Below are 72,089 nucleotides of genomic sequence, written 5' to 3'. Positions count from 1 at the left end.
TTCCAGTTGCGTTTCTGCTAGTGGAATCTGTTATAAACTGGTAGTAAACTCGATCTCCTTCACTGATATAAAACGCATAAATGCATTTTCAGAATCTTCTCTTCATTCCTATCGTGTTGCGTTCAGTTGGGGTGATTCTGTGTTCGACTGCCATTTCTTGTAAACACAAAGGAGAATCATGCATAAGCGAATTCCGTTCATGTTATATAAGATATCGTTCCCCTATTTATAAATCGTATATGATTGAATTTGTGCAGTGTAAACACGTGTTATAATGAGGACTGACTGTATGTTAAATTTAATTGCAAGGTGAAGTGTCCTATTCAAAAACTTCCTCTCACTGTGTCTGCCATCCTTTTATGCAGATTAACTGCAGATGCCATATATTCTGATATATAAGTCAAGTTCTAAGTTTTTGCCATAAATTTTTGCTTAATTGTTATATTCACTGTTAAGTCATCCCTCATTTTTTAAGTCAAATTTTGAATATTATAGTAATAGTAGTAGTAGTAGTAGTGGCATGTGATGCAAGAAAGCAAGTGTATGAGCTTATGCAGCATCAGCCAAAAAAAAAAATATCACACCATTCCCTCCAAATGCCTGTCCAGTTCCTCCTTAAATTTATTCAACCTATCAACTTCCACAACGACAGATGGAAGTTTATTCCAGCAATTAACCACCCACTGGCTAAAGGAAATTTCCACACATCTATTCTACATCTGTCTTTTCTTAATTTGAATTTATGTCCCCTCAGGTTTGTAATCTGAACAAGTGGAAGGATCCCATCAAAATTCAGCATGCTCAACCCATTCAAGGCCTTATACACCTCAATCAGATCATCGCACAGGTGCCTAGTCTCCAGCCACTGCAATTTGCAGAACTTAAGCCTCTTTTGGTAAGAGGATCCCTTCATTCCCCTCACCAATCTTGTTGCCCTTCTCTGTACATGCTCAAGTAAATCTACATCCTTCCTAAAATGAGGCCTCCAGATCTGTACACAGTACTCAAGGCGTGGCCTGACCATTGCCTTACACAGAGGAACAATCACCTCCTTTTCCCTGCTAGCAAAATTCCTATATATCATTGACAAAACCCCATGACCTGCCGTGGCAGCCTGTCTGCATTGCTCAGAAAACTTCATATCTGACCGCACAATTACTCCCAGGTCTTTTTCATTTTCTCCCACCTTAAGTGTAGTACCACACAGTTATGTAGTTATGTATTACAGTAAAATCTACATTGCTGCCGTATACTTTTTAATTCAGTTATTTCCGCTCTCTTAAAAGTGACATTTTTACATTGTGACATTTTATTACACTGCACAATAAACTTGAATAAAGCAATAAGAGTTTACAGTGCTCCCTTACGTAGAAGGTCACAAAACCGAAACCTACAGGCATGGATGATGTGACATTACTCTTATTGATCCTGTGCATGGGAGGCTTTATTATCTAACCTCGCTATTTGTTATTGCCTGTTTGTACTGTATTGCATATTTGTTTCTCTGTTTTCTTTATAAGCATTACCCTAATATGGAAGCATGTTTACTATAAGAAACTGACAGTCTTGAAAGTTCACTTTACAAGAACTTAGGTAAACCAAAATGCAACCCCTGATGAATTCCATAAAGTATTTTTGTCTGATGAAAGTGATAATCAAAAGCTTAACAAAAACTCTCTTCCAAACTAGTCTGAAAATGTGCCTCAACCAGTTAGCATCCATTGACTTCAAACTCAGAACCAATTTTTTTCTCTTCCTCATTTATTCCTTTTACTTCTATGTTCTGGAACAACCTTCCTTCACATATATTTCCAACATTACAATCTAAAATTCAAGCCTAATTTCAACCATACATGGTACCAAATACTATAGATTCTAATACCATTCATGTTTGGGAGTTTCTAGCCCCAAGCATGTGTCTTTAATTGAAATTTTGATTTTATACTTGGCATTGATCTTAATTTAAATTTTTTTGTGTTTCAAAGGCCGAGTTATATGCTGGAATGTGCAGTAGTTTCTTTACTTGTCAATCCCATTTCAGAAATTTATTAATTGCATTAGATATCCCCTTCCAGGGTAAACCTGGCACATTTCTCTTGAATGGTTTCTGACTCTTGTTGTGTGAGGAGTTCAGTAAGTAAGTATCAAAGGGGTGGGGGGGGAGAACAGCATACAGAATACTGTCCTAAATGTAGCATTTATTTTTAGGCATAATCACCAAGAACATTTATACATTTGTTCCATCGCTTTCTCAAATTCGGAAACCTCCTCTTTAAAAAGATGGCGTCTGTTGTAACAAGTGGTGTACATCATTTTCAACCCCATTATCAGAAAAATATTGCCACCAAGCTCTTGTTTAAATAGACTCAAACAAATGAGTGAAGTCAGGACTGTGGGGCAGAGGATGATCAAGAAGTTCCATCCCAAGTCATTAATGATCTCTTGGATTTTAAGTGCTGTATGTAACCTTGTGTTGTTAAGCAACATTAGTACTTCTGTCTTAATAGAGCATTGACTGCATGGCATGTGATTATCAGTCATCATGTAGTGAGTAAGGTTTTATTTGAATGGAGTCCCTGTGTTGGGGTCTTGTCAGTGATATACAGGAATTTTACTAGCAGGGATAAGGAGGTGATTATCCCCTTGTATAAGGCAATGGTCAGACCACACCTTGAGTACTGTGTACAGGTGTGAAAGCCTCATTTTAAGAAGGATGTAAAGTTGCTAGAATGAGTACAGAGAAGGGCAGCAAGACTGGTGAGAAGAACAAAGGGGTGCTCTTATGAAGAAAGGCTTAAGTTCTGCAAATTGCAGCATCTGGAGACTAGGCACCTGCGAGGTGATCTGATTGGGATGTATAAGGCCTTGAATGGATTGAGCAGGCTCAGTGCTGATGGGATTGTTCCTCTTGCTCAGATTACAAACCTGGTAAAAAAAGAATGAGTACAGAGAAGGGCAGCAAGACTGGTGAGAAGAACAAAGGGGTGCTCTTATGAAGAAAGGCTTAAGTTCTGCAAATTGCAGCATCTGGAGACTAGGCACCTGCGAGGTGATCTGATTGGGATGTATAAGGCCTTGAATGGATTGAGCAGGCTCAGTGCTGATGGGATTGTTCCTCTTGCTCAGATTACAAACCTGGTAAAAAAGGTAAAGTGCAGCCATTATCAACCCACTGCAGGATGGAAGCCTCCTCAACAATTCATGCTGAGGGAAATGGACCATAATCTGCCACGCTGGTCCAGTTCGGGTTGGCAGATCGACCGTATTCAGCAGTCAGGGGCTTGAACCCCGGTCTACTCAAAGAGCGTACGCTACTGCACTCCCGCTCCTGACCACTCGGCTACGGAGGCCTTTACAAACCTGAGGGGACATAAACTAAAATTGAAGAAAGACAGTTGTCAAATAGATGTGCAGAAATTTGCCATTGTGGAAGTTGATAGCTTAAACGAATTCAGGTAAGAAGTGGACAAGCTGTTGAAGCGAATGGATGGGTGAAATGGAAATTTTTTTTGGCTGATGCTGTATAAGCTTGCTTTCTTGCATCATATTATTAATTCTAATGTGCCTTCAGAAATGTGCGGTGTGATGCAGGGGGATGTTTGAATGCAACAGATATTTTAAATAATATCAAAATTTGTACACATTACCTACATTCGATTTCAATCTTCTGACACCAGAAAGTCTCTCCATGATTGAAACTGAATGCAGGTAATGCATACAAATTTTGATTTTATTCCTTTTATTTTATAATATGCATGTATATGTTATATTTGTTTCCTGCTACTTATTTAAACTGGAATATCCTTTTAACTGTAATGAGATTCTGTGTGTGCCAGATTAGTAGTGGATAAAATTAAATTTCATATATTTAAAACCTGAGCCATTTCTGTTGTGTATCACCCTCCCACACACACTACAAGAATAATTATTTTTAAAGCAAAAATTTTATAAAATTTTCAGTTTGAAGTATATTTATTCACATGTAGATTATCTCTATTTGTTTCTGTTAGCAAGTTAAACCGGGTACTGGAATAGCACTACCTGACAAGTCTTTTGTCACCATCCATTATAGTGCTTATGTCGAATATGATGATACCCCTTTTGATTCCAGTAGACTGAGGACTCGACCATTTCGGTTTCTGTAAGTACTGGTGTTTTCTGATGATAGTTTAACTCAAAATTTGAACTTTTATTTTTTCATTAATTCTACATAATATACTTCAGGGAAAGATTGTTTTAAAATAATGTATTAAATTACTCTCTGTATCGATATGTAAAATTTCAGATGTAATAAGTTGCATCTTAAGATTGAGAATTAAGGTGAATGCTGCTACTTCATGTAAAAAAAAAAAATTGTATAACTTTTGTTATGACATGTACAATATGTAAAGTCAGGGAATTATAAATTTTTGGTTAAGATCAAAGGAAATTACCCAAAATTTTCTTTCAGCTATCAACTTCTATAACAACAGATAGAAGTTTATTCCAGCAATCAACCACCTGCTGGCTAAAGGCAAACTTCTGCACATCTATCCTACAACTGTCTTTCCTCAATTTCAATTTATGCCCTCTCAGGCGATCAACCCTTTGTTCCATTCTGGAACAAAGGGTTGATCACCTGAGAGGGCATAAATTGAAATTGAGTGGAACAAAGGGTTGCTGAGAGCAACCCTTTGTTCCATTCACACAGCCCTTCTCTGTACTTGTTCCAGCAGCACTACATCCTTCTTAAAATGAGGCCTCCAGAACTGTATACAGTACTCAAGGACTGGGTCAAAAATTCTTACCCGGGAAAATTTGTAGTGGCCTCATACTATGGTTTATGGCCAAAATCACACCGGCCTCCAGCCCACTGGGGTTTCCCCGGTAAGGCTTATGGCCAGTCCGCCTCTGTCGATAGAGAAAAAATATGAAATTGTGAAACGCTTTGAGTGAAATGAAACACCAAGTGATATTGCATGTTCTACAGGCCTAAATGAGGCATCGCCGAGAATTACAAAGAATGTAGAGAAAATAAAACCAACTTTCATAGCAGGAACAACTCAAAGTGTAATTAAAATCCATTAGATCAAGACACAAAGAATTGGAAGAGATGGAACGGCTGTCATCTGTTTGGATAAAAAATCAAACAAAGAACAAGTTTGCTTACGATAGAAGCAAAAGCATTAGCAATATTTTATTACGTAATAGTCGTAATAAAATACTTACGTATTTTATTACGATTATTTATTGTGTTGGTAATGTTTTGGTTACAAATGTGTGTTCAATCTTGGGTGGTCGGCACCTAACCCTATTTTTCCCATAGGGCCTGTTTATATTGCACGATTCTGCATTGCATGAGGGTTTCTAGGAACACAACTATCATGCTATACGAGGACTGACTACCTCTTTTATGTGTTGTTGAGGAACGAATTACAGGAAATCAATGTATTATTGGTTTCAATTTACAATATTTTCAATATGCAATGGGTTTTGTGGAACGAATTACCATTGGATGTTGAGGCCCCACTGTATCACCTTTTATGCCCTTAAAATATGATATCTGCTCTACAACGTCATCAACCTTTGCCCCTGGCAGTCATACCCTGGTCCTGTTCCACCTATCCTTTTTGCACAATATGTTCCCCATTTCCCTGACAATGGAGTCACCGACAACTATTATTACAACTAACTACAAATTTTTAACTCAAAAGCTTGATCTCTTTCACATTTCGTGACCAACTTATATTGGATGATGGCCACATACAAAATATGTAAGTTAACTAGTTAATGCAGTAATAAATGAAACTTTTGATATAAAAATATTCCTGCATAAAAGTAGTATTCTTTAGTTTAAAAATTTGAACTTTGAAAGAATCATTTTTATCAGTTTTCTTTTGGTTTTTAGTCATTAATTCTTTAAAAGAACTCTTGCGGTTCACTAAGAAAAATTGTAATCTTGACTATATGCGATGACAAGTGTTAACATTACAAATTGTAGATGATATTGATAGCTACACGCATGTGACTGCACAGCAGTATGGCATGTATAGTTGGTCACTTGTTATGTAGTAAGTCCATTGCCTGTAAATGATATTGGTTTACTATTGATTTGATTTACTTGCTGTATAAGATAATGCCTGCAGGACAAATACTGCACACAATTCTTGATAATCTGCTAATACAATAGATTTAATTTTTGACAGATATTTGATTTGATTGTACAATATCAAATACCAGGTTGGCACAAGAAATACATTTTAGTGTCTTAATCTGGTATTTGAAACTGAAACATATGAATCTAGCAAAATCAGAAATAGGTCTAGAAGTTGTATACAGTGAGTTGAACAACCTGTTATTTTAAAACATTTTTAGGTTTCAGGGCTCCTTCAAAAGTAATGGAGAGTAAAAGGATAATTAATGCATAATTATTATTATTTTTTTTTATATGTAGTGAAATTATTTTATTCTCTAGTTCCAACCCCTATATGATGTCATTCAGATCATTTCAGATTTATCTCTGTATCATTACTTGTCACAATTACTTGTGATTTATCTCCCACATTTTCTGTTTGTCATTCTCATTTATGATTTTTTCTGATTTGACTGTAGGTGAGTGGGCAGTCTACAATTATACATAGACCGCCCACCCTGTATCCTCATGATACCTTAAAGTAAGATAATATTCTTGTAGTCTACCTAGTAAACTCTCTGATCCTAGCACTTCCAATTGTGCAATTTACAAATGAAATGCAGAACCAAATGATTTGTGAGATAAAAAAACAAACAAACAAAAAAAAAAAACTGGCATTACAATGTCAATCTGATTGATCTGATTTTTTTCATTTATAATTTTAATTTTATCTTTTTGGTCTTTATATTACTTTATTTTTTGGTATTTGGTATTTTATATTTGATACTTAATAAGTCATTCATATATATTTATTGATTATAGATAGACAAATGATAACTGGAGACTGAAATGTTTTATTGAAAAAATAAATATAATTTAAAGAACAGAAAAAAGCATTTTATTTTTTGAAGATTCCCTCTTTAAGGTGACTTCAGTCTCAACATACACATCCTCAATCTTAAGTACATCTTGCCCATTACATGGAATTTCCACTGATTCCAATTCTTGAATTCTGATATTTTAAGCTCAGTGATAGCTTCTGCATGGGTAACCTTGCTCTTCAAATATTCCGACAAAAAAAATTCATGCTATCAAATCAAGCAATCTTGCTGGCCAGAGAATGTTTTCATTCCTGCGCACAACATGATCGGGAAACAGTTTTCTTACAGCATTCAAGGATATTATGACAATATATAAACTCACCCCATGCTGCTGAAACCATGTCATCATTAACTTGAGGAGACATAGTTAATCCTTACAGCAGAAATTTGTAATCGTGTAGATATACTAGACAGATGTCACAGTTGTCTCATTTTCATCCTCTGAGAAGTAATAGCCAGTAATGCCAAAAGGCAACGTTACAGTATACCATATGTGTTGAGAGAGCTCAGTGTAGTGTTTCCTTGATGTGTTTGGAAACTATTAACGTGGTAGTATGTGCATGTATTTGCGGAAGTGGATGATCCAAATTTGTTGGTAGTGCTCCCAATGTAACACTCGTGGCAATTGACTAGATAAACTATATTATTATCTCCCGTTTCGTATACGTGGGTTTCTTTGTATTTGTTAAAGGGAGTTCCTAATTTGTTGTAAGTGGAGAAAATTAAGGAAATATCTGTGTTAGTGAAGACTTGACGTAAACGTCTGGCGATTTGACACTGGTAACTGAGGACAACACAAGTATTTGTTATGTTAGGCTTTTTTATAACAGGATTGTTAGGGTTATGAATTTTATCCTGGACTGCTAGAATAGTTTGCTGAATTAATCTGACTGGATATTTCCTAGCTGTAAACTTTTCCCCGAGGTATTTTAACTCAAAAGCCAAATCGTCTTGCGAATGAAAGTGTAGGTATTTGCCTGTGTTTGTTTTTTTCCTGTAGATTTTTGTACCTACTCTATTGCCCATTTTATATATGATTAAGTTGAGGAAATTAATTGTTATTCGTTTCTAATTCCAGGGTATATTTTAATCCGGAATCTATTGAATTAAACTTAATAAAGAGATTGTCGATGGTAATTTTGTCTCTAATTAATCGAATGTCATCAGCATAACGGATGTAAAGTTTAATACCTGCTGGAAATGGTTGGAGAGTTTGATGTTCTACATTGGCGAGATATATTTCAGATAGGGGGCTGATAATCCGAGATCCATAGAGAGTCCGAATATTTGTTCATACACCTGATCTTAGAAATGAAAATGTCAAGCTTTGATCAACACAGTAACAATATCTAAAATGCTGTCGATATTAAGTGAGGTGCTACTGGTTAAAGTATTATCCGAAGTTAGAAGGTCGCATAAGGCTTGTACGGTGTAATTTAGGTCACCATTAGTATATAAGGACACTACATCAAAGGAGGCTAACAAATCATTATCAGAGATCATAATGAGGTTTATACATTCAAAAGCTTGACATGTATTATAAACTCGAAATTTAGAAAGCTTCATGATAGGGGAGATAATCTTTACCTGGAAGGAAGATAAATTTGCAAAGGTATATTTGCTGTAAGAAATAATCGGGTGTAAGGGGTGGTCAGGTTTATGGAGTTTGATGATGCCAAACATATGGGGAAAGATGTTATTATGGATGCCAATTTGTTATGAGGTATGTAAATTTATTTCATGGTTAGCTCTTAGCTTCCTGAGTAAGATGTCTAATTTATTTTTTAACTTTGAACTAGTGTAATTATTGTCAATTTTATAGGTATGGGTGTCGGAGAGAATTTGTTGTATTTTATATACATAAACCTGTTTATTTAGAATAGCGATTGTGTCGCCTTTATCAACTTTTTGAATAATGATGTTAGGGTTTTTTTTTAAATTATGTAAATTAATTTGTTTAGTTATATTGGGCCGGGATGTGAGGCAGGAGTTTATGTTAGCATTGGTTTTGTGAAAAATCCGATTTTTTTCTGGGTGGTTCCTGAGTTTTGTCTGTAATTTTATAATGCTGTCCCTGATGGGGGTATTGGTTACTTTTGATTGCAAAATTAAAGCCATATTCGAGGCCGGAAAGTTTAGTGGGGGAAAACTCCTGGGTTGAAATGTTAACAAAAAAGTGGACATGGTTTATGGTGGGTTTGTGTGAGGGTATCCCATTTCCTAGAATGCTTCTGGTTAACAAAATTAATTGCCGCATTGATATGCATGTTGTTTAATTCGACAAACCCGATCCATTCACCTGAAGTCATGCTCCTTTTTAAATTAAATTTTAAATAATGTATGTGGTGTAGAAATTTGTATTTGTTACGGAATCTATTCCATAACTCTCTTTGAATAATAGCCAAGGAAAATTGATGAGTGAGATGCAGATATTTATTACAAATAAATCTAGTATATACGCGAGCGAATTTGGGAATTACGTTGTCGTCGTTATTTGGTTTTTAGGAGCATTAGCAACTAAGGCCATATTGCTCCAGGGATATGCGGTGGTCATTCACTGACCTTTCCGCATCCTCCGTATTTGGTGATCACGGGCTTGAACCCCAGTCTAATCAAGAAGCGTGTGCTACGGAGGCACCGAATTACGTTGTGTGAAAGGCATTTTTGAAGAAATGAAATGTGCCATTCGGTCACGAAATTTAATGAGAGTCTTTTTTTTATACAAGGTCTGTCTGTTAAACGTGTCAGCATTCATTTTAGGGGTAAGAAAGGATAGACAGTGGATGAAGTGTATAAAAAATGACTTTAAAAGTATCTTGTGTAATGACTATTATTAAAAATAGCAAGAGCTTAAAATGCCGAAAGTTAAGACGAAAATATGCACTTTGGTCAAAGCTTAAATAAAACCGGCACTTGCCTCATGATCCGTTTAGTTGCACGAATTATATAAAAAAAAAGGGGCATGAGAAGGTCCAGATTAAAAACTAAAATCATAAGTTAAAAAGAGGAAGAGGTGCGCCGCATCATCCTCTAGTTGTCAGTTTTAAAACATAAAACTGTAAAGTTATGTTTAAATGAGAATAAGGCCAATAGTTGTGAACGATGGACTTTGTGAAGCTCTGAACACTGGCTTAACACGAACCTTGACATCCTCAACACCAAACTTCTGGCTTCCCTTTCCCCAATTTGGAATCTCGTGCGCATTAAAATACCACATGTTTAGTATAACATTTTGGGTACTTAAAGTTCATGCCAGTTCGCTATCCTTCATTTCCTTAGTGCCAACCGAAGATGTTTTTAACGAAAGTCCATCATTCATGACTATTGGTCTTATTCTCAATTAAACATAACTTTACAGTTTTATGTTTTAAAACTGACAACTAGAGGATGATGCAGCGCACCTCTTCCTCTTCTGAGCTTAATTTTAATTTTTAACCCAAGATTTTTAACTTTTGATTTTAGTTTTTAATTTTGATCTGAGACCTTCTCATACCCCTTTTTTTTTATATAATTCATGCAACTAAACGGCTCATGAGATGAGTGCCGGTTTTATTTAAGCTTTGACTAAAGTGCATATTTTCCGTCTTAACTTTTGGCATTTTGCTATTTTTTAATTATAATAAAATTATAAAATAGCTCTTGCTATTTTTTAATTATAGTCAAGCAATTAACATATTCACTGATCTTCAACACGTGCACTGCCTGGATTTTATATGGGTGGGAACTGAAGTCCTAGCAATTTAAAATGTTAACAAAACTGTGGTACCATGCAGAACATCATGGACTTTTTTGAGGGTAGTCCTGATAGTGGCAATGTTCCCTAATGTACACATTTCTTTTCTTACCAGAAAGCGTTTTTGTTAGTGCAGAACCTGTTTTCATAAAGTTCTTAATCAGTAAGTTTGCAGATAGATTGATGCGGTAGCAGTCCTTTAATGGATGGTATGAGCAGACTAATGAATTATTATGGTTTATGTAGAGTGACGGCAAGATTATCTTCATGGCCACAATACTGTTATCATTTTTATAATATGCTATGATACTGAGAAGACGACACAACACATCACAGGTAGCTGAATTACCTGTGCACTAGAAAAACTTATAATTGTCCATTTTTCTGTTGCACTTTGTAATTTTGAATTATCTGTTATAGTTGGTGGGGGATATTATAATAATAATCCTAAATCTTTTGGCTGTTGCAGTATGATTATGAAAATAGCCAAAACAGCTTCAAGAGCTATATTAGAGAAATAGTCAATGCTGTTTTCAAGGCTGTGTGTTATGCACATTATAAAGTTATTTTACTTAGTGATAAATAATACATGACATTATTAACAAAATTGTTTCCACATTAGATATGGGGGGAGAGAGAGAGAGAGAGAGAATGAGAATTTGATGCTTAATATAACCAAGCTCACCTGGCAAGCCAGACTGCTTGCAGTGGGCTCGCCACTTTTTTTTTTTTTTTTTATTTCAAAAATATTGTACATGTTGGGCATATCCTTTTTCTGTACATAATTGTTAGCAAACTGAGTTTGCTAATTAGCATATCAATCTTATATTATGGAGGCACTTTGCCATGAGTTTCCTTGGTATTGCACTATAAATAAAAACCATTGCTGCAATGGAGAAGTATATTACTTTTTATTTATAAAGTGTATACCACTACCAATACATGGGTTTTGACTTAGAAGTCTGGGTAGTGGTATACATTTTAAATAAAAAAGCAATATACTTCTCCATTGGAGCAGAAATTTTTATTTAGAGAAGTGCCATACCAAGGCAACTCATGGCAAAGTGCCTCCACAATATAAGATCAGTGCACTAAGGAGCAGCTTCAGTAAGTAGCAGGCCCAGTTTCCTAACATGCACAATGACTTTTTATACATTTTGTAGATTGAGGCTTCTGCCCTGAATTTAATTGTCTACAAATTGTTGTAATAATGCTAAGAGTGCTGTAGCATGTTAGAACTTTTGTTGGGTTATGTATTTTTGTTGGTTATTACCAGTGGTAATATTCAGCCGGTACAGTCGTACCGGTTGATAAGATGTCTAAAAACTTCTGTACCGGTTGTTGAGTGGCATCTGACAAGTTTACTCACCAAGAAAAAAAAATCCCTGTTGATTTTGGGTGGGGAAGTGTTGTAGCATCGCCAATCACACCATAATGTATAATTTCGAGACCAGTTACCGTATGTTTGCTTTCTAAAGTTGGTAACTCTGGCGAGGTGTGAACTCCTTGCAGTAAAGGTAAAGAACACCCACGCGAGAACTACGGGAAATCTCTGCAAAGTTTACCTGTGAAACTAGTTTGCTATTACGACATTTGTATTGTTGCTCTCTTGATAAACAGATGGTGGGCATTATCGGTCTGAAGTATAAGTTCAATCCTTTGTAACCTTCCAGTTTTACTCTTTTTTGTGTCAGTAGTTTGAGCTAATTTCAGGCACTGAGCTTGTGTGTGCGTGCGTGTGCTCTCCTTAATTCTAAAAAGTTTACTCACAGCAATAAGTAACTTGCGTGTAGTTTTACTTTTTGAGTAGTGTTTTTAAATTGCATCTATAATAAATTGTTTAAATCGTAACCCTAAGAATCTGAAATAATTTACCAAACTTTGATATCGGTTCTGGAGAAGTATGATTTCAATGAAAATTATTTATGTGAAAATCTTATTGGATTTTGTGCAGATGGAGCAAGTGTGATGTTAGGAAAAAAAATCAGCAGTTGCTGCCAAAAGTTTGGAAAAATTTCCAAATATTTGTGTCTGGCACTGTCTCGTCTACTGTATTCAGTTGTCTCTTGACAATGTAATAAGAGATGTAAAACAAAACTACTTTTGGCATTTTTTCTTGATAAAATTTATTTATTTTCATACTTCAAATAAGCATCAGAGTTAAATGATATTTCTAAAGAGTTTGGAACTAAAGTACTGAAAATAGGAGAATATTTGGACCTAAATGGGCAGTCTGCAGTGCTAGAACTGCAAAAAAAAAACTGTTTGAAAGTCCTATGAAGCTTTGTATGTTCACTTTAATAAAAATCGAAGTGGGAATGGTGAAACATTTTGAAAAAAATTTTTTTTTAAAGATTTGGCCTTAATTAATGACATCCTAGTGGAGATTTTAATATTCTTTACAGCTTTACAAGAAAGATATATTTCATTAATCAAAGCTGATAGATTAATTTGTCAAACAATAAAATAAATTGAATATATGAAATCAAATAAAGGACCACATGAAAAAGAAGCAGAAGATATGAAAAATAAGAAATATGATATACTATTTGAAGTAAAGCAAAAAATAACATCGGTTCCCAGAGAAAAATTGTTTGATCGTCTAATACATTTTATTAGAATGCGATTGTTGTTCAATGATGTAAATGAAAAATATAATGATCTTCTGAGCTATTTCAACCTATGTTTGTGAAGCTCCATGGATTGAAGGTGAACTGTTTGATCGTCTAATACATTTTATGAGAATGTGATTGCTGTTCGATGATATAAATGAGCTATTTCAACCTATGTTTGTGAAGCTCCATGGATTGAAGGTGAAAATAAATTAAAACAATTAAGTCAACTAATTAAATACAATATTTTATTGAATATATGAAATCAAATAAAGGACCACATGAAAAAGAAGCAGAAGATATGAAAAATAAGAAATATGATATACTATTTGAAGTAAAGCAAAAAATAACATCGGTTCCCAGAGAAAAATTGTTTGATCGTCCAATACATTTTATTAGAATGTGATTGCTATTCGATGATATAAATGAAAAATATAATGATCTTCTGAGCTATTTCAACCTGTGTTTGTGAAGCTCCATGGATTAAAGGTGAAAATAAATTAAAACAATTAAGTCAACTAATTAAATACAATATTTTAGTAAATGACTTTCAAGATTTCATTGATAGCAAAAATATCATGTATAATAATGTGCCCGAGTCTGAAAGTATTTTAAGGGCTAAAAAAATCTTAAGTTATCGCTGTTAATGCTGCAGAAGCTGAAAAAGGCTTTAGTACCTTGAATAATATTATTGGGAATAAACGAAATTCTCTTACTATGGATTCTATAGTTCTATGGATCCATAGTCACCTAATAACCATCAATTTAATGGGAAAATCGCTGGAAGAATTTAATGCAATTCCTTATATCAAATCATGGCTCAGGCAGGGACATCATCTAGCAAGTGATAATTGTGTCAAAGAAAAGGCATCAAAATCAATTCCCAAAACCAATCAATGATTTTGAAATTATTAGAATAATGTGTTGTACAACATGTTGGCTAAAAATTATGTTTATTTCAATATTATTTATGTTAATTAAAATTTGTTTCTTTTTCTTGCCATTACAGTTTGTTTTTCTTATTTTTGATTTCCAGCATTCCCTATGCATAATTTTATCTTAGAGTACTGGTTGTTAAATAATTTGAATATCACCACTGGTATTACATAGATGCACTAACTATGATACAAGCTGGCTTTATTTGATCAAAAATACCGTGCATCTTATTTTAAAGAGATTTTGGTATAATTCATTGCTGTCATTCTTTTTCTTCTACTTTCCCATTTCCATTATTTAGTTAGTTTTACTTTCTTAATAGAGCATGGTAGTTAATAAGTTAAAAATTAATTATAAGCAATATTATGCCACAGTATTATAAACAAATATTAATTCGCTTATAACATTTATTTCTGCAAAAATGTAATGAGTTTTATGTATTTTATATCATTTACTTAATTTTAGATTGGGTGATGGAAGAGTTATTCCTGGTCTTGATATTGCAGTATCAACTATGAAAAAGGGAGAGGTGTCTGAGTTCCTTATCCGTCCAGAATATGCTTATGGTGCAATGGGATGTCCACCTCGAATTCCACCAAATGCTACCATATTATATGAAGTTGAGCTGATAAGTTTTATTGACAGTGCTGCTGCAATTGAGTTTGAAGACATGCTACCAGAGGAGCAGAAAAAAGCATCTTTACAGAAAATTCTTGCTGTTTGTAAAGGGGAACATCAGTTAGGGAATGATTTATTTGCCAAGAAACAGTATGGTCCAGCAGCATCAAAATATAAAAAAGCTGCTCAGCTGTTGGAAAATGTTAATGTGCAAAATGAAGAAGAAGACAAACAGCGTAATGCTATTCGTCTCAAAATGTATTTAAATTTAACTTTGTGCTATTTGAATATGGGTGAGATTGGACCAGCACTTATGTATTCAAGACATGCATTTCAAATTGATCCCAAGAACACAAAAGCACATTTTCGCTATGGAAAGGCACTCATATGTGATGGTGATTTTAAAAATGCCCGAAAACATTTACTTAAAGCAAAGCGTAATGAACCTATGAATGAAGAAATAATAAATGAATTGATAAAATTAGATATTAAGGAAAATCAGCATTTGATGTTTGAGAAACACTTTTGTAGGAAGATGTTTAATCAACAAGAAGTGATAAGTTCTCGTTCACTTGATAAAATAAATGTATCTGAAAATTTTAAAACAACAATGAAGGAATACTTCGAAAATTTTATTAAGAATAGTGACATATCTGAAGTTCCATTTTCTAGTGGTTTCACATCATCTGAAAAGCAGTATATTAAAGCTCTTGCCGAATCTCTTGGTTTAAGCTTCGTTGATGAACAGCACGGACATATTAAATACATTAAAGTTATAAAAAAGAGTGATGTATGAAAAATTATCATTATTTTTAAAACTTTCACACTGTAAATAATGCATTATCCCAAAGTCGGGATTTGTTTTCCAGTTATTTTTTTATCACCTGAAAACAATTTTATTATAGTTCTTACTGAATTTCAGAGTTTAAACTTTGTGAATAAACAAACATGTTACAGTATCAAATAGGAATATAAAATATCAAAATACCAAGTATAATTTTAAATGGTAAATGTAAAATTGTTTCATATGTCTTTATTTAAAAACACTTTTGCACAAATTCTAAAAGCCTGGATTTGTCTTTCAATTTTTTTTGTTTAATGAAAATTTGATCCCAGTCCTTGTTGGATTTTTGATTTAAACTGAGTTTATGAATAAAGTACCAAAATGTTGAAGTATTCCTCTATTCTTTCAAATCACATGTATATAAAGCATGAATAAAATTACATTGAAGCTTGAGGCTGCAATCAGTCTACTTTTCATTTACGTCAAATTACAAATTACATTTTATTATATAGTAATGAATCTGATAAATACGGCAACATTGAAACTTATCCTTTTCTGGATGTCTGAAGTATAGAGAATTGATCGTAAAGTGCTTAATTGATGAAAGACTACTGACAGAATTTGTTTTATATGAGTATTTAACTAATGTTTTCATTATGCTTATTTCTGATAGTCTTTTTTTTTTTTTTTTTTTGGAATTGCTAATAGTTTGTGTCACATTCTGAATAATTCCTCATTCGTAGCAAAGAAACAATCCTTCAGCTTTTATTTTTTCTTACTTTTGTTTTCCGAAGCATAAGCTTCGGAAAACAAAAGTAAGGTAGTATCCAGTGAGTATGACAGGTAAATGGATCACAGCGAAGACATACTTTGCAAGAAACTTCAATGTGAGGTACTTTTTTGTACATTGGAGAAGATGGAGTCTTTATTAGGTAGACTGGGCCACTTTTTCCATGTTATAGTAATATACATACAATTGTCACAAGTAATGAAGGAAAAAGCAGCAGCATGATCATGTAATGTGAAAACTTGCCACTAATCAGTGCGCATGTGAGGATTCACAAAATTGTTAAAATTCATGTCTTCCATAAATACCAATTTCACTAGCAACTTTGTGGACAGTTAAACGATCTTTCCTGGTTGCATTTATGGCAAATGTGGGCAGCTATACTGAGGATTAGCAGACAACTGACCTAAATTTTGCAAACCCACTGAAAAGTCAATGACATCACGAAAGCTGTTAACCTTTCATGGTTTTTGTTGTGCTTTACCCTAATTTTAAAAAAAATTTATACAAATTTGCTACTCAGTCCACATTTCCCAATGTACAAAATACCTATTCATTGCACATGAGTGTACTACCTGATAATCTCAGTGTGTAACCCACAGATTATCAGGTAGTACACTCTTCTCACCATACCACTGGTGCTTGCTGAGCCATGGACAAGGCCCCAAACCTTGGGCAGAAAAATTTTTCAGCATCCCTTAAAGAATGGTGCACACACCCTGTTGACCTGTGATTGTGGTGGATGTTCCAAACACGGATTCCAAATGCATGGATCAATCAATCCATGTAATCCCAGAGGTATTCTGTGGGATTACATGTAGGTAGCACTGGGGACTCGTTTGTGAATAATACCAGCAATGTGGCAGGATGCATTATCCTGTCGAAACACCTGTGGTGTCCAGGAAGACAGTCACCGTGAAGGGATGTACTTGATCAGCCATAATGGATAAAAGTAGTATCTATAGCTGATTCATCTGTCCATGTGTATTATTTTCATGAATTGTGTGTATTGTATGGGGGATTTGCCTGTTTTGCCAGAAGAAAACCCTCAATTTATGGGAGGATAGGAGCTTTGCTATCCATGCCTGAGACTAACAGCCATGGAGTGAAAAAAGCTGATAAAAGTTCCTTGCGTCATATACGAAATTCGAACCCAGCCTTTTCCACCCACTATGAGGAATGATTAAAATGACTGTGCAGCAATGCAGACAAAATAGACATTGAACTATCTTAATAGGAGCCATTCAAGTCTGAACTTATAAGACTATGTTATGTCCATAAATTGCATGTGTTCTCTGGTCAATTTGCATGTTTTGCTGGATGAGAAACCAAAATTTCTTGGGGGAAGAGAATCTTGCTGTCCATGCCTGAGACTGACTAACTCGGCAACGAAGTTAAAAAAAAGCCCATGAAGTACATAGCATCATTGACAGAATCGAATCTGGGTTTGTTTCGCCTAGTGTGGGGAGGACAGTGATTGTAATCGCTGTGCTACCAATGCAAAAAAAAGTCCATTGTCAGCTGTTATATTTTCTGTCGTTTGGTTTGCCCAAAGCCGGAAAGCCTACGTTCATCACAACAATCGATGAGGTATGGGCAACTGTCATTGTCCCAGTGATTGCCACTGTTCACTGTCCATGGACTCTTGGAACACCTTAACTACAACATTCCGTGAACAGTCCATGATTCACTGTTTCCGTACTACTGCTTGACCATGATCCTTTTTAGAAGTGTGTCAATTCATATCCCATGCCCAATGGTCTCCATAGCCGAGTGGTCATGAGCGGGAGTGCAGTAGCACGTGCTCTTTGAGTAGACTGGGATTCAAGCCCCTGACTGCTCAATACCGTCGATCTGCCAACCCGCACTGGACCAGCGTGGCAGATTATGGTCCATTTCCCTCAGCATGAATTGTTGAGGAGGCTTCTATCCTGCAGTGGGTTGATAATGGCTGCACTTTACCTTATCCCTTGCCCATGTAAATAAACTACTTTGTACGGACCTCGTTATTTACCTGTAGAATCACATTTACCCGTTCTCACTGACATGTTTGCGATCAAGTTTGTAAGAAGTGCTATTTTTAAAACAAGGGGGAGGTAAAAATGTTTTCACTGGAAAAGGTATATTGCTAGGTAGCAAACTGAAGGTTTAGCATTAGCATTAGTAGAGGCATTTGATGCAAGAAAGCAAGCTTATGCAGCATCAGCCAAAAAAAAAAAAAAAAAAAAGTAACATAAATAAATAAAAATAACCACTTCCACTTCACCCCTCTGTTCGTTCGAAATACCTGTCCAGCTGAGCCTTAAACGTATTTAGGCTATCAACTTCCACGACAAGGGATGGAAGTCTGTTCCACCTACCAACCACCCGCTGGCTAAAGGCAAATTTCCGCACATCTATCCTACATCTGTCTTTCCTCAATTTGAATTTATGCCCCTCTCAGGTGATTATTCTGAGCAAGAGGAAGAATCCCATCAGCATTGAGCATGCTCAAACCATTCAAGGCTTTGTACACCTCTATCAGATCACCTCGCTGGTGCCTAGTTTCCAGACACTGTAATTCGCAAAACTTAAGCCTTTCTTCGTAAGAGCACCCCTTTGTCCCATTCACCAACTAGTTGCCCTTCTCTATACTCGTTCCAGCAACTCTACATCCTTCTTGAAATGAGGCCTCCAGGCCTGTATACAGTACTCTAGGTGTGGCCTGACCATTGCCTTATACAAGGGATTAATCACCTCCTTATCCCTGCTAGAAAAATTCCTATATATCATTGACAATACACCATGAGCTACTCTTGCAGCCCGTCTGCACTGCTCAGAGAACTTCATATCTGCCTGCACAACCACCCCCAGGTCCCTTTCACTCTCTACCACTGTCAGTGTAGTACCACACAGTTGGTACGTTGCTCTGGGGTTGCTGTTTCCCATATGTAGTACTTTACATTTGTCAATGTTAAACTTCATTTGCCACCTCGAAGCCCATCTGCTCAACCTTTCCAAATCCTGTTGCAGCAGCATAGTGTCAGTAGTGTCCTTGACAACCCTGCCAACCTTCGTATCGTCTGCAAACTTGGACATTAAGCCTGATATACCATCATCAATATCATTTATACCTCGAGAAGAACACAGCACTCCACCAGGCCATAAGGAAGATAGATAAATGGTATACCCACTCAACTTAATATTGTCCCTTTTCCCTTATGTAAAAGTCCGATCGGGTTTGTCCTGCTCTTCTTAGCATTTATATATGCGAAGAATTCCTTATTCCCCCCTGTTTGCTAGCGATTTCTCATAAACTGCCTTTCCTGGCAAACCTTTTCTGTGGCTCTGTTACAGATCATCTTGTAGTTGTTATAGGCTTCAGTACTTTTTATTGCTGTGTAACTTTTTTTGCTCAAGTAATGTAGCAACATCACTATTCATCCAACATGGAACCCTCCTTGAGTATTTTTTTAATGGTAAATGCGCATTCAAGGTGTCTGTGATTAATGTTTTAAAAGCATACCACAGTTCAATTGTATTCGTTCTCCGTGCGATATCTACCCAGTTAATAGAGGCCATGTAGCACCTTAAGCCATCGTAATTTCCTTTTCTGAAGTTATAACCCATTCCTTTGCCTTTTACTACTGCTACCTCTCTTTTCATCATCCACCGTAGAACTCTGTGATCATTTCCTGCTTCTGGTTCATCTACTATCAGCCCTGTTATATCATCTGAGTCATGGGTGATGACGAGGTCTAGGATATGCTTTTCTCTAGTACTTTCCCTGACATGTTGATACAAATAACAGTCATCTAGTTGATTTAAAAATTTTGTTCCCCATGTCGAGTTTCCTTCCCATTTTCTCCAATCAATTAGAGGCAAATTGAAATCACCCATAATAAGACATTGACGCTTACCTGCCCATTCCATTTGCATATAGAGGCTTTCGTCATAATCTTCACAATCACCTGGTCTGTAGATTACTCCAACTTGCATTATACCTTTTTTTCCAACTATCTCACACCATACAGATTCTATACTAGCACATGAAACGTCTGAATCCGGGAAAGCTATCGTCGCACTCAGGCTGCTTCTGATAAGTAGCATTTGCCCCTTCTATAGACCCTATCCTTCCTAAATGCATTATACAAGCCGTACTGAAACTCATCATCTCCTATTTCCGGGTGCCACCACTTTTCCGTAAGCCCTATTATGTCCGCGTTACTTGTTTTAACCAGTAGTTTGAATTTGCTCATTTATTGACGACACTTCTAAAAGTAATATATAAACAATTAAGACTTACTGTTCTTGTGTATTTAACAACCCTTGAAGTTTTTTAGGCTCAATTCCCTGGCATTAGCTACCCGTTCACTTGAAACATTTCTGTCCCCAGAACATCAAGATATGCCCAGATGGGGAAACAGATAAGAACTCTTGAGGTACGTGCAAGAGTTACTTTGGCCAATATTATCAGATAAACGCGTGTCAGTATTACCCACTTCCCCCCTAACTAGCAGTCCTCCTGAACCTTTAAGGTATCCTCAATAATACTGGCAAAAACGTTTGAACCACCTTTGTTTAAGTGTATCCCGTCTCTACAAAACAAATTCCTTCTATCTACAAGTGCAGGCCAAGCTGATATAAATTTTCCCCCAAAAGCATTGAAGAGTCCTTCAAGTCTAGAGTTAATCCATAAGGCTTTTAAAATATAATCCCTCCTATCGAGTCTGGACAGAATTGCACACAAGTAAACATTGTGGCCTGGCTTGCGGCATTTCCTCAGCATGGTCCTGTATTTTTCCAACAAATCGTCAGATCGTGTACATTTAATGTCATTAGTCCGCACATGAATAATAATATTCTGTTTACCCCCCCCCCCCTTAAAATCTGACAATCTGTTGGTGACATCATTAATAGTTGCTCACGGCAGACATACCCTAGTTCTACTCCACCTATCCTTATTACAAAAAATATTCCCAGTTTCTCTGACAATAGGGTCTCCTAATAAAACAAAGTCCTTTTGAACCAGAGTAGTTTTCACTTAGTTTTTATGTTTTTAGGTCCGAATCGGGAGTGCATCACTTGGTAGATTGCTGGATCTTGAGTCTCTGACGAGCTCCCAGATGCATTATTCTCGACGGCAAGCACCCGTTTTTTAAGTGACTCAAATTGTTCCGTCATTGCACCAAATTTTAATTTAAGATCGGCACTCCTTACATCAATCACAAAGAAAAGAATCCCCAGGTGAGCTATGATTAGTCACCAGGTCGACCTTGGAAAACATTCCACAGGTTCTGCAACGGATTAAATCATGACTTACTCGTAAATCGCCATCGGTTATTTTCGTTTGAGTCACGATACCCTGTGACGTGTTTAAGGCAGATCTCGTAATTACTATTATAAAATTAGCTAAATATCAATGAAAATTAACTTTAAAAAATTATATCTATAATATTATAAAAATCAAATTTTTACAGGAAAACCTATAACAAAATAATCCAACAATATACTAAATAAATCAAATATTTAAAAGCAATAATCAACAGTGAAGAGCCCTGACAAAGCATGTCCGCTCACCTCCTCTTCCTTCAGTCACGGGGAAGTATCTTTCAGTCTCTTCCCCGAGACTGAAGGTTTCTCGTTTTCTGTTGCTCTATCGGGTCTATCAGGCCCCTTCCTCCCTCTTTCCGAGATATTGTTAGTCTCTCCACTGCTGACTTCGGGTGGTGTTGGCAGCTCTTGGTAATCATTGTCCTTGTCTTTCGCATGATATCCTCTAGCACGGTGTTAGTCCAATCTATGACACTAAAGGAGTATGTTAGTATTGGAGCTGCATAGGTGTTTATGGCTCTAACTGTGCTGCCTCCGTTCGGTTTTGCTTTCAGGAGACTTCTGAGTCTTTGATGTTGTTTTTCAGGTACTTCTTGATTTCCTTGTGCTCTAACTGCTGAGCCTGCATCATCACTACTTATTCGTAGGTCTCTCCTTCAGTCATAGCTTTGATCTCTTTACCAGTCAGCAGCTGGTAGTTTCGGCCGATTAATTTTCCCTGGTGCAGTGTGTCTTGCATTTGTCTAGACCAAATTCCATCGTGATGTCTTTGCTGAATCCTTCGGTGATCTGGTTGCCGCGTAAAGCTTGATATCATCCATGTACATCAGGTGGGTGAGGATGTACAGGTTGTACAGTGTGTACAATGAATTGGTTATATCCAATCCATTCAAAGCCTTAAACACTCCAATCAGACCACCTCACTGGTTCCTAGTCTCCAGACGCTGCAATTTGCAGAACTGAAGCCTCTCTTGGTAAAAGCAACCCAATCTCGTTGTTGTTCTCTGTACTTGTTCCAGCAGCTCCATATCCGTCCTAAAATGAGGCCTCCAGACCTGTATGCAGTACTCAGGTTGCGGCCTGACCATTGCCTTATGCAATAGGATAATCGCCTCCTTGTTCCTGCTAGCAAAGTTTCCGTATATCATTGACAAAAGTCCATTAGCTTTCCTGTCAGCTTGTCTGTACTGCTCATAGAACTCCATATCTACCTGCACAATTACATCCCCCATATCTTTTTCCTTTTTCTATATCCTGAGTGTAGTACCACATCTTTGGTATAGTACACTGGGGTTACTGCTACCCATATGCAGTACTTTGCATTTATCAAAGTTAAACTTCAATTGCCATTTCTCAGCCTGTCTATCTAACTTTTCTAGATCCTGTCCCAGTAGGATACTGTTATTACCCACCCTGCCAACCTTTATATCATCTGCAAACTTGGACATTCAGCCTTATATATCTTCATCAATATCATTGACAAATATATAAAACAACAATTAGTAAATTAATAAGAGGAGTAGAACCTCTTATTAATAAGAGGAACTCCTCTTATTAATTTACTAATATTATTATCAACGTAGAACATATTGAGTATTACAGCTCTGATTCATACTATATAAAACGACAATGTGCTCTATATCAAACCTTGGGGAATTCCACTGATAAGATCACTTTATGAAGAACAGTATCCACTGATTTCCACTCTCTGTCTTCTCCTACCCAACCATCCCTTTATCCCTAGCAGCAACTTCCTCTTAATACCAACTGCTTCAATTTAGACAGGAGTCGATTGTTATGCTTGTGAATTGCTGTGTTCTGTAGTGGATTTGACTGTTTGCTGCACGAAAAACCCGAGTTTCCAGGGGAAAAGAGTCTTTCTCTCTACGTGTAAGATCGGTTACCTCAAGGACGGAGTGAAAAAGATCCAATAAAAATTCCTTGCTTCATTGATCGGGTTCGAACCCGTCATTTTCCCACCTGGTGTGGGAAGGACTGTCACGATGCCATTGTACTAGGCGCGCACATTAACCATAGCAGCACAAAACGACCTCAGCACTGTTACCGCTTAACTAGGTGAATAGGCTGTTATTGGAGTTCTTTCGATTAATTACTGTAGCCACCGCATTCACTTTACAGACATTTCTTCAGCGCGATTTGCCGTGACTACATGATGAATAAATCGGCAATGAGCCACGCGCATTTAGCCAACCTCGGTTTAATTTAATATCATACTTCAGCCAATTTCCATAACCTAACTGTACTGTAACGGTAACTTGGACAGGCCAGGCTAAATTGGTGTAGCTCTTCCTTGCTATTCATGAGATGCACTTCGTTGGTTTTAATTTTTGTTTTAGATTGACTTGGTTTTATAATGTATTATTTAAATTTAATTACATTGTAAATAATTCATTCTGCCGATTGAGTGAATATGATTTATTTTTTTTTATTTTATTTCATACATATTGGTTAACTTATTAATTTCGGGGTGAACAAATTCTAGATTGAAAGCCATCTGCGTGTAACGACTTCTGTCCTAGAAGCTCATTTTAAAGAAGTTCCAAACATGAACGAACCTAACTGTACCAAAAAAACTATTTATTAGAGTCACCGGGAAAGTATTTCATTTACCCATGTGCATTGTGTCTGCATATTGCGTGTTCTCTGGTCGATTTACCTGCTTTTTTTTGCCTGGACGAAAAACCTCGAGTTCCGGGCAAAAAACCTTGCTATCTAAGCATAAGACTGACTAACTCAGCTGCGGAGTGAAAAAAAGCCCATAAAAGTTCCTCGCGTCATCGATGGGATTTGAACTCGGGCCTTTTCCACCCAATTTGGGGAGGACAGTGATGTTGCCACTGTGCTACCCGTGCAGATTTAACTGTACCCAAGTGTTATTGTATTATGGTATAGTTCCTGAAATTTGCGTACGGAGAAGCCAGCAATTCAGAAATTCATCGTCTAGCCGCTTCAGCGTGCCATAGACAATGACACAGCGTACTACAACTTTGCTGAAGCGCTTTTTTGCAGTGGCCACACCTAGAATTTATTAGCAGTGAGTGACATACTGCGGCGGTTCAGTTTGTTTTTCTCTTCTTGTACTTAGCAGATCATTCATTCCCTCCACGTCAATCGGCCAGCTGTTTCCAGAAATAACACTCCCTTCTGTCGAAAATACTCGATGTAACTTATTCATATTCGAAAAATATACGACCTTATTTTAAGTACACAAACAAAAGTAATGAGCGAAATTCTGCAAACAGTTTGTGGCAGTTGACTACCTGTCCTTACTAATCTCTGACTGTAATCTTCTTTTTTATTTACCAAGTTATCAGTTTTATAATAACCAGCAGGATGCTGTTTCTTACTAAACCAGTATTTTTCCCTACTTCAGGTTTATAGTTTAACCACCAGCCAATTTCCCATACACTATTGCCGGGAAACGTTATGGATGACTACAATTAATCAGGGGCTGGTAGCATGGTTTTTTCTCCCGGAAACTCGGGGTTTTCGTCCAGCAAACAGAAAATCGAACAGAGAACACACTAAATTTACAGTAAATATATATAAAGCAATATGGCCATAGATACTGATGCTCCTACAGAACAATAACAATCAGTACTTACATTGAATGGCCACTTTTTGGGTAAAAGTATCTAATAAGGAGAAGGTCCCTCGTTATAGGTTTTTTTTAAGACGAATAGGCGACTTAGGTCGTATTGTGCCATATATATATATATATATATATATATACACTGTATTATGTCTGTAAATTTCATATGTTCTGTCGTCCATTTTCCTGCTTGCTGAACGAAAAACCCTAGTTTTTGGGAGAAAAAAAAACATGTTATTCTTGCCTCAGACGAACCAACTGAGCCACGTTGTGAAGGAAGGCCTACAAAACTTCCTCACGTCATTGGGAGAACTCGAACTAAGATCTTTTCTACGCGGTGTGGGAGGACGGCGAAGGCCACTCTTTTTGCCCTCAGAACAGGCTTGGATTCGTTGTGAGATGGACTCAATAAGGAGTTGAAATCATATCTCAGAGATTCCGGTCCATGCTGACATAATTTTTTCCTACGGTTGTTGAAAACTGGGTGATTGGGGACCTGAAAAGCTTATTCTGTCTTCAGATTCATAGGTGTGCTGAACTTGATTATTGAAATCTGGTGACTGGGAGGCTGCTATATGAGGTTGAACTCAAGCTAAAGTTCTTGGACTAGTTCTGTGTAATTTTGGCCTTGTGATATGGTGTATTAACTTGTAGTGTGTGCATTTACAGATGGATACATTACAGTCAAGAAGGAATGTGCCTGATCATCAATAATTTTCAGATAACCCGTGACATCATTCAAATATTTCTCTGCTGGTATCTGTGCACCATAAAATCACTCCCCATAGCATTACAACACATCATCTATGTATACTGATACATAGATGCCTTTATATATAGATAGCCTTATATAAAGATGATTTCTATGGATATATCTGTTTTTGCCATATTCGAGTTCTCTCAGCGTGAAACTTGGATTTTTCAAACCTGGCGACGTTTTTTTCAATCCTCCACTGTCGAACGTTGGGGTGAGCTCACTGTAATCATACCTTCTTGATTTTTCCGACAAGAACTGCGATGTCTCATCAATGATTAGGTAGGAAAGTTGCGCATTCTGAAATACCTCTTTGATTAGAGTTGTTATCCAGAGGTTTTATTTGACTAACTGTCGCCTTCCTGTTACTCTTCACAAGTCCTGTCAGTCTCGTTTGGCCTCTTGCGTCAACGACTTGTATCAGCCTAAAGGATTGCCATTCACTGGATGTTATTGGTCCAATCTCGATACGCACATGACACAGTTGTAGGTGGAAACCCCAGCAGGGTTACAGTTTCCGAGATACTTAATTTCGGCGCATTTGGTGCCGAATATCGTTCCTCGTTCAAAATCACTGAAATCTTTTGTCTTTCCCATTCTTACGGTGGATTTCGCATACATAGGATCCTAATGCAACTGCGAATCTGCTTTTTTATCACATGACTCAAAAACGCGATGTTGTTACTGAAGAAGCGCCCTCGTGGGTACCACAGTTGGTAGAATCGCCGTCCTCCCCACACCAGGTGGAAAAGACCTGAGTTCGAGTCCCGTCGATGACGTGAGAAACTTTTATGGATCTTTTTCACAATGTGGCTGAGTTAATGACTCAGGCGAGAGCAGCATGGTTTCTTTTCCTGGAAACTCGTGTTTTTCGTCCTGCAAACAGAAAATTGACCTCAGAACCCAAGCAATTAACAGACAGTATACAAGGAGAAATATGTCCTTAGTCGCTGATGCTCCTAAAACCTTACTACAACAACAACCGAAGGAGTACTTCATTTAATTTGAAAGGGTTAAAGGGTTGTGTACCCAATAAAGAATAAATTCAGCGTAAAATTATCACATGTTGTTTAGTTGAACATAGAGGACGCCTATCATTCACAGGTTGCATGTTAAGATGTTTTCCACTAGAGGTCACTGTTGTATGTTTGGCTCGTTTTTCGTTTGTAGGAGGTACGTTGGACTCTTCTTGAATTTTCCTGCCTTTTGAACACAGTAAATAAATTACCTGAATTTCTTTATCTTTTCTTTCAGTTTTAGTTCCCGGTCCGGTCAGCAGTGATCGTTATGTATACCAAATATTTGTAATTGTCGATTAAAAAAAAATCAACTTGTAATGTCAGGTCTATATTTTAAACATTTGGTTTATTTAAATTATTTTACTATATGTATATTATTATTATTATTATTAGCCATATGGTGCAAGGAAGCCTGAGGCTTATGCTGCACCAGCCAAGAAAAAAAATGCCCGAGTTACCCTGAGAGAGAGAGAGAGAGAGAGAGAGAGAGAGAGAGTGAGTGAGTGAGAGAGAAATAGAAAGGAATCACCAAGAAAGAGAATAATGATATCTAGCTCAGGACCCTGGGTGTGCCAAGCCCATACTCACCAGATGTGAGCCCCTATATTGATCACTACAGAAACAGAACTAATTATTTTTTTAAATTACAATTTTAGTGATTAACCCATACATCACTGTTGAACCCTGAACAAGCAAAACCTAACACTTTTTTTTAATTTTGCATTCCTAATCGGCCAATCAGATATATACATCCAAACAAATAGACACAAAGAAAAATTTACACCATGTGACATTCTGAACAGCGAAGTTCATAACCCGCCGTGTCAAGTGTCTGGGGAAAGAGGAGGGAAGAAAGGCACCTCTGTAGCCAGGTGGGAAGGAGCAGCAGTGCGCAGCACACACTTCTTGATTAGACCGGAGTTCAAGCCCGTCACCACCAAATACGGAGGATGCGGAAAGGTCAGGGAATGACCACCACATATCCCGGAGCAATATGGCCTTAGTTGCTAATGCTCCTAAAAACCAAATAAGAAACAACAACAGGAGGGAAGAAGTGAGTGGGTGGAGTCTCCTCGAGTCAATCACTGCAGTATCTCCAACAGTCTGGAGGATGTACCTGTAACTGAATCTTGGCCTTATTTGTTAGTGTGTTAGTGCTGTTATTGTAGAAAAATAATAAAATGCATTTTTATAGTAAGTATTGCCATCACTTTATGGGTCTGAGTCACAGAATTTTCATGCACTGAATGTGACAAGATGGTTTGGTTTAGTTTGGTTTGTTTTGTTTTGGAATTTATTGGTGTAGTGGCAACAGCGGTAATATTTTCACATATAATGGCTGATATAATAATAATTACTGTATTATTTTTTATTGAAAATGTTAATTTTAAATGTTTTCTTAAATATTGTTTAAATTTATTGCTCTGGAATAATGCCACAGTTTTATGCATTTAAATGTCTCCATGAATTTAAATTTGGCAGTGTATGTTTTGTGTTTCTATTTTAATGGAACTGTGCCAACATATTTTTAATTCTACATTCTATATTCTACATATATATATATACTGCTACTATATAATTAACTATATAATATCGGTGTAGATACACCATAGTTTACACATAAATTTAAATTACGTACTTTGTGTAAAAGGCAACATTTTAATTGTATCTCATGTTGTGGCTGTCTTCACAAAGAGATATCAGGTATTGCACTACTTTGAATAAATAACGCTTCTCTAGTAGAGAAGACTACTGTTATTTATTCTTGGTGGATACCACCACCCATACAGCACCATTTCAAAGCTGTTAGCCTATCATCGGTGGGTGGACAGGTACCCTGGTAATGCAATGTGCCATCACAGTTGTGAACTGATTCCACAATATGAGAGATGCCAATTGGTGTACAGATAATGTATTTAAAGATGAAATGCACAAGGCATAATTTAAATATATATACTACATGTTTTTCTGCAGTTATTTCCTTATGATTAATGTCTTCATACTTAAAAATATAACACACATATAAATAAAACATATTGGCCATACTTTTGAATTCAGGACCTAAAAACAAGAAAAAAGTTTATATAAATATTCCTGATTCTGAACAGAGCAGAGCAGAGTTTTGACATGTGTGGGCTAGTTCGGTGAACTCTGTAGCAAACATTTGAATGATTTAACAGCAATTCATGAAACTAAAAAAAATAAATAAGAATAAGCAGATATGTCTAGTAAAATGTTTCTTAATGCTAAGTAAATGTTTGCTTATTTTTATTATTTTTTACCATTGCAAACTCCATGACCATTTTTTTTTTAATTCCAAGAGCCATAGCTTTGTAAAAATAGATTTTTACAGAACTGTAAAGAAAATAATGGTTGAGAATCAGATAACTGTTTATATGAACTTTTTTTTATTGTTTTCAGGTCCTGTGTTAATCCTGAAGGTGCATCCCACTTGTTATGAAACACCTTATGTGTATATATATGCTTATTTTTGATAGATACTTAATATGCTTTTTTTTTTCTCCTTTTTTTTTGTTGCACCCTCCAACTTCTTAAAAATATACAAAGGACACCCAGTCAGCCAAAATAAAGTTTGACAGCACTGAAGTTTATATGTTTGAGAACTTGAGTGATAAGATGCCTGCAGATGGACTAGAGGTAGGTGAATACAGTTCAATGAAATCTTTAATAAATACTGGAAAAATTTAATGGCAGTTCATAAAACTAGATGAAGCATGAACTGCGTATTGGCTATAGTACTTCATAACAATCCAGGTTATTACTTTTTTGAAAGATGAGGAAAGTGTTTTATCATTAAATACTAATCTAAATCAGAAACTGAAAATGAAGAGGTTGGTTTGAGAAGTTTGTTTCTGCAGTGATTAATATACACCATGGAAACCAACAGCCAGTGAAGGATTTAGCACCCTTCGGATTGCTGCTAAATGAGCTGAATTGCAAGAAAAATTGAATGCAAACTAACTGTTATGTTTGAATTGAATACAGAATCTTGTAGGAGAAAGAAAAAAAAAAGTAAATATTGTTCAAGCAGCAAAATATGGATAATTATTTTAAAGCCATGTAAGTGCATACAATATATAATATTGTACAATTAAAATCAATTATTTGAAAAAATAAATTGTCAGAAATACCCTCACTCCTATTTGTTTGATAACTGGGATTCTACTGTATACAGAATTATTGGAAAAGACTAAAATCCCGTAACAAAAGAAAAAATAGTATGTCTTCTGAATAGATTAAGTTTGCATTTTGTAACTTAATCAAGCACATTACCGATTTTTTTTTTTTTTTTTTTTTTTTTTTTTTTTGTAGGTATGAATGGTTCTATATTATTGCAATTTTTTTTTTGTTCTGTTTGTAAAAAGTTATTTTGTAATTTTTCATTTGTCTTTTTCATGTTTAATAATTTCAATAAAGATATGTACATTGTCATAAAAAAAAAGAAATCTGTTTTGTAATGATCATTCGTACACTTTAATTTGCTCTCATTTCAGGATGTGTGCTTAGCAATGCTGAAAGTAAGACAGCTTAATTTCAGTATTGCTGGTACAGAGTACTATACTAGTACCAGTTTTGCGCTGGTACAGTAAAGCATTTTGCACTGTACAGAGTACTATACTAGTACCAGTTTTGCACTGTACAGAGTACTAGTAAAACAATATGGTGTAACAGTAAAAATATTTCTGATTTTTTCCAAATAAAACATTCAGCTTGACTTAACTTTTTAAAGAATATTTTTAAAATGTATTTTTATTAATATCCTCATTATTATATTATTTTATTATTATTATTATTATTGAACACTTGTTTTCTTTTATTTATATTGGTATTGAAAATTAATTTCTGGCTTTGTAGCAACATTATTGTGATGCTGTATCAAAAAAGATTGGTAGTGTACCCGTAAGAATGAAAATATACTTTCAGCACTGGTACTTAGCAATGGCAACTGTAGCCACAATAATATATTGCACATGTAATGCTTTGTGAAATGACTTTTGTATAGCAAACTTATTCACTTTTGCCTGACTGTAAGAAAAAATTGCCTTCCACCAAGTCATTTAATACTCCTTCTGGGGTATAAAATAGAATAAAGTTATATTAGCATTTGTAGAAGCATACGATGCAAGAAAGCAAGCTCTTGCAGCATCAGCCAAAAAAAAAAAAAAACCCCTCCCATTTCACCCCTCCATTCTTTCCAAATGCCTGTCCAGCTCAGCCTTAAATTTATTTTGGCTATCAACTTCCACAACAAAAGGCGGAAGTCTGTTCCACCCATAAACTACCCGCTGGCTAAAGACAAAATTCCACACATCTATTCTACAACTGTCTTTCCTCAATTTGAATTTGTGTCCCCTCAGGTTCTTAATCTGAGCAAGAGGAAGAATCCCATCAGCATTCGGCTTGCTCAACCTATTCAAGGCTTTATATACCTCAATCAGATCACCTCACAGGTGCCTCCTCTCCAGGTGCTGCAATTTGCAGAACTTAAGCCTTTCTTGGTAAGAGCATCCCTTTGTTCTCCTCACCAATCTTGTTGCCCTTCTTTGTACTCGTTCTGGCAACTCTACATCCTTCCTAAAATGAGGCCTCCAGACCTGTACACAGTACCCTAGGTGTGGCCTGACCATTGCCTTGTATAACGGGATAATCACCTCCCTGTCCCTGCTAGCAAAATTCCTATATATCATTGACAAGACTCCATGACCTGCCCTGGCAGCCCCTCTGCACTGCTCAGTGAATTTTATATTTGACTGCACAATTACCCCCAGATCTTTTCCACTTCCCTGAGCGTAGTACCACACAGTTGGTATGTTTCTCTTTGGTTATTGTTACCCATATGCAGTACTTTGCATTTGTCAATGTTAAACTTCAGCTGCCACTTTTCAGCCCATTTGCTCAACTTATCATTTGGAGTAGCATACTGTCTTTACTGTCGTTAACAACCCTGCCAACCTTTGTATCATCTGCAAACTTGGATATTAAACCTGATATACTTTCATCAATATTATTGATAAATATACAAAACAACAATGGGCCCAACACTGAACCCTGGGGAACTCCACTAATAACATTAGTCCACGAAGAGCAGACTTGAATTATATTGTCACTGAGTTATTATATCTTAATTATATCTTGAATTAAATTGTCACCCAGCTATCAAGTTCTACTGATGGGTGCCGGTTTTAATCAGAAAAATCACTGAAAGAGCATCTCGGTGTGATTACGTTACAAATAAGTAGCATTATGGTTCTTTAGGAATGGCTGCATATTTATTGTGTATAATTGAGGCAACTTGTGGTGAAAGCTATAAGTGCTGCTGTAATGTTAAGTTACAAACAGGATTTTTAATACCCTAAGTTTTCTCAGATTTGTTTGAATTTTTTTTGTCCCACGATACTATTTAATTTCATTGTTTTGATTAAGTAGTATTTTATTGCTTTACTCTTAGCAACGATCTATCTACTTTTCATATACAGTCCATTCCAGTTATTTTGGACACATTGGGACTAGTGCATTTTGGCCCGATTAAGCGGCTGCCCCAATTATCCGAAGTTTCATGTAAATAGTTAAAAATGCAATGTACCCCCCCCCCCCCTTACAATTGGTTCACTGTACAATCAAATCACGTTACTGAACAATTAGACTTTACACCAGCCGGTATTCAAATAAACAAATTCCAATCTTGCAACTAAAACACTTTATTTACAATAAAATAAAATAAAATACGAGCGTATAAAATGAAATGAAATAAAATATATAGTAGTCTAAAACTGATGTGATTTAATTTACAATAAAATACAAAATTGTAAAATATGATGATAAAAGCGATAAAATCAATTAATAAAATAAAATACCGTAACAACTGTAGCTTTTGGAGATAGCAATCCCCTTTCTCAACAGCATATTTCTGCTGTGTGGCACATCCTTAAGTAGAGATCCACGGCACTCATCACATGGTTCCTCGGGAGTAAGGCCGGAATTTCCCATTTATGCACCGGAACTGGAAATGGCTTGGGAGCGCGCTAGCTGAAACCGTTCATCTCACCCAAGAACCACGGTTTCCAAGAGGGGATGTAAACGTACACCCTTGTCTCTATTAATGGAATTGCTAGCTGCACCAATACGTAAACTCTCAAGCCATTTACGGTCCCAGAACCCCTGTGCATGATCCGTGATGACAGCATCCTCTCGGGGAGATTTGATGTTGCTTCTGCCACGGCAGACTTCACATAATTTGCGGACTTTATTGCATTCATATGCTCCCCCAGACGGTCTTTCAGTCGTCGCCCCGTCTTACCTACATAACACACCCCACAATCCGGGCATTTAATCTCGTATACCATCCCACTGTTGGTGGCTTCTTTCGTTATGGGGTCTTTGACACAAGATATCACTGTGTACAACCTCCGTCCCGGGAGTTGCACACAACGTATCTGGCACCCAGAATTACTCGTGCAATGTGGTCTGAAAGGCCCGGATAGTAGGGAAGCCGACCGGGCTAGCCGAGTTGGTAAAGTACCTGCCCGGCAACCCAAAGGTCGCGGGTTCAATTCCCGCCTCGGGCTTGGATCAAAGTACTGCAAAAACCTTGGGAGGTGCAATATGGCCACAGAAGCCGATGCGCCAACAACTACCAAAAAAAAAAAAAAAAAAAAAGATAGTAGGGAATGTATGCAGTGCTCACAGGGGCGAACGGCTCGGTATGGGTGGACTCCGCTCCTCTAATAATTCTGTCCAACACAGAATGTGTTGGACAGAATGCCATTCTTTTCTAATGCCATTCTGGGGGTAGCCACATTTCTTGAGATCTGCCGTGACACGAATAATTTCGTTATCTCTGTCTTCGGAGGTGCTACAGTGGGACCACACCCTATCTACTAAAGCCTTGACAACACTACCCTTGTAATGGCTGGCTTGTGCCGAGGTATAATGAGTATATTGACCTCGGCACATGGGCTTTCTAAACACCATGGTCTTGAGCCTACGACTATCCCTAATAACCAACACGTCAAGGAATGGTAGGGTTCCCTCTGCTTCCACCTCCGAAGTAAATTTAATAAAAGGGGAGAAGCTATTAAGTACATCAAGTATCTGATCCTCCCTCCCCTTTTGTATAATGGTGAATGTGTCATCAACAAATCTTTTCCATTTATGCATGGGAAATTCCAAACCCTCAAAAATTCGAACTTCCAAATCTTCCATAGCTAAGTTAGCCACTATGGCACTAATGGGGGAACCCATGGCTGTGCCATGGATCTGCTTATACATGACATCTTGGAAAACCATGGTGGTACTGGATAAACAGAACTCCACACCCTCACAAATATCATTAACACTAAGAGGAGACCTAGTACTTAACAAAACATCCTTTTCTAATGCCATTCTGACACACTGGACTCCGAATTTAATAGGGATACAAGTGAACAATGATGTAACGTCAAAAGAAATCATAATCTCATCTTCTCGTATAGTCTGTCCTTTTATAAAATCCACAAACTCTTTGCTATTCTTGATAACCAAGTTGGAAAGTCCTACTATGGGTGCGATCAACTTGGCTAAGTACCTTGATAGAGCATACGTGGGACTATTGACAAATGACACAATTGGCCTGAGTGGTACACCCACTTTATGTATCTTGGGGAGCCCGTAGAATCTGGGTAAGCGGCATCCAGCAGCATGTAATGACCAATATACCTCCTTGGATATCCATCCTGACTTGTGCCAACGCTGTATAAGGTTATTCACTTGTCGGTCCACACTAACCAACGGATTTCTACGGACAACTTTGTACATAGTGGTATCTTGCAATAATTCCAAAGCTTTATTAAAATATTGCTCCTTGTCTAAAATAACTGTGGCTCTACCCTTGTCCGCAGGTAAGACTATGATTTCATCGTCTTGTTTAAGTTCCCTCAAAGCCCTTTTTTGACTAGTACTAAGGTTGGAGGGGGCCGACTTGGCCTGGCTCAGGATAGCCACAGTTCTAATGCGTACCTCATCAGCCTGGATCGCTGGTAACTTATAAACGGCTCTCTCGATGCCCATGGCTATTTCCGCGATGGGAGGTTTGTTGGGCATCAGAGCAAACTTGGTACCCAAGCTTAAAACCCCCTCCTGTTCCTTAGTTAGTCGCTTTCTACTGAGATTACAAATAAAATTAGTATTAACATGGTCATGTGTAATCACTGTCTACTCTAATAATCTGTTAAATTTGCTGATTTGCCTCTGTTTATACACATCTGAAACCTTAGTTGTTTTCTCCAAAACTAATTTCATTACCAATGATCGATGTACAGGAGTTATATTATTAACACATTCTAGAGCCAAACCAATTTGTCTTCTGGTAATCCTTAGATCATCATGTAGTTTGTGGATCCAGATACACAAAATCCTTTTTTGGAACCAATTGGTAGCCCTAACTAAACGATCATCATCAAAAGGCATCTTTATACGGAACCCATACGGGACTAGGCCATGTGCTTTACATCTATACGCAAATCTTAAATGCTGTTTCTGTTTGGCCTCCGTCATGCTATATCTCTCAAATTCGTGGATGCGCCGCACTACGGAGTGACCATAACTATTAAGGATATCTCTAAATAGGCCTACAAGGCTGGAACAATTCATATTGAACAGTTAGACTTTTCACCAGCCGGTATTCAAACTCCAAAAGCTACAGTTGTTACGGTATTTTATTTTATTAATTGATTTTATCGCTTTTTTCATCATATTTTATATTTTTGTATTTTATTGTAAATTAAATCACATCAGTTTTAGATGTGATTTAATTTACAATAAAATACTATATATTTTATTTCGTTTCATTTTATATGCTCATATTTTATTTTATTTTATTGTAAATAAAGTGTTTTAGTTGCAAGATTGGAATTTGTTTATTTGAATACCAGCTGGTGTAAAGTCTAATTGTTCAATATGAATTGTCCCAGCCTTGTAGGCCTATTTAGAGAAATCACGTTACGACGAACTCAACATAGTAAAGTACTGTTCACTATACGATGTGCAGTAAGTGCCGGTCATTGTGATCACGTTTGTGAATTGAATTTTAATTCTATTAAACAGCGATTCTAATTAGCGAAAATAGGGGGAATATTATCCACAGGCTATAAAAGCAAAGATATATTAATCACAAATTTACCCTTTATTACCTTACCAATTAAAAAATTAAAATGATACGTGAAAATCGGAATAATTAATATGTACTGTAATATGTACATACGAACTAGTTGACATTTCTGTTCACTGACATTTGTGGGCGGGGGGGGTTAATTTAAAACAGTAAAAAGATAAGCAATCAGTAACAAAGAACATGGCACACACAAATTGCAAGTAACACAATACGTGCAAGTGAGAACTGAGTAATGAGTTACAAAGCTTTAAAAATAGGAATGAAGAGAAGATCTGAAAATTAATTTTTTTATATGATTGAAGATTTCATGGAAGTGTAAACACATTTCATCATAATAACCCACAGAATTCCACCTGTCGGTATTATCGCAAATTCAATAAGATCGAGTTTACTGTCTGTTTATGATAGATTTCACTAACAGAAAAGCCCAATAAACAGGTGACTGCTAATTGTTTTTATTGTTTTATGGTTGTGACCTCCAGAATTTCGACCGAACCACGTAGTACCGTCAGAGACAATCGTAGGGTAATCTCCAGTGCTGTGGTCTCCTGCCCCAATTAAATGGCATGCTGTCCCAATTAAGCGAAGTAAACCCTGGCTATTTTCTTGATTGGTTTCTGTTTTTTAAGATTTGCCCCAAATAAACGGCTGCCCCGATTAACTGGTGGCCCAAATAACCGGAATCCACTGTACTATTTTGATATTTGTATAATTCGTTATTAGTGAATGTTATGTTGATTGTGCACTAGGCTGCTGTGATATATGAGATAAAGGTAATCACCCCAAGTGGAATTATATATACAGTCAGTCCTCGTATAGCACGATAGTTGTCTTCCTAGAAACCCTCGTGCAATGCAAAATTGTGAAATATAAAAAACAGGCCCTATGGGAAAAATAGGGTTAGGTGCCGACCACCCAAGATTGAACACACATTAGTAACCAAAACATTACCAAACACAATTACGTAATAAAATATTGCTAATGCTTTTGCTTCTATCATAAGCAAGCTTGTTTTTTTCTCTATCGACAGAGGCAGACTGGCTATAAGCCTTACTGGGGAAACCCCGGTGGGCCGGAGGCCTGTGTGATTTTGGCCATAAACCATAATATGAGGCCACTACAAATTTTCCTGGATAAGAATTTTTGACCCAGTCCGCCTCTGTTTATCAATATTGCTTTCCTTTTTCTCTGAATCTGCAGTGTCTTCACCAGGACACTTCCTTTTCACACCTTTTAAGTGTTTTACTCATTTTTAGGGAATAAAGCACAATTACAAAATGAGGAGGCACGCTTGATACACATAAACAAAGCTGTGCGCGTGTAGCAACTGAATAAACAACACTGTAAAGGCAGAGATACACTATTAACACCTCATATTTTACTAAAGCATATTTCTGGGGGTTACTACCATAAAACAATAAAAACAATTTCCAGTTGCGTCGTTGCTAGTGGAATCTGTTATAAACTGGTAGTAAACTCGATCTAATTGCATTTGTGATAATACCGATAGCTTGTGTGGGTTTTTACCTTATTATGGTAAAATGTGTTTCCCCTTCACTGATATAAAAAAACATAAATACATTTTCAGAATCTTCTCTTCCCATTCCTATTGTGTTGCGGTCAGTTGGGGTGATTCCGCGTTCTACTGCAATTTCTTGTAAACACAAAGGCGAATCGTGCATAAACGAATTTGGTTCGTGTTATATATGATATTGTTCCCCTATTTATAAATCGTGTATGATTGATTTCATGTAGTGTAAACATGTGTTATACGAGGACTGACTGTATTTGAAATATTTTTTTCAAATATGTTGCATTCCGACTGTTATTTCTATGAAATATTTCAAATTTGCTGCATTCTGACTTTTATTTGTGTGAAACATTTCATATATGCTGCATTCTGACCTTTATTTGCCTAAAAAAAAAACAGTCCCCGCTCCTGAAGGGGACAGTTTTTTGGCAAATAAAGAGGGGACAGTTTTCATGCAAATAAAGGTCAGAATGCAGAAAGATTTTATATTAGGGTTTTCAAATAGGGTGGCAAACTCATTGCATTATGTATCACTCTGACATATTTCTGTGAAATTTTCACATTAATCCATAAATATGAAGCAGAAAGGTAATGTTTAAAGAAAGTAATTCATTTTTAAATCCTTAACGTCACATAGTTTTAGATGGAAATAAAATATTTAATTCGAAAATTTTTTTGTAATGCATTAAAATTATGAATGTTTTCTACATGATGCAGCCCATTCAAATCTTAGAACAACAGCTAAAAGCATGTTACAGCCAACTAGAAACATTCCTGAACAAATGGAAAGAAATCATGGCCTCAGGATATCCGGTATGTGAGCAAATTAACAAACTGTGCCATTCAATATCAGTTTTGAATGCCGAACAGGATCCCAAACTTCAGATCGGATTAGAAACATCGATTAAACTGCGATTAGAGATCATTAAAGAAGTACAAAATTTACAGAACTTTATGTAAGTATTGACTTTAAATAATTCGAATGATTAACAATTATTATTATTGTTTGATTTCTTATAATTACACGAGTTACATTATACAGAACTTACATTCCAGTAATGAACGAAGGCATTAATAAATGCTGTTACCAAAGAAATATATTTAGTGAGATTAGTGCTTGAAATGGAAAATTTTGTAAAATGGAATGCTCAGCAACATAATAAAACAGAAGGAAGTTAACATGTATATGTGATATTATTTATATGTTTGATGAACTAGGATGGCATTCTGGTTCATTTCCTATCCATTCTGAGCCGTGAATGAGAATAAAATAATTGAGCATTAAAATTTAAAACTACATAGTGTGACTTCCTTACTCCATATGGTTAATACTAATGTAAAAATAAAATCTTGAAGAGGGCTGAAGTGGATCAGTACTCCAGCACAGGACAGATTCCAACATCTATGCTTCCATGATTGTCACGAAAGCTCTACAGATCTATAGAAGCCACGTGGAAGGAACATACTAGTGTAAAGGCAGCTGAAAGAGCTTTCTGATAAGTCCTTTTAATGAATGGTCTTGAAAGCGTATTAATCTTGCAAGAAGCCCTCATTGATGTAATCCTTTAGGGAAAAATGCCTAACCTGGACTAAAGAACATGCTAATTGGACAGTTGAACAGTGGGAATCTGTAATCTATGATATTAAATTTAAGCCCCTCGTGGATTGGATGGGAATCACTCTGTTCATCATAGACCCAGTTTTATCATCCTAACTGCATTAGATCAACAGCATAGTTTCCATTTGGCCACATGGCTTGGGGATATATAACAAGCAAAGGGATAGGCAGATTTTACTTTGTAAATGGTACTATTGACGGTGACATCTACAAAAAAATTTTAAAAAAGATTTGTGCATAATATCAGAGACCACTTTCAGAGAACTCTGCCCCTCATCACATTACAGGCAATGTAAGTCCAACAGTACGTAATCATTTCATACAGTTTTCAGTATGTTAATGATTACCTTATACAAAATACTGTACTGTTTTATATCAAGGTGAAGAATTCATGCAAGATACCCATATCCAATACTTACAGTGGCCAGGAAATGGCTAAATTTAAAACTCCAAAGAACACTTTGTTCATGTTATGGGACAGGAAATTGCAGCAAAGAAGCCATCAAGCAAGGAACTATTATTCCTGGCTGTTATCATGAACACTGTAATGGTTGCATCAGGAATCCAATACATTCCATGCGAGACAGCTGCAAAGTGGTAATAAAAGTTTATTATTTTGATGGGTGGATCATCAAAATACTAAACTTTTATAAAAGACATAAGCTTATGTTTACTGCATTATTATTTATTCATTTATTATTTTTATTTAAATTTAGTGTTAACTTGGAACATCCATCATAATGGAAAGTTTTTCATGCTGGTGCTGGCTACTTTGTATATATGTGACTTTTTCTAAACGATTATGGCTGAATATATATGGTTGGTTTTATAATTTCAGTTATCAATATACAGTAGAGCTTTGAAAATCTGAACATCAATTTTCGAAACGTCAGTAATCTGAATGAGCCAGTTTTTTTTTTTTTTTTAATGCTGGTGCCATAAAACAATTACAGTAAGTGTCAGTTATTGTGATCATGTTTGGAAATTTAATTTTGATTCTGTTAAACAGCAATTTTAATAAAAATTAAGATATAAAGCACCAATTTACACTTTTATTACCAGAATTAAATGATATGTTAAATTAACAGAATTAAATGATATGTGAAAATTGAAATACAAACTGAATGATGAATTGACAAACGATCAACAGACGGAATGCTGTCCAACTCAAAATTGAAAAGAGAGAGATCTAACAGTAACGAAACAAAGTTCAAAAATGGTGCAGCAAAAAATAATTATTTTTTTGTTAAAGGCCTATACATATGTGTTATTGTGGCTGAAAGTTCCATTTGTTTTGTTACCTATGAATAAAAATACATAAGTACAACTTAGTGTTTTTATTTCTAAACTTGATAAATCTTTTTTTTAGTCCCCAGAACAGTATTTTTGATAAGTTCGAAAATCCGAACAAATCAGAAGTCCATACTACCCTTGGTCCCAATTAGTTCGAATTATCGACGCTCTACTGTAATACAATTTTTGATCATTTCAATCATCATCCAAAAATAATGAAATATTTTAAGTGCGGTTTTAAGAGAATTCAGTGTATAGGTGCAATACCTGTTGCAAAAAATGTATAGTGACTCAATTTGTACGGTGCTACTATTATTGGAGCTTTGGTTGAGACCTCAAAAATAAACCTTAAATGCAGGAAACATATATTGAAATTCCTCTGTATGCTTCAAATAACATTTATATATCATTAGTATATGGGCTTATAAAAAATATAAAGGGAATGCTGTTTATTCTTGTTCATTTCAGTGTATGCTACTTGAACTTGCTGAAACTATATTTTCTTAGGTGCAATTTTTTTTTTTCTTAATCAAGAAATGAACTTGAAACAGAACTAGAAAGGTTGAATAGCTATTACTACAGAACTGTGTTAACAACAAAAGAGTTGAAGTTCTCAGAAGAGGAACTGAATGCAAAAAAATATACAAGGCCTCCAATTTCAGTGATGTTAAATAGCATTGGCAAGGCTAATGGCATTATTAGCTTGGCGTATCCTTTCTTTTAAACTGTATTCTGATTGCACTTAATTACAAAAATTAAGTTTGAATTTCTTGAGCATAAATTTAATTAACCTCCTTTAATTAAGAAAAAGGATATTAGTTTTAGTTGATTAACATCCTTTTGTAATAGAAACTTATAATTCAAGTAAATTGAATTATTTTTGTTTCTTTGTGATGATATGATATTAGTCAGTATTAAAAAAAAAAAAATGACGTTTGCAAAGCACAGAGTACAATTCACCTGTGCTTTTTCACTCTAGCTTTCTGTATATTTTGTTACCCTTCCCCCACAGTTGCACTCTGTTCTGAAACAGTACTATTCATCCCAAACATTTTGGGAGGAGTTACCCATTAGCAGGTATGTTACCTGAGAGGCCCCATGAAAAAAAAACTTTACTGATACTGTAATTAATAAGAATTTTTTGTAGCTGTTACTTGACAAGTTTCCTGTGTCCATAGCTATAATACATTAAATTCAATGATATAGGTGGAAAATATATCAAAGCAATCATTGTACCATTTTTTATATACAGTAATACCCCGAAGTTACGCGATAGGTGGGTCCGACGAAAATCGCTTAAGTCGAATTCGCGTAAGTCGGGGTACAACTTTGCATATAAATACATATAAATTTTGTTTAATTGGGACCAAGGACTAACAAAAACACTAGTTTAGAAGAAAAATATTTAATAAAATTGCAGTTATTTATACATATTAATACAAAATATGTATTAAAAAATAAATGACTTACGTAAAAAAGTTATTTCGATGTCGATGGCTTCATAAAATCTAACAAATTCGTCTGACGACACAGCGCCTTCTTTTTTTCACGCAGAATTTCTCCGTAGCAAGCTAATAATTTTTTTATTCCTTGCTTTGTAGCTATAATGCGTTCTTCGTTGGAGTCTGTTTTCTAAAATTTTTAAGCCCTTTTCAATTGAGCTGAGACCTTCTGTCAAGTTTGCAATTGTCATGAGCTTTTCGCCGTTGCCTCATTTAGGACTGTAGCACGTGCAATATCACATGATCTTTCATTTGGCTCAAAGCGTTTCACAATTTCATATTTTTTCTCTATCGACAGAGGCGGACTGGCCATAAGCCTTGCCGGGGAAACCCCGGTGGGCCGGAGTGCTTTTGGCCATAAACCATAGTATGAGGCCACTATAAATTTTCCGGGGTAAGAATTTTTTACCCAGTCCGCCTCTGTTTATCGATAATTGCTTTTCTTTTTCTCTCTGAATCTGCAGTGTCTTCATCAGGACGCTTCCTTTTCACACCTTTTAATTAAGTATTTTACTCATTTTTAGGGAATAAAGCACAATTACAAAACGAGGAGGCACGTTTGATACGCATAAACAAAGCTGCGCGCATGTAGCAACTGAATAAACCACACCATAAAGGCTACACTATTAACACCTCACATTTCTAGGGGTTACTACCATAAAACAATAAAAATCCAGTTGCGTTTCTGCTAGTGGAATCTGTTATAAACTGGTAGTAAACTCGATCTAATTGCATACCGATAGCTGGAATTGTGTTGGTTTTTACGTTATTATGGTGAAATGTGTTTCCCCTTCACTGATATAAAAACATAAACGAGGACTGACTGTATAGGGCTCGACCGACGCGATCCATTTCTCTCGTGAAAACGATGTAATTTCCGACAAAAGTTGAGCATGAATTCGAACGCACACATATAAATATGACAGTTGGAATACAAATTCTTGTATATGTGTGCAGCTCATGCGGCAGCAAAGTTGAATTTTGTTCATCTTTCGCTCTCACTCTCCGCCGTCTCACCGTATATTGATAACATATGAGAAACGACCTTGAAGATAGTGGGCGGCAGTGTTGCCAAACGAAAAAATCAAGAACCGCGTAACTCTGAGTCTGCGTAAGTCGGGGTATTACTGTATAAAGTTTATATAAAATATAAACTTTATATATCCTCCCCTTTCGGTGGTTATGGGAAGGGAACCTGCTCAAATAAACAGAATTTTATTGAAGTGTTGTTTATAAAAAAAACTGTAATTTCTGCTGCACATTGTGCAGTCACATCACTCAGCAATGCTATTTTCAGTTTTGTTTTGGTGTCCTTTCTGGTTTACATATTGTTCATGTGCATTTTGTGTTGTGTGATTAGCATTAGCATTAGTAGAGGCATATGATGCAAGAAAGCAAGCTTTATTCAGCATCAGCCAAAAAAAAAAAAAAAAACAACCACTACTCCTATTTCACCCCTCAATTCGTTCGAAATACCTGTCCAGCTGAGCCTTAAATTTGTTTAGGCTATCAACTTCAACAACAAGCGATGGAAATCTATTCCACAAACCAACTGCCCGCTGGCTAAAGGCGAATTTCCGCACATCTATCCGACATCCGTCCTTCCTCAATTTGAATCTATGCCCTCTCAGGTGATTATTCTGAGCAAGAGGAAGACTCCCATCGGCATTGAGCATGCTCAAGCCATTCAAAGCCTTGTACACCTCTATCAGATCACCTCGGCGATGCCTAGTCTCCAGGCTCTGTAATTTGCAAAACTTAAGCCTTTCTTCGTAAGAGCAACCCTTTGTTCCATTCACTAATCTTGTTGCCCTTCTCTGTACTCGTTCCAGCAGCTCTACATCCTTCTTGAAATGAGGCCTCCAGACCTGTATACAGTACTCAAGGTGTGGCCTGACCAATGCCTTATACAAGGGAATAATCACATCCCTGTCCCTGCTAGAAAAATTCCTGTATATCATTGACAAGACACCATGAGCTACTCTTGCAGCTCGTCTGCACTGCTCAGAGAACTTCATATCTGCCTGCACAATTACCCCCAGGTCCTTTTCATTCTCTACCACTGTCAGCGTAGTACCACAGAGTTGATACGTTGATCTGGGATTACTGTTTCCCATATGTAGTACTTTACATTTGTCAATGTTAAACTTCATTTGCCACCTCTCAGCCCATCTGCTCAACCTTTCCAGATCCTGTTGCAGCAGCATAGTATCAGTAGTGTCCTTAACAACCCTGCCAACCTTTGTATCGTCTGCAAACTTGGACATTAAGCCTGATACACCATCATCAATATCATTTATAAATACAGAAAACAACAATGGACCCAACACTGAACCCTGAGGAACTCCACTAATAACATTAGTCCACGTTGAGCAGTGTCCATTGATTACCACTCTCTGTCTTCTGCCACTCAACCATCCCTTTATCCATAGCAGCAATTTGCCTCGAATGCCACACTTCTCCAATTTGTGCAGCAGTCTTCCATGCGCAACAGTATCAAAAGCCTTTCTAAGATCCAAATATATAATATCAAAGTTATTCCCTGCATCGAGTTCCTTTGTGACTACATCATAGTATCCAATCAAATTGGTCAGACAAGACCTGCCCTTAACAAACCCATGCTGTGTCTGAGCTATAACTGAATTCTTGTCCAGATGATCCTGCAGTGCTTCTTTAACCAGTGCCTCCATTAATTTTCCTGGAACCGAAGTTAAACTAACAGGTCTATAATTACTTGTGTCAGCCTTTGATCCTCCTTTGTGAATTGGGGTTACATTTGCACATCTCCAGTCCATGGGTACCTCCCCTGAGTCCAAAGAAGCTCTCATAATTATGGCTAGGGGTTTGCTTACTTCCTTTGCTGCCTCCTTTAATATAACTGGATAGATCCCATCCACCCCGGGTGCCTTTTTTATGTTTATCCTCAACAATTTCTCCTCCACTTTCCTCTCAGTTATTAGAAAATCATCTAGCTCACTGTCAATGTTTACTTCACCTACGACATTCCCCTTCCTGAATAACTCCTCATGTGTGAATGTAGATGCAAAATACTCGTTTAGATTGTTAGCCACCTGAGCTGGATCCTCAACTGTTGAACCATCAACATCCAGTGGACCAATCTGATTCATCCCTTTCCTTCTTGAGTTTAAATAGGTAAAGAACTCTTTTCTGTTTTTCTTTGCATCCTTTGCCAAGGATTTCTCATAATCTGCCTTTGCCTGCCTAATCTCCTTTGTGACTTGGTTACAGACCAACTTATATCTATCATAGGCTTCCACGTCACCCATTAATTTGTATGTATCCCATGCATTTTTCTTCTCTGCCATATGTCTCATTAGTTCATCTGACAACCATTTAGGCCTGAACCTTGAACAATATTTCTTGGTTGGTATGTAAAGCCTGGTAGCTTCCAAGATTAGTTCCTTGAATGCTTCCCATTTTGAATTTGCTGTTGGTAACATCATCAGTTGGTCTCACTGTATAGAATTTAAATACTGTCTCAGACCATCATAGTCGCCTTTACGAAAGCAAAAACCCTTCCCTTTACCTCTGATGGTAGTTACCTCCTTGAGTAAATCCCACTTCAGCACACTGTGATCACTGCCACCCAGTGGTTCATTTATCTGCAGATTCCTAATGCATGAAGAATCACTACTGATAATCAGATCAAGAGTATTACTCCCTCTAGTTGCCTCCCGAACATGCTGGTGTAGAAAACAATCATCCAATAAATCCACAAAAGCCTTGCTAGTGTGTGAGTGACCAATCAACAAATTCCAGTCAATATCTGGGAAATTAAAATCCCCCATTATAAGACTCTCTGATTTACTGGCCCATTCTATTTCCCTGTACAGTATCTTATTATACTCATCAGAGTCATTAGGCCTATAGCACACTCCTACTCTCAATTTTGATTTACCTATGCTTATGTCACACCAAACTGACTCAACACTGCACTGTCCAGCGATGTCAACTGGCTTCACTTCCTTGGATTTTATGTGTTTTTTAACTAATAGCATAACCCCTCCTCCCTTCCTATCCTGTCTATCCTTTCTGTAGACGTTGTACTCCCCAAATTCCAGTTCTGCATTCCTTATATCTGTGTGACACCACGTCTCTGATATCCCAACAATATCTGCCTTTGATGTTTTGAGTAATACCTCAAATTCATCAAATTTATTTACTAAACTCCTAGCATTAGTGTACACGCAAGTATATATGCACCTGTTTCTATTCTTAGCTACCCTAACACAACCCATGTGTTTACTTGTACCGCAATGACTTCCAGCAGTCTCTGAAATATCCTGCATCTTGTTTTTCAGGCTTCTGCTCATTCCAATAGAAGCAGTGCAAGAATCTCTTTCACCTCTGCCAGTGGCTACTGTTAATCCATTAGTCTTTGTCTCCCCCCCAAGCTAGCTGTTTTCCGACCCACCTAACACTGCCTCGATAGCATCAGCAAATATTCTTGCACCCTTTCTATTTAAGTGTATCCCATCCCTGTAGAAGCAATCTCTCCTGTTAACAAGTACAGTCCAGGCTGAAAAAAATTCTACCCCTTCAGCCTTGCACAATCTTTCCAGGGCCGAATTGATCGACAAGGCTCTCATCATATACTCCCTCCTATCGTGTCTGGGCAGAATTGCAGACACTTTCAAATTCAACCCTACTTCACGGCTTTTTTTCAACAGTGACCTGTACTTGTTAAGTAATTCCGCTGGTCTCCTACTCTTAATATCATTAGTTTTAGTTTACTGTACGGGTAGTTTCAACTTCCCTTTTTTAAAAATTGCTTTAGAGAGATGAAGTGCTAATAATGCAAAAAAAGTTTTGGAAAAATTTGTCATTGGAAACTAAACTGGATATTCAAAACAGACAGGATTCATGAAAGTGCTGGATTTACTACATTTTGTAGTTTTGAGCGATTGCAAGTTGTTATTGTAAATGTAAATACAGTATACATGTAAGGTTTCATAATTTTAAGGTAAAATTTTCTTGCATTTTCTTGAACATATACTGTATGTTCAAAAAGTTTTGTATTTAAAGATTTAAATGTATCTGCTACATGGAGAAATGTTGCCTTAAAATCAGCCAGAAACACTGGTCACACCAGCCCATTTAAAATTATTTCCATTTCCTACGGAAATGATGTAAATAATTTGTTAAATAATGTAAATAAGCTTCCCCTGCTTAAATGTGGGTTTATTTAACTCTAGCTATATGACCCCAATTAAGTGCATGTACTTTGAAATAATGTCTTGGTAATAACTTTTCACCTTGTTATAATAAGAATTCTTTTTCAGTTATTTGTCAGCTTTGAATATACATTTCCATAAAGTATGAGCACTTCTCCTATCCCAAGTGCCCTATAACCTTTGAAATAATTTGAATTTTTTTAGGAAAATTTTCTCCTAACTTACTTTGTGAAACTAATAATGCTAAAATAGCAAATCAAAATTTGTGTGCTTTCCTTCCATTTGATTTTGATCTTGGAAAGACTCTGCTCTGCTCTCTGAGTAGTCAGAGGCTGACTACTCAGTGCTTAGTCTTCTGTAGGAAAACATGCACAGTATATGAATTTTGGTTTGATTTCAACTACTGCATTGAAATATCCTACAATTCTATAGTATTATACTAATATAGTACTTCAAATAAGAAAAGACTGAAAAAAGATAACAAGAAAACTGAAGAAGCTTTTCAGGTTGCTTAAGCTGGCTATAATGGTCTAAATATTGATCAAATTTTTTTTATTTTGAATTAATATTGGATAATGGAATAACTTCCCAAAAATAAATTTTATGACTGGCTTTCTTTCTGCAACTCAAGTAATGCTAAATCTTATTCTTCCAGGTAAGTGTAGAGCATAGAAAACAGGTAGTTACTGATTATAAAAGTAAGGAAAGACAAAATTGGAATAAATTCAATAGAGTTTATTCTAATTTTGTGAGGAATCTTGTAGTTAGATAATGGAAAGTGAATGGCAGTAAATTCCAAGGAGAAATGACAGTCAGGATGGGTAACTGTTCCAAGACTTAATAATATGTACTTTATATGATTAAGACATATGTAGATAAATGTTCAAGGATGTGGTCATGTAGATTATTAATCATGATTTTTTTCCCCACAATAAATAATGAAAATAGTACCTGTATTACCACTGATTCTTGTTGTCAGTTAAACAAAGTTTTTGTATTATATATTTACAGCATTTTGAAAGAAAATGATTTTTTTAACTATTTGAACATCCTTTTTTATGTTTGTTTAATCAAGAGATCAAAATAGTGAGGTTTTTTTTACCCAGGCAACTGCTTTGCTTTCGTTTGTTATATTACCACTCAATACTACTCAAAAACTTTAACTTACATTCATCAGATTGGTGAGGAGGAAACTTATACTTGATTTGACAACTTTTCATGAACCTTCTCATGGAAGAGAATTACTGGATGGATGGACTAATGACAAAGTTGTTATTGAAACAGTAAAAGGTGAGAAATTTGGTTTTTTAAATTATAAATTTGGGATTCTTGAATTTAACTGCAACATTATATTAAAAATTTGATTTGCAGTGTTTTTTGATTTATTTGCTAGACTGAACTTAAAAGTTTGAAGCTCTTGAAATAATTACATTACATAAATTGATGAACTTGAAACATAGATTGTGTAATGATCAATTGTGGTGCAATTTGAAAATGAAATGCACACGGCATAATTCCTATGGGTTTTGGTAATTAACTATATAATATCGGTGTAAATACATCATAGTTAACCCATAAATTTTAACTACATATAGAAGGCATCGTTTTAATTGTATCTCATATTGTGGTTGCCTTCACAACGAGATAGTGGTATTGCACTACTTCAAATAAATAACACTTCTCTAGTAGAGAAGACTACTGTTATTTATTTTCAGAGGATACCACCACCCAGACAATCGTTTCGAGGCTATTGGGCTTCATCATCAATGGGCGGGCAGGTACCCTGGTAATGCAACATTCCATCACAGTTGCGAAGTTATATCCACAATATGAGAGATGCTAAAGGGTGTTGGTAAAAATGTAATTTGAAAACGAAATGCACAAGGCATAATTCTTATGGGTTTTGATAATTAACTATATAATATCGGTGTAAATACACCATAGTTAACCCATAAATTTTAACTACGTAAGTAGTATAGAAGGCATCGTTTTAATTGTATCTCATATTGTGGTTGCCTAGATTGTGTAATGATCAGCTGTTATACACTCTGTGGTGCATAAATAAATATAAGCAAGACTGTTTCAGTAATTGAGATTTTTATTAAAAAATTAAAAAAATTGTATAGAGGACACATTTGTTTTGATTCTGAATTGTTTAGATCTCAAGTTGATCTCCAGTTTTATAATTTCCTTGAGTTTCAATCAAAAAACTAAATATTGATGTTACTACAAAGAAGATCCCAATGGTTACAAAAATGCCAGTGACCAAGAATTATATGAATTGTATGTTTACTAAAATTTACTTTAATTTACCTAACAATTTTTGAAAAATTCATAGACACGAGTCATTTGAAGTAAAAGTTGATTAGTAGGCTTTTGTTGCGGCATACTGTTTGTATGATGATGCCAATATGATAAATGAGAGTGGCTGAAAGCTCAAAGTTTATAAAATCACAGCTAAAAAAGAAATTGTTTGTTTAAGACTCTGCCATTAACAATTGTGTGATTGTATTAGAAGAAAATACACAGTGCTTCTGAAAAGTGGAGACAAATTCTAAAAAGAAAAAAATCAGAAAAGGAATATATAAAATTATTCTAAATGGTCCCCATACCAGTACACTTGTTACACTTCCCTTTAAAGTGTCGAAAACATTCTTGAAATTCTTCCGTTGTTATCACCTTGAAATGGTAAGTCACATTCTTTTGGATGTCTCAGATGGTATGAAATCATCTTCCCTTTCTTCTTTAATTTTGCCCATCGTGGCATTTTTCCATTGCTTTTTAAAATAAATTTGGGCATTTACACAATGTTTAGTTTCATTTACAAGTGATTAAACAGTCATGCAAAGAATTTGACAGGCCAGGCTAAATTTTCACGAAAACAAATACTGGTTTTTGTTGCAAGATTTTGTTTATAGATGTGCCTGCACATTCTGTGTTAACTGTTTGAAGATTTCTGTCACACAAAGAGACCATTAAGATCAATCCATTCACCAATTTGACTAGCTGAATTTTTTCTCTTTCTAAAGTTAAAAATGATGCAAAACAACAATAAATAATGTGATAACTGTTATGGAATGGGACAAACTTGTGCCAGTCTACATTTCCAGTAATTATTATATAACATATGTTAATATTAGTATTACTAGTGCCAGATGATGCAAAAGAGCAAGCTTATAAAGCATCGGTAAGGGGGGAAAAAAAATAAAACTATACACACTGGCAAAGTGTGTATAGTTTTTTTTTTTTTTTTGCCTATCTATATCTTCCAAGAATTTATCTAGTTCTTCTTTGAATTTATTCAAACCTCCTGCTTCCACGACAGATAGAAGTTTGTTTCAACAATCCACCCACTGGCTGGAGGCAAACTTCTACACACATCTATCCTGCAACCATCCTTCCTAAACTTGAATTTATGCTCCCTAATGCGTTTAGTCTCAGCAAGAGGGAAGAATGCTATCAAAATTTACCTGTATACAGTATTCATGTGGCCTGGCTTGTACAAAGGGGTAATTACCTCCTTATCCCTGCTAGCAAAGTTTCTGTGTATCATTGACAAAACCCCATGAGCTGTCCTGGCAGCCTATCTCACTGCTCTGATAATTTCATATCTGACTGCACAATTACCCCAGGTCTTTTTCATTTCCATTTCCCTGAGTATAGCACCACACAGTTGGTATGTTAATCTAAAATTACTGCTACCCATTCTTAGCCTACATGCCTAATTTTTTTAGACCTTATTGCAGTAGGTCACCCTGATTACTGTCATTAACCACCCTGCCAACCTTTGTATCATCTTCAGACTTAGATATTAAGCCTGATATACCTTCATCAGTATCAATAATAAATATTGAAAACAACAATGGGCCCAGCACTGAACCCTGGGTAATTCCACTAATAACATTAGTCCACGAAGAGCAGTGCCCATTGATAACCACTCTCCGTTTTCTCCCACTCAACCATCTCTTGATTCATAACTTGCCCTTAATGCCACATTGCTCCAACTTGTACCACAGTCTTATATGCAGCAGTATCAAAAAGTCTTCCTGAAATCCAAGTATATGATATCAAAATTATTTTTGATATCATATACTTAGGTTTTTTTACTGATGTCTAAAAAACAAAAATTGTTTTTTTGGACATAATTTTTTTTTCTTTTCACATTCATTGTAATATTTGTTTTAAACGTATCCACTGTAATGCAGTATAAACTTCCTTAATGGATACATCCTGTGGACACTCTGGCTTGGGTCCCAGCTAGAAGTATTAAAAATTACACATTTAACATCCTCTCCACAATGGAGACACTAATATGGACATGGACACTTTCAAGGTGTGACACCTTGAAAGTACATGTGATTCCATTAGGTCAATGGAATTTGCAATAAAGGCAAGTGAAAGTCAGTGTAATTACAATGATACTAATTTGGTTTGTATGGGCATGTGTTACTCAAGTTAGTGATCTGATTACTCAAAATTAAAATGAAATGCTGTAAACCAAGATTTATATACATTTTTACTAAGTTAATTATGTGTTATGTATTGAAAGTTAATTAATTGAAACAAATACATACAATGATAATCAATAAAAAAAACTCCAAGTAACCACTTACAGTGAATTTCAATTTTCTGAATTATTGAAACTAGCTACACTGACCTCTGCAAATTGGACACTTTCTTTTGATCCAGTGGTGTCCACTTTAGAGAGATGTAATTGTAATTTGTTTTGGACATACCACTGTAATTATTTGTTTTAAATGCATCACCTTTATTTCTCTTTATTGTTTATACCAATGTTAAAAGTGATGTATAATAGCAATTAAGTATCTGCAGAAGGGCAAAATTTTCAACTAAGTGACTAAAATGCTAATTTAAATTTTTATTCATAAATTGTTGAATGGTACAGATTAAAACATGACAAGCAGAAAACTAATGTAATTTATTTAATTTTTAGAAGCACTGAATGTGAGTTACAATTTTCGAAGTGCAAACTACAAAACAGAAGATTAATTGGAGAATAATATATAAAATTTAGAGTGAAGTGAAAACTAAGTAAGTGTAACATGGAATAACTTGAATTCAGCACATTACTGAGATGAATTGTTTTAATTTTACCTTATACCACATGTTTAGTTCTGATATAAGATAAGTAGTAGATAAAGAAATTGGCAGTATATATTATATACTACAAGTTTAATTTTGCTTTTAGCATTTGTTAAGACGTTTGTGTTCTGCTTACTTTATTTGAAAGTTAATTTTAGGAAAATTACCAAAAAAAACAGAAGATTGAAGAGTGAAAAATGACATTGAGATACCACAAACAATTTTTTTAAACTTTTTTCGAAAACTTAGCTTTATAACTTAAGCTTCTTTAGATGCTTAATCCTTTCATTAGTGAGTTTGTTGAGCTTATGTGGGTTCACAGTAGTGATGTTTCTACTCTGTGGAGTGAATTATTTTGTGGAATTTTAAAAAATTATAAATTTAAAACTTTTTGCCTAAATGCTTTTAAATGTTAATTTTTTCTTATTTTATTTTGACTGCTTCTCGTTAGAGTAAAATTATTGCCAAAAAAATCAAATAATAAATTTTGTAAAAATTTCGAAAAAATCATGGTTATTATTTTTTAATGCAGTGGTACTTTTTGAATCTATTTATTTATTATTTATTTCAGTTTCATCAATTTATATATCTGAATTCCAGAGAACTTTGGTTTTTTTTAAACTGAAGTCAGACAACATTGGCTGGCACATTCTGCTTCCTCCTTTGATTTTCAAAGACATTTTCATGCTGCCATCTATTAAAACTGCCTACTATTATATAGTTGGAAATACAAATAAGAGATGGTACCATATACAGAAAAATTACAAAATAATTCATGTTAATTAATGGACACATTATTTGAATGGTCTACACCAGCGATTCCCAACCTTTTTGACCCGCAGAGCCCTTTTTAGAATCAATTTCTATGGAGGAGCCACTATGCCGGTGCTCCACTTTGCCTCGTCGTCTGTCCATCTCGTACTACAATAATTTTGAAGCTAATGGCAGCAAAATGACTGAACGTCGTCTGCTAGAGAATGCGCAAAATTCAACTTGGCAAATTTTTATTCAGAATGTGATTTCTAGTTTTCTAATTTATGTTTCTAATTCTTTAATTTAATTCAATTTTTAGCTATTTTATTTTCCTGGAGCGGCTGCGGAGCCCTTAGGGCTCCGCAGAGCACAGGTTGGGAACCACTGGTCTACACAATGACTGTTGAAAATTTGTTTCACCTGAGTAGCCTCCAGAGCCAGCACATCAAAATTAAATTTACCTACATGTTTCGGAACAGGTTAAGTTATGATAGTTAAAATGAAAATGAGAATGCATATCAATTAGGTTACAAATTTAAAAAAATTGCCATTACAATTATATTTTAATATTACAGCACTAAGAGTTACATTGATCAGTGGGAAATTTATTGAATGAGGTTGCATTCTGTTGACAGTTTGTAAAACTGAATTCATGTGAGCAGTGCAACCAGTAAATGAATGTGGCATTGAGCATTGGAGGATGTATTCATGTTGGAACATTACTCCAAACAGTTGTTTAAAATCATGTTTTTTATTGTAGGCAATTTTGATGTCATAAGGCACCATCAGAATCTGCAGTATGAAAATTTGTGAAAATGTTCAGGAAGACTGGGAAAGATATCCATCATCGTTGAAAGTTAATTTGAATGTGCTCAGTCATGTTCAGTTATGTTTTGATCACAGTGGTGACTATCTTTGACATTTTTTATGACAAATTAAATAATGTTAGAGAATAAAAAATGTTATTTGTAAATTTCGTCTTTAGCATCCTTTTTCTCAGTTATTCTCATTTTCATGGGTTCTAATTTAAAATGTTCGTCCTGTATTTATTAGCAGCTTTTATTAATTGCCATTATCATAATAAATGAGGGTTGGATTCATTTATCACAGGAATCTCATGATGTCTTGCAATATCAGTATCCTGTTTTACCCTCTTTAGAAGATTTAATGCCATGCAATTTCACTTCTGTTACAGGGATTTTTGTTCATTTATTACAACAGTCTTGCAATAATTGCTTTTTTTTTTAATTTTTTTATTTTGAGACCAATGCAAATAAGAAGTAAAACTGAAGTTATAGATAACTGAAGCCAGGCATGGTAAATGAAAATGTGTAGGAGTGATGTCACACATTTTCATTTGAGAGTGCGCAATGCCAGATGGATGAAACCACAAATACGCAGATGACATAGCAGTTCTAATGATGTAAGACAAACAAATAAGCCGACCGGGCTAGCCGAGTGGGTAAAGTACCTGCCCGGCAACCCAAAGGTCGCGGGTTCGATTCCCGCCTCGGGCTTGGATCAACGCACTGCAGAAACCTTGGGAGGTGCAATATGGCCACAGAAGCCGATGCGCCAACAACTACCAAATCAAAAAAAAAAAAAAAAAAAAAACAAACAAATATTATCAGACTGATGGAATTTCTATCAGTCTGCTATGTGGTGGTTATGCAACACATATCAAGTGTTAAGATACGTGTTGCGAGACCATCAGTTTCAGACAATTTCATGCTCAACTGAAATCACAAAGAATAATCATTGAATTTTGCATAGATATCATTATGCTGCTGTATGCATTTATTATGGCAGACATGGCACATTCTCTGAAGAACTTGGATTATCATGTTGGTAAAAAAACATTGAAACAGCATTGATCCATTTACATAGAGCATATTTTTGGAAGGGAAATAATTTTATTTATCTGATACTGATTGCATACAGTACCATGTATAATAAGTTGCAGTGCAGAAATTCAGTTTTGTTGTATGATAATGTAACCATCCAAAAAGGTTTTGAGATTAGGCCTGGAATAAGTTCCTAAGTTTTCGTTCAGCTGTAGGAAATGTTTACATTGCAGCCTGATATCAGAAAGAAAAGTTTTGTATCAGATAAAATTAGAAAATGATTGCAACAGTGCATAAAGCCTTTATAAATTGCTTAATTAACCTGGCAACAATGGCTGCACATGTCCAAAAGTGCTAAGGTGGATATTAAATGTAAATAAAAAATTATCTAATGGAGTGACATCAATACCAGTTTTAGTATTCCTCAATTATTGCGACTCCTTTCGACCTTCATTGTTAATTGGTTTGTTCACGAAGAAGTTTGCCAAAACAAATAAAATAACATGTTTTCATTGAACCCAATGTAATCAATCATTACAAATATGAATTTAAAATTGGCAGGGTCTTCCTATACAATTCTGGCAGCGTGCTATTGTTACGTGCTTATGAGGCAGCTTGAATTGTTGATGCATGCTGGCTCACATAAACAATTCAAATACCAATAACAAAAAATGCATTAGCTTTGTTTTCACATGTGCTGCTATCTGCTATTCTTAGTTTTATTCATGTGAAGTATATTTCCACAATGTGAGAGATGCCTGATGGTGTGTATAAGTATATACTTAAGAAATATGTGCATAAAGCATAATACTACGAATTAGAAATTCACTAATGAACATTCAGTGTAGACACAATGTTTTGTTTGTAGGGAACTCAAAAGTAGTTTAAATGTCATTGATTATTGTGGAAATATACTTCGCAACCTGATTGCCATGATTGCAACACCAGGGTACCTACCCGCCCACCGATGATAGGTCAACAAGCCTTGAAATGGTGCTATCCACTGAGGAAGTAACAATAGTCTTCTCTATTAGTGAAGCATTATTATTCGAGATAGTGCAATATTGTGGCTACTTGTTGTGAAGATAGTCACAATATGAGATACAATTAAATCAGTGCCATTTAAACTACTTTTGAGTTCGCTATGAACAAAATATTATGTATTTACATTGGATGTTTATTAGTGAATTTCTAATTCATAGTCCTATGCTTTATGCACATATTTTCTTTTGAAATTAGTGCAAGACTATCTGTATGTCCAATGCTTCCTTGTCTAATGTGGACTTCATGTTATGCTGTCCTATTCACATAATGTAATGGCTTCTTGGTGTAGCTCACGTAATGTAATGGCTATATGGAATATAAGTGAATAACATATATTCCATATAGGTCCTTAAAGTTTACAAAGTGTAGTCAGTTATGTTCCTCATATTTAATTTTATTAAGCAGGTTAAGATTTTTTTTCTCCTTTATGTGCAACTGGATCAGAAACAAATATTTCCCTTATGAAAGAGAATGCCTTTCAGACTAATATTTTAGGAAAATTGATGGACATCCTCCATTTCATTCATATATTGGAGCTTTCAAGGCAGTCTTTAATCCAGGAATATTGCTGCAGTAGGCAAGTGAATATTACTAAGAAAAGTGGAAAACTTTTCATGGCATCTGTGCCAAGAAAGTGATGGTCCTGGAGGGAGAATAGATTTTCATCTTGGAGTAACACAGCTGTGGTGGAAAGAGGAGTCCATGGTTTATCTTAGTTACTAAGTTTCATCCTGAAATACATATGATATCCCTTTTTAACAAATTCTGTTTGCTGTTTATAACAAGCTAATTATATATTTGCCATATAACTACAAAATTTACCAATACAGAAATAAACATGATTTTACATGGATAATGTCATGTGACTCCAAGGCGCAATAATTAGACCCAGTTTCCAAAATTATTTGCAGGTCTCTTATCTTCAAAAGGGCATCACTCACAGGGATACAGACAATATTCTCCATGACAGTATAGTTTTTTTTTCGACTTTTCACTTGTTTGGAGAGGTCTGAGTTGGCTTGCCATCTGTGACTGGAGAAATTTCTGAAGTCCTCTTCAGTCAGCACCGTAATTAGCTGATCTCAAGTGATGGGCAATATGATTCCCCCATCAGTTATTCTGGGGGAATAACTGATGGGGGAATCATATTGTGTGGGTACAGACATGAAATACAACAGTGTAATGTGATCTAAGCCTCTGATTTTCTGAAAACCCAACAACAATAATGCAAACAACTCTTGTGGAAAACAGTGAGGAATGCTGATTAAAGATGTTCTTTGTGCCACAACAGTGTCCTGGTACACAATTCTTACACGGCCACATTCCCTTAAGTGTTTCACTCCTGATATTTTCATCTTTCTATCCTGGAAGTTTTTTTTTGCATGGCAAGGATTTTCTTGATAATTCAGTGATTTCTGAGACAAAGTCATAGTTTCAAGGATAACTAGAGGCATTCTACGAAAATGATTTCTGGAAGTGTATCCATTGGTGACAGTAATCTCCTCTCGCTCTCTATCTTTCGGCTATGTGGAAAAGGACTAATAAATTTGTGTTATAGCCAAACCAGTGTTTAATTATCTAATTTAAAATATTGTTTATAATGAATTTGATTGTGTTATTTCTGCAAAATTATATGAATGCATTCTACATAAGCTGTTTATTTACTTTATTTTAGGATAAACAAAGGAAGAATTATTCCTCGGCTTGGATATACCAGTATCAGCTATAAAGAAAAAGGTGAAGCATCAGAGTTCCTTATGCATCCAGAATATGCTTATGGTGTAAAGAGATGTCCACCTTGAACTCATCAGCTCAATTTTGTGTGGCATAAATTTGAGCTTATAAATTTTGTTGACAGCCTTGTTGTAACAGGGTTTGAAGAAGGTCCTACTAGATGACCAAAGAATACTTCTTTACATAGAAAATCCTTGCAGTCTGTAGAAGGGAACATCAGTTAGTTGGGGATTGATTTATTTGTGAAGAAAATGAAGTATCAAAGAATGAAAATCCTGCCCAGGTTTTAGAAAATGTTAGGGCAGAACAAAAACAATGCAGTATCATTATACACACATATTGAATACCATATTGAATATGGTATTCAATTCACATATTGAATACCACTTGTACCATTTGGAGAATGAACTCAAGGTCATCACTGATGCAGTCGATTTTAGATGTAATGGGATGATTAGGGCACTTTGATTTTTAGATTAATTTTAAACGAAAGTAATCATATAAATGTATGATGAAATAATGTAAAGAATCGATTCTGATCTTGTTTTGAACTTTGTCTATAATATAAATATATCTACGTACAGTGACCTTGAATTGATTCTCATGACTGTACAGTAAGTTTGTCAGTAGCTATGTACAGTAAGTTTGTCAGTGTTGCAGTGTCCTTTTTCTAAAAAATGTATTTGAATTTTTTAACACTGCTATTCTAACAAAAGTTTCTTAGTATAAATAAACACAATCACCCAGTTATTTGAGTTATATTTCCATTTGCTTTACAACACTTGAAAACTGTGGGTTGTGCAGTTTACTATGTATTACTGACTGTTACCTTGGAACCACTATATAGCAGCTATTGTACAATCTAAAAAAAAAAAAACGGGTTCCTCAATTCCTCCAAGGTCCCACTTCATCATCTGACTGCAACAATTTTCAGAAAATACCCAAGGTAAGGTGGATATTTATTTTCACATCCAGGATTAATTACCATGGCTCCCCATAGTGACAGTGTATACTTCTCTTGAATAATGAGACAGTTATATAACATCAAAATATCTAATGCACACATATTTACATGGGTCATACAATTCCTTTAAATACACAAATTAGAAGTACAGCAGACTCTTGATTAGCCGGGATCGGATTAACCAGGACACTTCAAGATTCCAAATTAAAGAATAAATAAAAATAAATCAACCAGAAATCAAAAAAAAAAGATTCCAAATTAAAGAATAAATAAAAATAAATCAACCAGAAATCAAAAAATTCAAGTAATAACTAGAATAGGTATAAACAGATATTTTGCAAGTCGTAAATAAGCAACAAGCGGCATTATAAGTTGTTATTGGGAGATTAGTGTACCTATTATCTTGCAATCCCTGCTGTCTTCACACCTGTCGCTCAAAAAAAAAAAAGAGTGAGACCAAATGTTTTGTTTTAGTGCGTTGCATCGATTGTTGTGTTCCGTTGCAGCACAAAAGGACAAATTTTGTTATTTATGTCTGGGATATCGAAATTTTTTTAATAGTATTTTTATCACGAAAATGATGGGCAAACGCAAAAGAGTTATGTTTTCAGTTAAACAAAAACTTGAAATTATTCAAAAGTGAAAACGGTGCCTCTTAAATCTCTAAGGAATCATTATAATAAGAATGTATCAAAATGGCCAAACATTAACAAGTATTGTGCGGAATTCAGATTTGTCAATAATAATATAGTAGCAATATGTTTTAGTCATTCCCAAGTTACTTAAAATTCGACGAAGTAAGAAGTCCTGGAATGTATCTCCTACGTATGTCGGGGACTTTTGTATTTTTGGATTAACTGGGAAATCGATTATCCGGGATTTGTTTTTTACCATCTATCCCGGAAAATCGAGAGTTTACTGTATATGTATAACACTTCCTTGTACTGTATATGTATAACACTTCCTTGTACTGTATATGTATAACACTTACTTTACAGTTAATCTAATCCTACCAGTCCTAAGCAACATTAACTATAAAATCAGAGTAATAACTTATTTTTTCTTCTCTTCACTGTCAGCAGGGATTCACAGCTCCTGGCCTTTACCATACTCGATCCTCCTTCACATATGTGCCTAACATAGACTCTTTGCAGGCTCACCACTTTCTTTGGAATGTCTGACAAGTACAGGTGAATTCGGCATTGTGTAGTTGCCCTCCTTAGGCTTGATGTCGGAAGCAGCCTGGCATCTGTTTCTGTACATGCTGTTGATTTCTTCAATCTCTTTTAGTAGTTATCATTGTCAAACAAATTCTTCCCCATCTCTAGTGATATCATAGAGCCTTCTGGTAGCACTTAGCCATATTCTTTCTATTAAGACAGGCCCAATGTCTGACATTCTTCACTCTCCACATATTAGTCAACTTAAATACTTCACTCATTACTCCTTCCTATAACAGTAGGCCCTACTTCTCCATGATTATTTTTTCCTGACAGGGTCCACTCACTATCTATCTTTTTCTTTTATGCCTCCTTCCCCTTTTTTTTCTTCTCTCTTACACTTTTTTGTTTCTTTTTCTCCCCCACTCTCTTCCTCCTTCCCTTATGACCAATTGTACTTTTTCTTTATTTTTTCCCACTTTATCTCATTCGCTCATGCCTTTTCTTTGTTTCAGGCCTTACTCTCTTTAGTCACATCATCCGAGGAGTACAGAAATATGTTTTATATTATACCACCTGCTGAGATGAATTCTCTCGGCCCCCATTTTAGCAGTCATTTCGATGCACCACCTTTGTTGGAAAACAGATTCAATTCTCACCCTTACTACTTTCTTCTCTCCTCACACAGGTAAGTACCGGTTGACCTTTGAATTTATTCAAACTGTTAGCTTCAACTATCTGCAAGGGTACCTTGTTCCAGCTATCAACAACTTTCTGGCTAAAAGAAAACCTACAATTTAATCTAAACCTGAAGCCCCGTAATTTGAATTTATGATCCCTAGTTCTGGAATTCTTTAGAACAGTGCGAATTCTATCATTCATTTTACTAATCCTCAGAGCCTTATAAACCTCAATCAGGTCACCTCTGAGGTGCCTGGTTGCCAAGCTCTGTAGCCCATATAATCAGTCTTTTGACATATGGTCATCCTGCCGATCTTCACCATTCAGGGTAGCCGCCTTTAGAACCTTTCAAGAAGCTCGATGTCTTTTTTTCAGATGAGTTCTCTATACTTTAACACAGTATTCCAAATGTGGTCTTACAATTGCCTTATACAGTGGGATTATGACCTCCATATCTCTACAGGATAGTGTCCGAGTAATCATCGGACACTGTGGGCTTTCCTGCAATACTTCTCCACAAAGTCTCCAGTTTTATTGATGCACTTGTCCCAAAATGGATCATTTTATCAATACCAGTACTGAAGAAGTCCGTGCCCACACGCAGTAACCAATATCGCACCGTCTGATGAACTTCCTCATCCGTGGTGAAATGCTTTCTTGAAAGGCGTTTTTTCAGAGGGTCGGACAAATGGAAGTCTGAGGTAGATAAGTCTGGGCTGTAGGGGGAAATGTGACAGTTTCCCAACGATTACAGCGCACCCACTCGCGAGTGGTGTGGGCAGTGTGTGGAGTTGCGTTTTCGTGAGGCAAAATCACGCCATTTGTCAGGAGTCTTGGTCGTTTGCATCAAATGCTGGCTTTCAGTTTTTCCAACGTTGCACAATAAAGCCGTGCATTGATTGTTCCTCCCTTCTGCAAGAAATCCACCAACAGAACTTGACGATCCCAGAACAATGTGGCTATGACTGCCCATCTCTGTTTGCCGAAATCTGTACATTACCCTGCCATTAATATACAGACCTGCATATTACAGAAAAACTAATAACGCTGAAACCTTTAGCCTTTATTACAGTTCTAGTCTCTGTGGAATGTTCTCCAGTTTTTTGTCTTTCAATATTTTCCACCATTCAGTCTTCAAAGCAGCAACCAGTTCAGCTGTTTTTTGGCTCTCTCTTCTCACACCCAGCAGTTCAGTTCATCCTGACAGTTTTCTGTAGGATTGAAGTTAGGGCTCTGGACTGGCCAGTCCAACTTTTTGATGCTCGTGTCCTGATATCAGTCCAAAATGTGAGCAGTATGATATGTAGCATTGTCCTGCTGATACAGATTTGGGTTTCCCTGATGTGCTGGCCACAACTTGTTAAAGTATTATTGTCTGGGATGTCTAGATGACCTCAGCATTCATAGTTTTCTCCCAAACAACCAGTAGGCTGCACAACCATATGCACCATCCTGCACACTACTGGTTCTGATGTGTCCAATTGTCTCATCAAGGGCTTGCGTGTGCTGCAACATTGATTTGTGTTCCAAGTGGATGATCCTATTCAAGGCCATCCTATTATGAAGGGATTAGCTCTCCCACTTGCTTCAGCAGTGGGAGAGCTAATCCATGCTACAAAGTCTATGATGCCTTGAAATTAGAGTCAGATAATTGTTGTCTTGCATGGAAGTGAAATGAGGTTGGCCATAGATATGCCTTCAAGAGACAGTTACATGTTTTGGAACCAATTCCAATGCGTACAATGCAGCAGGATGTATTCTTGGCCGTTTTAATGAATTGCCTTCTACCACGAAGGATTACATGTATTTTAAATAGAATGTGCTATCCTCAGTTATAGACAGCATTATGAAAATGGGAGAAGTAATCTTTTTTGTGTGAAATAAAACAGGAGTAATAAAGGGACAGCTTTAGAACGATATGATTGAAGTTAGTTAATTTTCTTCTGCTCAACTCAAGAATTAGCATTTGTATTACAATGACCAAAGGTTTGAAGTAACTTATTTTGCATCAGCTAAAAAAACAACAAAACCCCTTGATCACTTATATCATACCAAAGCCAGAAAGTTCCCATACAGTTTAATGTAGAATATTGCTAAACTATCCATCTCAGCTACTTGAAAGGTATTTTAATCCAGTAATCAACAGCATTCCATCTGAAGGTAAGCTTTGTTTGATCCAGTCTTCTACTACTTCCCAATATTCTACCTTTTTGACTCCTGCTTTTCGTGTTGCCTAACAGAGAGAAGCTATCCCCTCCCATTCATTTTAGAATCAAATACGCATCAGCATAATGCTACATTCAAATGATGCAATGTTGGTAAATTATGTGACAGATATAAACGTTAGCACGAAGCTGCTAGGGCAATCGAACCATGTCTTGGAGGTTCACTTAGAAAAGAAACGTTAATAAACGGAATTTTGCACCACAGTTCAAGATGCCTGGACAATGTCCACTGAGTAGATGCGTTCAAGAGAGATCAGATAATTGATCTCAACAAGACCAATCACTGTACAGCACTGATGAACTGTTGCAGTATTTCATCAATAAGTCCTGTTTTGCCTTATGTGCAGATGATAACCACAGTTGCATATGGCAATGATATCAAATGTTTGGATTTTCACAACATGAGCAGCAGGAGGTGCCACAGGTTATGACAGCTAGTACTGTCTGGTAATCGTCCCAGGACAGGCTAGAGGTATGTCGATATCATGGGATCTCTTGTGATGTCCTTATAGCACTTGTGCTGAGTGACATCTTTTGGCAAGATAATGCCTGCCCCCACTACTATGATCGCCATATAGTACCTGTATCATGAACGGTCCTTCAGAGTGACGCACACATTTTCTCAAATATGCTAAGCTGTGATTGCTACCTGGGAGTCTAAAATGCTGATGGAACTGATATTTAGGTGACATTCAGGTCAAGTGGGCCTAATTTCGGTGAAGTACGGTCGGTCTGTGACAGCCAAATCCTCTGCTTGCACCTTCACGATGGTGGGAGAGTAATCCCCATGGTTATTCTCCCAGAACTTGCACTGGGTATAACCCCCATGTGCAAGTGCTGAAATACAGCACCTAGCACACTGGTTGACTACCCAAGAGCGAACCAACTGTATCAGCAGTCGAGGTGTGGCGGCTCCACTACGTGGAGAAATGCCACCCCTTTGTGTTACCAGGCAGTACTAGGTGGTGTATGATTCTCATCAGCTGGAACAATGCCACCACTTTGCTTATTGGATGATTGAAGTGGTGTAACCCATGTTTAGTCTCTAGAGCAAAGCTCCGGTAAACTCTCCCCCATCTCTTTCATCATGCAGTATGATTGATGTCTTTTGAGGTTATGATGGATACCATGGCAAGAACCACTCTTCCTTTCATTTTCAGGGTACAGCTCTAAAACAGTGTTCGCAGGATGGCCGCCAGTTAGTACACTGGACAGAACCTATTGGTAACTTAGAAGGCTTTCGGATTAGCTAGTGTATAATCGCGTTGCCTGTACTCTGCCAGATAGTGACAGGAGGGAGTCCGAGTAGTGTGTATTCAGGGGGAATTTTCGAGGCGACGTTACGTCAAGGAGCTGGGTACATTCTTATTATGTGTACTCCATAACCAATAATTTCATTACTTCATAAAGCATGTACCTCAACCTTTTCTTACTACTGAACACACCATGAACTGTCAAACTAATAGAGCAAACTTATTTGAGAAAAGATCTAAACCTCCCAAACATTTCCTCATTCATTTCACAAAGATCCGTGGTCTCAGTTATAATCTCAATGATGTCCATTTTCACTTACAGTCTGCCAAACCCCATGCATTTTTTCTAATAGAATCTCCATTATCGATTGAATCAACCACTGCTCATCACAATTGTTCGCTGTATGCTTCCTTTCGCTTCAATAGTGGTACTTGTGCATATGTCCGTTCCTATATTACCTGTCGGAGACTTAGTAATTTGGCATCTCTTTTCGATTTCTCTCACTTAAAATCTCTCTACGACATTCTGTCAAATTCATCTGTTGCCTCTATCGTTCTCTGAGCTCCACTAATCACCTAGAACTCTTTGACTTCCTCTCTTTGAAACTAGACTTTCTCCAGTCCGATTTTCCTTGATGATTTTAATGTTCACAACACCACCTGGCTTCCGTTTTCTAGTCATACGGCCATTTGCAATTACTAATGACCTCGCACAGATTCTTCTTTTACGTACCAGAATACCGGACATTATTAGCCACACAGCCAACATGCTTGATCTTTTTCTCACAAACAATCTTTCGAAGTACACGGTCGAGTTAAGTGGTCCTCTAGGCATCACAGATCAAAACTTGTTGATGGTCTCTTACCCAATGGAGCCTTTCTCTCATGGCATTCCCAGCCTCATGTTTTTTGCCATTACAAGAATGCAAAATGGGGTGATCTATGAGGTTTCTTTTCCTTGGTCTGATTACTGTTTCAAAACTTCTGATGTCACCGTTTGTTCAGATCGTGTCAGCGAAATTATTCTTGTAGTAATGGAATCTTTTATTTCACACTCTACCTTAAAATCTTGTCTTTCATCTTAACCTTGGTTTTCCAATAAATGTGCTGAGGCTGTTCAAGAGAGGAATGTTGCATATCAAAATTGGCTCGTATCTCAATCTCCAGTTTCATTTTCTGTCTACACCAAAGCTCTCAACAATTGTAAAGCAGTTATTAATCAGTCCAAACTAGATTTTGAACTGGCTAAGAGTAGAAAACTTGCTTCTTGTCTAAATGGTAGCTGAACATTCTGGTCTCTCGCGAAAGTTATTGACATCATCTTTTGCGTATCTCTGTTCCCACCTCTATCAAAACCAAATGGTTCTATTGCCACTTCAGCCAACGATAAATCTGACCTGCTAACATCCTATTTTTCTTCCAACTCTTGTATTAATGATCTTGGTAAACAACCTCCGTCCATTTCCAATAAGCTCAATTCAATGCCCCCTGTGGTCTTCTGTCAAAAGGATTTTGATGTACCTTAGATGATATGAAAGCTCCAAGTCCTGATGGTATTTCTTCACTTGTTCTCAAACTTGTGCTACTGACCTTACTCCTTTTTTCACTTTCTTGTTCCAAAGGTGTTTTTCCTTCTGCTTGGAAATTTGCTCATATCCAGCCAATTCCTAAAAAGGGTGACAAATCCCTTCCATCTAATTATCGTCCCATTGCAATTACTTCTACATTTGTAAAGTAATGGAGAAATCAATTAACCGCTAACTCTTAAAACTATCTGGAAACCTTCCATCTGATCAACGATCTCCAGTATAGATACCGTCAATGGCGATCCACTGGTGATATTCTGCTTATGTTACCTACCTATGGGCAAATCCAATGGAAACGTTTGGTGAAACTCAAGCACTTGTTATTGACATTTCAAAGGCTATTGATTGTGTTTGACATAAAGGTCTAAATAAGCTTCCATTTTATGGTTTGCCAACTGTTTTTGTAATTGGGAATCCGGTTTCCTCTCTGACCACTCACTGCGGGTGATGGTAGTTGCTCTTTATCTTCTCACTTCTGCACTAATGCTGGTGTTCCCCAAAGTTCAATTCTTTCTCCATACTTTTCCTCTTATATATTATAACCTTCCATTGACCGGAAATTCTATCCATAGTTTTTCTGATTGCAATCCACCTTCCAGTTTGAAAAACCTTGCCCTGCTCAAGCTTCAACTTCTCGAATATCCACTGCCAATTATTTAAATGCTGATTTCCAGATAACTCTCCAATCTTTCTCTTAAAACTTTCTAAAACTCAGTCCTGGTTTACATCTCACAAAATGGATTCTTCCGCTCCTATGCTTATCTTCGATGACACTCTGATTTCTAGGCAAGATAATATATCTCTATTGGGGATAAACCTGACTTCTAATCTCTCTCTCTTGGCACAAGCACATTACAAATATTGCTTCCTCCGCATCTAAAAAACTGGGTTTTCTCTTTCGCTCTTGGGTTACTTTTCTTCCAAACAGTTGTTCATTCTGTACAAATCGCAAATCCGCCCTAACATGGAACATTGTTCCCACATCTGGGGCGGTGCCCCCAAAACTTCTCAGATGCTTCTAGATTCCATTCAAAAGAGGACAGTTAGGCTAATTAATGACTCATCTCTAACAGAGCCTCTCCACTCTCTGTCTCATAGACATTCTGTTTCTGCTGTATGCCTTTTCAATAGATACTTCCATGGGCACTGTTCTTCTGAAATGGCTTCTATAATTCCAGCTCTCTCTTTCAAAGCAGTCCGAACACGTTCCGCAACCAGCCATCATCCTTTTATTGTCAACGTCAAACTCACAGAAACAACCTTTCTTCATCCTCATTTATTCAGGTTGTTTCAGAAAATGGACGTTTTGTGGAACAACCTTCCTTCATACGCATTTCCTGAAAATTATAATCTACAGAAGTTCAATTCCCATTCAAAAGAATGGGACAAATATCTTCTTTCATCTTCTCAACCTCCAACCTATGCATAGTACTAAGTTCTATAAGTTCTAATACCTTTCGTGTTTGAGGTTTTCATAACAAAAAAAAAAAAAAAAAAAAAAAAAAAACCACCATATTATGTCCGATTTTGTCTAACAGATTTGGAGCGTTCTAGGATGGCATCTCCATCCCTATTTGCAATCTGCACAAACTATAGCTGTCTTGACCAAAAATTTCAAGCTTCATGGCAGAATGTTTTGCAAAATGTCACCCTTCAACTGCATGAATGCCTTGCCGTGCAGCAGCGTGTATTGCCAACCACGGTGGTTTCAATAGATAATGAAATATCTAGATAATGAGATAAGAGGGCCCAAATTTTATTTGAGAGAAAAAATCTATAAATAGTACCACGTTTTCACACGCCTGCCTGTTTTTACTCAATTGTTAACTGAATCTGCAAGCTCTTGGGTATTTCCATTTCTACGTCTCTGGGTGTACTATCATCAGCAAAACTGGATAGGATTTACATTCAACAGATTATTTGACATTGCTTGTAACACAAACAAACTCACATTAGGGCCACCCGAGAGCTAACTCATTTGCCGATGTGTAATATGTCCATAAATTGCAGGTGTTCTCTGGTCGACTTGCCTGGACAAAAAACCTGACTTTCCCGAAGGGTGAAACCTTGTTCCCCACGCTTGAGACCAATTAACTCAGCTATGAGTGAAAAAAGCCCATAAAATTTTCTCGCGCCATTGATGGAATTGCAACCCAAACCTTTTTTACTTGGTATGGGAAAAACAGTGATTATATACACTGTGCTACTCAAAGGTCTTATGGGCAACTGAATGCGATAATTTTCTGGTTGGGTGGTGGTTTAAGCACATCAGCAACTTAGGACATATTGCGCCGCATATGATTCATCTGTAAAGTGGATGTGTCCTGTAGTCGACTTGCTGTTTGCTGAACTAAAAACCCGAGTTTCTGTGAGGGAAAACCATGCTACTCTCATCTGAGACCGACCTACTTGGATTTCAGGAAAGCTCTTGATGGGCTGAGAAGTGGCAACTGAAGTTTAATATTGAAAAATTTAAAGTACTGCATATGGTAGTAATGAAATATCTACCAGAGAAACGTAACAACTGTGTGGTACTGCATTCAGGGTGATAGAAAATTAAAAAGAATAATTGTTCAGTCGGATATGAAGTTTTCTGAGCAATGCAGACAAGCTGGAAGAGCAGGTCATGGAGTTTTGTCAATGATATACAGGAATTTTGCTAGCAGTGAAAAGGCGGTACTTATCCCTTGTATAAGGCAATGGTCAAGGCACCGTTTGAGTACTGTATACAGATCTGGTGGCCTCATTTTATGAGGGATGTAGATTTGCTTCAGTGTGCACAGAGAAGGGCAAGAAGATTGGAGTGGGAATGAAGGGGTCCTCTTACCAACAGAGGATCCCTTAACTTCTGCAAATTGCAGCGGCTGGAGACAAGGCATCTGCGAGGTCATCTGATGAGGTATATAAGATCAAGGTATATATAATTGGTTGATCATGCTGAATTCTGATGGGATTTTTCCACTTTTTAGCATTAGCATTAGTAGTGATGCAAGAAAGCAAGCTTATGCAGCATCAGCCTCCCAAAAAAAAAAAAAAAAAAACCGCTCAGATTTCACCCCCCCGTTCGTTCCAAATACCTGTCCAGCTCAGCCTTAAATTTATTTAGACTATCAACTTCCACGACAAGGGATGGAAGTCTGTTCCACCAATCAATTACCCGCAGGCTAACTTCCGCACATCTATTCTACAACTGTCTTTCCTCGATTTGAATTTATGCCCTCTTAGGTGATTATTCTGAGCAACAGGAAGAATCCCATCAGCATTGAGCATGCTCAAACTATTCAAGGATTTATACATCTCTATCAGATCACATCGCCGGTGCCTAGTCTCCAGAAACTGTAATTTGCAAAACTTTAGCCTTTCTTCGTAAGAGCAACCCTTTGTTCCATTCACTAATCTCGTTGCCCTTCTCTGTACTCGTTCCAGCAGCTCTACATCCTTCTTGAAATGAGGCCTCCAGACCTGTATACAGTACTCAAGGTGTGGCCTGACCATTGCCTTATACAAGGGGATAATCACCTCCTTATCCGTGCTAGAAAAATTCCTCTATATCATTGACAAGACACCATGAGCTACTCTTGCAGCCCGTCTGCACTGCTCAGAGAAATTCATATCTGTCTGCACAATAACCCCCAGCTCCTTTTCATTCTCTACCACTGCCAGTGTAGTACCACAGAGTTGATACGTTACTCTGGGATTACTGCTTCCTGTATGTAGTACTTTACATTTGTCAATATTAAACTTCATTTTCCACCTCTCAGCCCATCTGCTCAACTTTTCTAGATCCTCTTGCAGCAGCGTACTGTCATTAGTGTCCTTAAAAACCTTGCCAACCTTCGTATCGTCTGCAAACTTGGACATTAAACTTGATATACCATTTATCAATATCATTTATAAATACAGAAAACAACAAATGGACCTAACACTGAACCCTAAGGGACTTCACTAATAACATTAGTCCACGTTGAGCAGTGTCCATTGATTACCACACTCTGTCTTCTCCCACTCAACCGTCCCTTTATCCCTAACAGCAGTTTGCCTGCAATGCCACACTGCTCCAATTTGTGCAGCTGTCTTCCATGAGCAACAGTTTCAAAAGCCTTTCAATTAAAATTAAAATCCCCCATTATAAGACTCTCTGATCTACTGGCCCACTCTATTTCCCTGTACAGTTTCTTATTATACTCATCAGAGTCATTAGGCCTATAGCACACTCCTACTCTCTCAATTTTGATCTACCAATGCTTATGTCATACCAAACTGACGCGACACTGTCCAGCGATGTCAACTGGCTTCATTTCCTTGGATTTTAAGTGTTTCTTAACTAATAGCATAACCCCTCCTCCCTTCCTATCCTCTCTATCCTTTCTGTACACATTGTACTCCCCAAATTCCAGTTCTGCATTCCTTATATCTGTGTGACACCACGTCTCTGATATAACAACAATATCAGCCTTAGATGTTCTGAGCAATACCTCAAATTCATCAAATTTATTTACTAAACTCTTAGCATTGGTGTACGCGCAAGTATACATGCACCTGTTTCTATTCTTAGCAACCCTAAAACAACCCATGTATTTTCTTGTACCGCAATGGCTCCCAGCAGTCTGTGAAATATCATGCATCTTATTTTCCAGGCTGCTGCTCATTCCAATAGAAGCAATGCAAGAATCTCTTTCACCTCTGCCAGTGGCTACTGTCAATCTATTGGTCTTTGTCTCCCCCCAAGCTAGCAGTTTTCCGACCCACCTAACACTGCCTCGATAGCATCAGCAAATATTCTTGCACCCTTTCTATTTAAGTGTATCCCATCCCTGTAGAAGCAGTCTCTCCTGTTAACAAGTACAGTGCAGGCTGAAAAAAATTCTACCCTTTGAGCCTTGCACAATCTTTCCAGGGCCGAATTGATCGACAAGGCTCTCATCATATACTCCCTCCTATCATGTCTTGGCAGAATTGCAGACACTTTCAAATTCAATCCTAATTCACGGTTTTTTTCAAAATTGACCTATACTTGTTGAGTAATTAAACTTGATCAGATTACACTTGAAAAGATTACGTTGCTAAGGGGACAAAAATTCAAATTGAGGAAAGACAGTTGTAGAATAGATGTGCGAAAGTTTGCTTTTAGCCAGCGGGTCGTTAATTGCTGGAACGAACTTCCATCTGTCATTGTGGAAGTTGAAGCTTAAATAAATTCATGGAGGAACTGGATAAACGTTTAGAGGGCATAGTAGTGTGAAGTTTTTTTTTTTTTGGCTGATGCTACATTAGCTCATATGCTTGCTTTCTTGCTTCACATGCCTCTATTACTACTGAGCCATATTGTGAAAAAGAGTCATAAAAATTCCTGGCATCATTGAGGGGAGCTGAACTCAGTTTTTTTCCACCCAGTGTAGGGAGTACGGTGATTATACGAACTGTGCTAGCAATGAGGGTAGCCACAGAGTGAAAAAGGTCATAGAAGTTCCTGGCGTCATTAACGGGATTCGAAAACGGACTTTTCCACCTTGTATGAGGATCGCAGTGGTTAGAACTATGCCACCTATGAGAACAAGGATAGCAAAGGATTGGAAAAACGATGTCTGCCCTGACAAATCCCAATATTTGATGTTTCATGGTGATGAGAGGACCAAAATATGATGAAAACGGAATCGACCCATGGACCAGTCCTGCCAGGCATCAACAAGCAGGCTGGTGAGGACAATGAATGGGAGAGGAATGTTTTGTATTGCATATTGGGCTCCTTGATACCAGTGAAAGAGCATTTGGATGCCACATTTATCTGGGAATTGAATCGAAACAAGTACACCCCATTCATGACCTCAGTGTAGTGTATCCATTGACAACTGGAATTATCCAACAAGATAAGAGTAAGAACAGGTGCATGTATACTTGCATGTACACCAATGATTGGAGTATATTGAAAATTTGATGAATTTGAAGTGCAGGTCAAGACATAAAATGCGAACATTGTTGGGATATCAGAGACGTGGTGCCACTCAGACTTAAGGGAGGTGCAATCTGAATATGAGGAGTACAATGCGTACAGAAAGGACAGACAGGATAGGAAGGGAGGAGGGGTTATGCTGCTAGTTAAGAAGCACAAAATCTAAGGCAGTGCATCCAGTTGACATGGGTGGCCAGTGCAATGTTGAGTCAGGTTGGTGTGACATGAGCACCGAGAAAGCAAAAATGAGGGTAGGAGTGTGTTATAGATCTAATGACTCTGATGAGTACAACAAACAACTATATAGAGAAATAGAGTGGGT

General features: G+C 36.6%; 1 protein-coding gene and 2 long non-coding RNA genes across 3 annotated transcripts in view; all 3 read left to right on the top strand.

The window, feature by feature from the left end:
- Positions 1–15,688, top strand: part of LOC150082616 (inactive peptidyl-prolyl cis-trans isomerase FKBP6-like) — a 24,245-nt gene extending 8,557 nt beyond the window's left edge. The window contains exons 3-4 of the mRNA XM_090377864.1: positions 4,011–4,141; positions 14,740–15,688. Of these exons, the coding sequence (XP_090233990.1) occupies positions 4,011–4,141; positions 14,740–15,688 (1,080 nt within the window). The remainder of the gene's footprint in view (positions 1–4,010; positions 4,142–14,739) is intronic.
- Positions 15,689–29,737: 14,049 nt separating this feature from the next.
- On the top strand, positions 29,738–38,822 carry LOC150082615 (uncharacterized). The gene is made up of 2 exons (XR_016547206.1): positions 29,738–29,820; positions 38,580–38,822. It is a non-coding gene; the product is annotated as an uncharacterized LOC150082615 (long non-coding RNA).
- Positions 38,823–41,358: 2,536 nt separating this feature from the next.
- On the top strand, positions 41,359–58,428 carry LOC150082614 (uncharacterized). The gene is made up of 4 exons (XR_016547233.1): positions 41,359–41,481; positions 48,648–48,760; positions 52,425–52,522; positions 57,890–58,428. It is a non-coding gene; the product is annotated as an uncharacterized LOC150082614 (long non-coding RNA).
- Positions 58,429–72,089: the final 13,661 nt, after the last annotated feature.

The sequence above is a fragment of the Mastigoproctus giganteus genome, chromosome 7 (genome assembly GCF_048544385.1).
Source record: "Mastigoproctus giganteus isolate SK-2022 chromosome 7, ASM4854438v1, whole genome shotgun sequence".
NCBI lineage: Eukaryota > Metazoa > Arthropoda > Arachnida > Uropygi > Thelyphonidae > Mastigoproctus > Mastigoproctus giganteus.
Note: the sequence above shows the minus strand (reverse complement) of the source record. Positions and strands in the feature narration are given on the sequence as shown.